General features: G+C 40.4%; 2 pseudogenes; one reads left to right on the top strand and one right to left on the bottom strand.

The window, feature by feature from the left end:
• Positions 1-33,048: 33,048 nt before the first annotated feature.
• LOC118023368 lies at positions 33,049-34,847 on the bottom strand (annotated as a pseudogene).
• A 1,636-nt stretch (positions 34,848-36,483) lies between these two features.
• LOC118023357 lies at positions 36,484-38,466 on the top strand (annotated as a pseudogene).
• The last annotated feature ends 26,454 nt before the right edge of the window (positions 38,467-64,920 follow it).

Genomic DNA, 64,920 nt, shown 5'->3' on the forward strand with positions numbered 1-64,920 from the left:
CTACATCTAAAACTAATGATGTAATGTATGGGGATTAACATAAGAATTAAAAAAAATTTAAAAAAAAAAAGAAGCGTTAACATAGAAGTAGCACCATCCATATCCTCCATGATTTTCCTGTCAGACTTACACAGATGTCCTGCACTGAGCATCTTGTTCCCTTCTCAATAAATTGACAATCGCAGTAACTTCCTGTGCAGACACATGGGAGGATTAAGTGAGAAGACGCGTGTCATAAGTAAATCTTATCTATTCCTACTCTTATCTTCTTCTTTTATTTTCCATACTCTTATTATCTGTAGATTCAAAAATTTCCATATGCATGTATATGGAAACATGGGGAGTTCCCCACTTCCTGTGCAATTAGATACATTATGTAGGAAATCCTACTTCACTTTTCTCCACCAGTTGAAACTCTATGTCCTCTGGAATGCATCTGTAGGACTTCCTAGGTTGAAACACTAATTTCACTGTTTGGACCTGGGGATTTTTTGTCTTCCCAGGGAAGGAGATATGGAAAAAGAGGGGAAAGAAATAGTGAAGAAGGGAAAGATAGGACAAATAAATTGTGTTCTCCCAAGGCACAGCAATGAAAAGAAGGCAATGTGGCAACTTAATGGTAGTCACAAGCAACTGAAGCTTTTTTGAATTGGTTCAGTTGTTTCCCAGAAATCAGAAATGCTAGGTCAAGCCACAAAATTAGAAGTTTATAACCAAGAATTCAGCCAAAAAAGCCAACAGTTTCCCATGAGTCCAAGGGTTGTCTACTATAGTTACGTTCAAACTGTTTCTCTGCTTTCACGTGGTTTTCTATCTATGCTACAGCAGAAGGTTCTCCAGTGTGTCCTCCTGTAAGTGTTTGGATCTTCCACCTCTGAAGACAACTGAGTCAGTACATAGGAAATGTTACCATAAAAACCATCACTGAGTCGGGGTGCCTGGGTGGCTCAGTTGGTTGAGCATCTGACTCTTGATTTCAGCTCAGGTCATGATCACAAGGTTGTGAGATCGAGCCCCATGTTGGGCTCTGAACTCAGCGTGGAGCCTGCTGGTCCCTCTCCTTCTGCTCTCTCTCTCTCTTTCTCCCTCTCTCTCTCTCAAATAAATAAATAAAATCTACAAAAAAAAATCACTGAGGCTGGGAGGCTTGGTGTGCAGGCACAAATGACATACTCTGAGCTGTGATGAGGCAACTAGAACAATCTCAGGAGGCAGGCCCCTAAGTAGCTAGAGAGGGACTCATTCCACATAGATTTCAAAAATATTAAGATCCTATGATAATCTAGTCACCAGGCTATGGAGGAGGAAGCAATAATAAACAATGGGGGCTGTGTCCACAACCCCCTGCCCTGTGGAGCTCATGGTCTAGACAAGGAGGCAAACAATTCCACAGTTAAGTAAAATGACAACAAAATGGCAACTTTGGTTAGTACTCAGAAGGAAAGGTGTGTGGTAGTTTGAGAGCGTGTGACAGGGACTGTGGCCTCATCTTGAAGATCAGAGAAGGCATATTCCTAAGGGAGTGAAGTGTAGACGATGACTAGAGTTAACCATACAGAAGGGCAGGAATACATTTTCAGGTTCTTTTTGCACAAGCCTCACAGCAATGGCATCATGAATAGTCAAGAACCTGAAAAAATACAGTGTAGTTGAAATTAATAGAGAAGATCCAAATTGAAGCACAGAGAGAAAAACAGTGGAAAGAACAGAACAAAGCATAAGAGATATAGGAACCCAATGAAATGCTGTAGCAAAGCTGCAATATGAGTCCCAGAAAAAGAGGAAAGGCAGATTGGGGCAGAAGCAATATTTTAAAAAAATGAACTCCATGAATATTCCAGAAGGGATGAAAGACTTCAACCTACAGATTCCAAAAGCTCAGCAAATCCCAAAAGTGATCATTGGATAAACAAATTGTGATACACCCATACAATGGAATTGTATTTAACAATAAAAATAAATCAGGGCGCCTGGGTGGCTCAGTTGGTTAAGCGACTGCCTTCGGCTCAGGTCATGATCCTTGAGTCCCGGGATCGAGTCCCACATCGGGCTCCCTGCTCAGCGGGGGGTCTGCTTCTCCCTCTGGCCCTCTTCCCTCTCGTGCTCTGTCTCTCATTCTCTCTCTCAAATAAATAAGTAAAATCTTTAAAAAAAAAAAGTTAAAAAAAAAACAATAAAAATACATCAACTTTTGATACATGCAGCAACATGGAAGAATCTCAAAAGCATTGTAAGTGAAAGAAACTAGTCACAAAAGGCCACAGATCATAAGATCCCATTTATAGGACATTCTGAAAAAGGCAAAAGTATAGTGATAGAGGTCTGATCAGTGGTCATCAAGACCTGCAGTGGGCAGAAAATTGACTAGAAAGGGGTATGAGGGAAATTTGGGGGGTGGTGGACTTTCAGATACTAATAGCAGGATAAAAATAGGCTACAAAACAATATGATCAGTAGGATGGTAATTTTGTCATATTAATAATAGTAAAGTCTAGAAGAAAACACCCATAATCAAGTCATCAAGAGTTAGCCACTGCTTGACTTGTGTCTGCTTTTAATTCTGTTATCTATACTTTAACTGCTAAATTTTCTACAATGAGAACACAATTATTATAAGTTAGGGAAAAGATTATTTTTGAAAACAACTGTCATTTCTTTTCTGATTTTCAATGTTCTCTACAAAAAAAGCATTTTTCTTTTATTACCTGTAAAATTCTATATTATTAATTCACACACACAAATACACACAAAACTCCACCTTGTATTTGAAAATCTCTATGACTTTAACAGTCACCACCTATAGGCTTGCAGAAGTTTTAGCTATGTTACTCACTTGATCGCCAAATAAAGTGAATTTCCGACATGGTGTTTGCATTGCTGACTTACATCTACTTGCAAGATTTTCCAAATGGAAGGGGCAAAGGGAGCTGTCAGGACTCCGTGCAATCTACCACATCTGCTCACCCGGCCCAGCCCTTTATAGATGGCCCAGTGACAGCAATGAGTGCTACACCCCCATATTTGGTGGCACAGGATGATGGCCCTGTGGCCCAGCAAGGCTGCAGTATGACAGACTAACTACTTAGAATAGACCTTCTTGTGTGTTACCTAATGCAGTCACCTGTTGATTTAAGAACACACACTCACACTGCCTTGTCTCACCCTTTACATCATATCCATTTGTTGCATCTCAGCAGAGGAAAAGACAAAAAAAAGAACCAAAACTACTGACTATCCACAACTAGGTCAAACATTCAAAGCTCCACATCTGCTAAATCTGGATGGATTAAGTTTGTAAACCACTAACACCTCATTTTCTTCTATATTATAATGAATTTTTAATTACATAAGAAAGAAGTGAAATCATTCTCCCCTTAAACATTAGAATGTTTACCCAAAAGGAACTTTTGGCCACCTTCCCCAATTTCAGTCCCTCTCATAGATAGTGTGGGGTTTGGAGTTTAGGCTTCTAGATCATATATATATATATATACACACACACACACACACACACACACACTCAAAATACATATATATGTATAAACATAAATATAAATGTGTACATACATATGCCTATATAGGACAGAACGGAGAATATAACATTGCCTTGTGCTTTGTGAAGATTTTTCTTTTTTTTCATCTCTCTCTCTCTCTCTCTCCCTACACAAATGGTTTCATCCCGTAGTTGTCATTGTGCAACTTGCTCATTTGTTTCTTTTTCAAGCTCTATGCCAGGCTGGTTATTTATTTTAACTGCTGCATCCAGTTTCATCATATAAATACACCACATTTTATTTACCCATTCCCCTGTTGATAGACATTTAGGTTATTCCAATTTTCACCATTGCAAACAACGTGGTAATGAACATAATCGTATCTGACAGTCTGTGTACACGTGTTCCTCGCCCCGAGTCATGGCCAAGACCATTGTCTCCACAGTGAAATGTCAGGAAGTTGGACAATCCAGTGACATGGTACCCAAGTCTTTGTTCTCACATGATCTGGATCTTGTGAAGCAGGGCTCCAGGGGAGTGAGGGGCGTCTGGTGGCCATGATTCCCAGCAAACTGTCCCCTTGGGTAGAGCAGACAAGCTAATGAGGAAACAGAGCCATCTATTACTGCTAGACCCGAACCAGCTCAAATGCGGACTTGGGCCCATTTGCAGATTCAAATGAACTTTTCATTGTTCCCCCTAAAACCAGCAAACCCACCTAAAGGCCATTTGGCATTTAACATTCCCTCCACATCACCCCAGCTGAGGGCCCCAGTGACTCTTAACCCATCAAAGGGGCTTTTGGAGGAGGGGAGGAGGCACTTGGGGAGTTCCTGCTGGAGATGAGGGTGACTTTCAAAACTGAATAGGCAGGAGGGCCAGTCTGCCCAGGCTCTTCCGCACTTGCTGCTTGCACCCTGCGAATACAATTCGGCCCTGTTCCCGGCCCCTCTGCCATTTGAGAGTCATGAAGTCATCGCAGCTGTGACTGCAGCCGCCCTGGAGGCCTGAACAAGCTGGCCGGGGCCCATCCCCCGCAGGCCGGAAATGTGCACTCCTGCAGCTCCAGCACTGCCCGGGCGGAATGCGAAGCCCCAGCCAGCAGCCAGCAGCCTGGTGTTGGGTGGGGGCCAGGGAGAGAAGCCGATTCACACCCAGTGACCAGGACGGGCCTGTCTGGGAACCAGCATCATGCCTCTGGGCCTCCTGGGGCCAGGCCCACAGATTCAAGCCATTTCACACTTGGAATGTGTAACAAGGATGGCCTCCAACCTGCCACTTCGGTGTCAAACACCGCTCCACTCAATAAACCCTCTGGGGGACCTGGGGGCAGAATCAAGGGGCAAAGGACTAGAGCCTCACAAGTGTGGTTTGGGCATGGCGGCCATCTGAGGAGGGAGTCCTGGCCTCCTGCTCAGTCTGCACCAGTGGAAAAAGCTACGCAAGTGCCAAGTCACAGGAGGGCGAGTCATGGCCCAGGGCTTTACAATCTGTTTCATGAGCTCTTCCTCCCAGCGTGCCAGGCAGCAGAATTTCTCCATTAGTGCCCCAACAGATGTGACCATGTGCGCCCCGGGGGCTTCCTGCCCCGGGGGAGCACCAAGGTCTCTGAAGCAAGCAGGTGGCAGCCCCGAGAATTCTGGGAGGGCTCAGGAATTGAAGTAGTGCATTTTGATGCTTAAATGTCCTTCCCTATTATCTCGGCTGGAGGCGTCCTATGCAGTGGTTTGGGGACAGCTTTAAACCCAGTTCCTCATCCTGATGCTATAAGCAGGGTCTGCCTCCGTCCAACGCCCCGCTGCCTTTCCCGGGGACCAGACCGGTTGTGAAGAGCAGCTCAGGGGCCTCTGTCCTGGGGAGAGACTCTCTTCATGGAGACAGGAGAGAGGACCATGGGAAGGCAGGAGTCGGACACAGAAAAGGGAGCAAAAAGTCACCAGGAAGACTGAGGAGCCCAGATGGGGGGCTTCCAGGGGCTGAGGGTTAAGGATTCAGTGTTTCCTGCTGACAGAACTCCTTGGAGATGCTTCCCAGTGCCCCCACCCATCTCTCCTCCTCAGGTATCAGCTTCCTTCCCCTCCCCAGGAGCTCTGCTTACTGCCAACCACAGCTGTTCAGACACGCTGGGCAGCTCTGTCTCTCAATCTCTGCCCTGGGTTCTTTGGAAACTAAGGGTTGTTATCAAGAGGGGCATTGAGAACAAGGAGAGGGGTCCATCCCCATCTCTGTGGGCCTCAGCCCCGCTCTCACCAGCATTCCCTTCCCTCTTCCTGGATCTGGAACTTTGTGGCCCCTCCACCCAACCGCTCTAGCACCTTGACTTCTTAAGGAAAAGCAAAAGAGGAAAGAAAGATTTTTGAGAAGAAGCACACTGAAACCATCCTCTGCCAATTCAACACAGCAGCTGAGTCTGGAGCTGGAAGGAGGAGGGGGGAGGGGGGAGGGGAGAGGCGAGCTGAGGACTGTGCTGTGGAACCCAACATTGGGCCAGTGGGTAGAGTTGGAAAAGGTCCTGGTGACAGGGGGTCACCATCACTTCTTTCCTCTCTCCTTCCCTGGGAGGGCACTGCTCCCCACACCCAAGGGTAGGGACAGGGGACAGGTTGGAGTGCTTGCTTGGGCAACATCAAAAATAAGAAAATGGAAAATTCTGCATTCTGGCTTTGATGGGTATAAGAGAAAGCCCTGGAAAGTGTCCACACACATCCCTTCTGGGGCCTCTGCTCTTTCTTATCTGAAGGATCTTCATAAATAAATGCCTGCCTGAACTGTTTTTTTAAAAAAATAGTGAAAAACATGTATGTCTCAGACAAGGGTTCTTGGTGAAGAATCGAGAAAGCACAATAAACACAGTTTTGAGGTAGAAGCAAAGTAATAAGTATTGAGTACCTCCTAATATCTATCACTGATGTTTGAAAAATTGTCAGTAGCCATTATAAAAACATCACTCAATGATACATGCCACACGTCAGCTTTCTCACTCTATGTTGGCTATAATCTGGGTGTTCACATACTCTATCACCTAACCAGGAAAAATGGGCACCACACTATCATCTCGAATGCCAGTCCCGTGGCTACTTTCTCAGGAACCCGCCAGAGACTGTGCCCACTTGTGGAGGTTTTACTTTACAATAACAGCAGTGAACCCCACACACTCAGGAATGAGAGCCAGAGGTCAAGAATGATCCCACATCTTTATAAATTCGGTTTTGTGGCTCAGACATCGTAAAGCTCACTTCCTCTCGCCCTCCTGACCGACAAATCACCCAGGACAACAGAGAGCCCAAAGGGCAACAAGTGTACTTCACGTAAGAGGAAACCCTGCCTACAAAGACCTTGCTTCCTATAACCTGGGCCTCCCCTCAACAGCAGGAAAGTATGGACGTTCATCTCTGAATTTCATCTTTGAGATCATGACACACAGGTTTCCTTGGATTCCTGAAATTTTACTTTAAAATTTAAGAACAGGGGCGCCTGGGTGGCTCAGCCGTTAAGCGTCTGCCTTCGGCTCAGGTCATGATCCCAGGGTCCTGGGATCGAGCCCCGCATCGGGCTCCCTGCTCAGCAGGAAGCCTGCTTCTCCCTCTCCCACTCCCCCTGCTTGTGTTCCTGCTCTCGCTGTGTCTCTCTCTGTCAAATAAATAAATAAAATCTTAAAAAAAAAAAATTAAAAACAGACTAGACCACATCTTGCGCATCATGACCACCTGCTCACGATGATCCACAGTCCCAGGCATGGTTAGAGACTTACTCTTGCACCAAACAGCTCTATAGTAGGCATGCACCATCTAGCCCTGGAGACAAATCCAGAGCACAAGACACCATGAGTTTCTTGAAGAGAGAGAATCCATTCTAAACTGTTCCCAGCTTTCTTTCTGATGGAAGAATGTTATGTGCACCAGGGTAGCAACTCAAATGCTAATTCTTTTCACATCCCTGAAAGTGTTGATTTCCCTGGCACATATTGTGCTCCTGGATTCTAGGTAAACAAAATGCTTCCTGTGAATTCCCAGGAGCTGTAGTGAATCCAGTCAAGGAAGGAAGCCTGTGTGTGGGCAGGCAGGCAGATAGAGGCAGGGAAGAGACGGAGAGTGCATATCAGCCCCGGAGCCCTGCCCTTGGAGACCTGCCTCCTTCAGGAGGTGGCCTTGGAAATGCCACTTAAGCCAGGTGGGATTCAGAACCTCAAAGTCATGTGCAGTGCCCAGCATTGAGGCACACTTTCCAAGATGCACCACGCAGAATGAATATTTTCTGTCCGTGCCTAAGATACATACACCGCCCCCCCATCTTCTTGGGCCTGAAGAATATTACATTGGGTTTTTCAGAAAATAGCATTTAGAAATGCAAGAATTTTTATTTCGTCTTTTATCTTCAAGACACTGGCCCGAGGACTCCTAAGAAGCTCATTGGAAAGGAAAGAAAGAGGACTGGCCGTAGCTTTGTCTTTGCTTTATCTCATAAATTCGTGTTTTGTATACAATTATATTTGAACTATAGTTTCATTTCAAAAAAAATTGCAAATTGTTTCTTTATTCTATAGAATAAAATTAATGTTTAATGCCTTCTATATGCCAGGTGGGAATATAAATTATGTGGTTCTCTTAAGAGGTCTATGGACTTGGGAGGTAAGAACATGAATAAATTCAGATTATCACAGTCTCAGGAGGATACGGGGAAAACCTTACTTTAAGTTCTCACAATCTAGAGCCTTCCCCACTCACTGAGGGGTGATATCAAGAGCATTGTATTTTGTGGTCTGGGAAGCAACCTTTGGTCTCTGCTACATAATACTGGGTTTCATGAAGTTCCCAGGATGCAGCAGGGGCAGCAGACAGAGTGGGATGCTGTGTTCGGTGTCTTGCTTCACCAGACAAGACCCAGTCGTTTTTGCCTTATTTAGAAATAGACTTGTTTTATTATGACACGGACCGTTTGTTAGCACAGAGAGAGACAGAGAGGCTCACAATGTTTGAGTCCCTTATCTCACATTGTTTATGTTCTTAAAATAATTTAATTAGCTTAATAAACAAAAGCATTTTCAATTCATAAACAAAGAGAACTCAGAAAAATCAAATGTTCCAAACAGCAAAAAGAAAAGTCAAATCATTCCAAGACCTTCTCTCACTCTCTGGTTTGCATATTCCTGCAAGCCTCATCCCTGACAGCCAGTGGGACTTCAAAGATTTGTGTTTAATTCCTCATTTTGGCAGGTCATGGAAGCCTTCTAGAAGGATCAATATTTAAACTGACTCTGAATGCCACGTCTATGTCTCCTTTCTTAAATGACTCCCTAAAAAGTTAAAATGGAAAGAAGAGCCAAATATAAGGTTAATAATTTATAAAGCTGTTTTAAATACATGGATTGATTCAATTTTTAAAGCAGGTGGAATTTAAAACTCTAACACTAAAGGAGGATTTCTGGAAGAGCAAAAGGAATGAAGGGGTTCTAGAACTCTGAGTTTACATTATCAGCACAAGCTGACTATATCATTTTAATCTTTGATTGTATCTTATTAATATTTCTGACTTTTTAATTATTCTAACTTCTTTAACCCATAAATGACTAAGAATGGTCTCAAAATATATTTATTATCTTTACTTTATGGAGCATGCACGTACTTCATGAATGCAATTTATGAGTTATGGGTATAAAAGTAAATCAGTAGAATATAAATTAAGGACAAAAGTGGTATCTACAAGTAGGTATTTTTCATAATTGATATTAGCAATTGGTTTAATTGCTTAATTAATTAAACTTGTTTAATTAATTAAACTTGGTTTAAGCATTAATTACATGCTAGTCACATACTTAAGAACTTCATTTGGATTATCTCTTAATCCTCCATGAACACATGAGGTGGATACAATTGTTCCTTCCATTTTAAACATGAAGAAACTGAGATTAGGAGTTTGCCCAATGAACTAGCTGGAAAATAGTGGAAGCTGCCTTAAAACCCAGCTTCTCTGACTCCAAAGGCTCATGACTAACTCCGTGTTCTCCTGTGAGGTAGTGAAGAGCTATCATGGAGATCTGGTGGGGTTGTATTATTATTATTATTATTATTATTATTATTATTATTATTATTATCATCATCACTATAGCAATGGCTATTAGCAAAGCCAGATGGCTTGCCATTGTTTCTGATGTGTCTCAACTTTTGCCCAATGAACTCCCCCATCCATATCAGTCATAGTTCACTCAGATAAGCAGAATCACCAGCAGGTAATACCACACATCTGCATAGGTATAGGTATAGATCCAGACAGATATCTTTGTTACAGGATTTTTACACTACAAAATTGTGGGACCTTATCAGTCTCCATGTGGCTTTTGTCCACAGGGCAGGCAGTAGAAAAACAAGGATAAGCTGGAACCCATAAGGACAGACAGAAACTCATCAATTCTTGCTGCCTTTGACTTTGCTGGTTGATGTCCTGTAGGACAAGCTGGTGCTCTTCATCACAGAGTTGGCCCAGGAGTCAGAGAAGCCTAGAGCACCTCTTTTGCACAGGCCCTGTGCACCAAAGGTGTCAAGGTGAATGGAACCTGGTTCCCACCTTCAAGAAGTTAATTGTCTGGGAGTATGTGGGGAAAGAGAAACAAAACAGGTAATATCAGTACAGGTATTATAAGAAGTATTAAGATGAGTGAGTGCACCCAGGGTATAATAAGAGCCCACAAAGTGCCTTATTCTACCCAGGCGAGCTTTTTCTGGAGGATGTGGTGTCTAAGTAGTCTTAAAGGTCGAAGTAGGAGTTGGCTAAGTGAAGAAGTATAAGTAGAAATTTTAAGGTGGACTGGGAAGAGAATAACCATTAAGGTTTATGGCAGAGGTGGGATGGAGAGGTTTACAAGCACTAATTGTGGGAGTGGAAAGAAAAGACGTTGGAGAAGTAGGTGTTGCAAACTGTGGAAAGTCTATACATGCTATTCTAGGGAGCTTTCACTTTTTCTTCTAGAAACTGAGGAGCAATGAAAGAGTTAAACACACAAAAATGATATGGTTATTGAGGTAAATAATCTCCACAATAACCACCTCAGCAGCCTCCCTACTTTGCACATGTGTGGTGCTCATCACTTTAAAAGGTGGGGTCTAATTCCCCTCCCCATGAACCTTGGGCTGGCCAAAGCAATGACTTTACTCAAAGAAGGTAACAGAAGCAACATTTTAAGGGTAAGTCTTAAGAAGTCTTACAGCTTCTGCCTAATCTCTGGAAACATTCATTCTTGGGACATGACACCTCCTCTTGGAAGCAAACCCATGCATCAGAAGCCCAAACCAGGAGCACCTGGGTGGTTCAGTCGGTTAAGCATCTGCCTTCAGCTCAGGTCATGATCCCGGGCTCCTGAGATCAAGCCCCATGTCAGGCTCCCTGATCTGTGGGGATTCTGCTTTCTCTCTCCATTTGCCCCTATCCCTGCTTGTGCACTCTCTCTCTCTAAAATAAATAAATAAAATCTTTAAAAAAAGAAGAAGAAGACGAAGAAGAAGTCCAAACCACAAGGAGATGACACATGTAGGTGCTCCACTCAATCACCCTCGCTGAGCTCCCAGCCAAAAACCATCATGTGGGTTGTCATCATGAATGACCCGGCCAGCCAGGTTAGGCCTTTAGAGGAATCCAGTCCCAGCTACCATCTGAATGAGAGACCCCAGATGAGAACTGTCCCTATTAACTCACAGAATTTGAGAGATAATAAATTTTGTTTTCGATTTCTAGGCTTCATGTTTGTTTACATAGCAACAGATAACCAGAACTGTCATTTTTATATTTGGGGGGGAACTATTGGAGTATAGCTTATTGACTTAAAAGAGATAAATGGAAGTAGGGAGACCTGGTAGGAATCCATTGCCATAGTCAAAGGGAAAGATGAGAGCCTGGATCTGAGACTACCAGTTAGGGCAAAGAAGAAAAGCAGTATTCTAGAAACAGGAAGAAAACATAATAGACTTCACAATAAACAATGAACAAAGGAGAGAGGAAGAGTCAAGAGTGCCCTATGTGTCTCTTGTACAGTGGGTGGAAGCTGGCTATCCCGGTTCCAAAAACCTAGGATACTGAAGGGTGATCAGGCGTGGTGGAGAAAGGAATATGATGAGGCGAGATAAATACAGGGTGAATTAGAGGTCGCTATGGTCACCCAGATTGACGTGTTCGGGAGGAAGCTTGGTTAGGAATTGGGAATCCAGTGGCAAAAACACCTCATAGATGTCACTCATTAAAGACCATGAAAGCAAACAAGATAATTCAAGGAGTGGATATGAAGTGAACTGAGAAATTGGCCAAGAATGCACAGCTTGAAAAAACTTACACCTACATTCTCTGTCATGGAATAACTTGCATGAACTTGGGCAAATAGCCTGACATTTCTCAGTGTCCACATTTCCACAATGGATTTTGATGTGGGTTTTTAATTAGAATATATGATACTTAATGTAATAATTCTTTCCAAGTACCTGGCCTAGAACTTGGTAAAGAGCTCAATAAAAATGGCAATTGGTTGTTATTAATATTATCATTATCATAATTCTTGTTGAAGGGACAGGCTGCTGAGATAACCATGATGGAAACCAAGAACTGTTAGAGAGGTGGGAAGAAGAGAGGAGGGTCACAGAAGCACAAAAGTTGAGAGTTTTGAGAAAGAGTGAGCACAGGTGGGCTAGGATGTCCTCAGTGGAACAGGCAATAATATTCAGGTTGCTGCGGACCTTGATGGGGGAGTTTTTAATGATGTGGTAGGTTTAGGAAAGCTGAAAAGTGGGATATGAAAACTCACAGATTGTTCTTTTAAGAAACGTGGCAGGATATAAAGAAACAAAGAAACTCTGCCATTTGCAACAACATGGATGGACCTTGAAGGCTTATGCTAAGTGAAATAAGTCAGACAGAGAAAGACAAATACTGTATAATCTCATTTGTGTGTGGAATCTAAAAAAAAACAAAAAACAAAAAACAAAACAAGCTCATAGAAAAAAGGATCTGATTTGTGGCTACCAGAGGCAGGGGTGGGGAGGGGAGAATTGGAGGAAGTTGGTCATAAGGTACAAACTTCCAGTTACAAGACAAATAAATACTAGGGATGTAATGCACAGCGTGAGGACTATAGTTAACAACACTGTATGAGATACAGGGAAGTTGTTAAGGGAGTAAATCCTCAGAGTTCTCATTACAAAGAAAAAAAGTTTTTTCTTTCCTTTTTCTCTTTTTATTGTATCTATATGAGATGATGGGTGCTAACTAAACCTATAGTGGTGATCATTTTACAACACATGTAAGTCAAACCACTATGCTGTATACCTTAAACTTATGCAGTGATATAAGACAATCATATCTTAATAACACTGTAAAAGAAACAAAAATAATTTCTATTGAATAAACTAATTTTTAAAAAGAAAGAAACTTGGCTGGAAAGAAAAGAAGTGGGAGCAGCCCAAGGAGAATAGCAAGGTGAAGAAAGTTTTCGCTTGATTGCTGTTCTTGTTGCTTCTGTTTTTGCTTCTGTTGTTTACATACTGGGTTTTTTGTTTGTTAAAAAGGAAGAGATGTGAAAAAAAGGGAACAGAACCTAGACAAAGGGAAAAACAGAAAGGGCTTCAAGTGAAGCCCCTTGAATGAGAACATAATTAAGTCCTGCAGGGGGAGACCTAGAGCACTGGCAGGCAAGGAAGGGTCTGGGATTCAGTGGGCTCAGGGATAGGTCCCTTTCCTTCTCTGTAATAGAAATGCAGCCTGGTGGGAGCAAAATTTAGGAGCAGGGTTTTAGAGGAGGCAGAATAATGTGAAATTTGAAGACTTAGTGGGAGAGGACTTTGCATATTATGAGGTGGTTATGCAAGTATTTCCTTCTTATGGGCTTAACCAGCTGCCTCTGAGCATTGATATTTGCCCTCTGGAGTAAATGTGGGGACTGATCCAAGACTTACTACCTAATAGCCATGGTTTATGGGGATAGCATGGTTTACAAAGGCTTGAAAGCCTTCAACTCACCCAGGTGGGAGACAAGTGGAGCTGGAGTTAGGAGACCTCACAGGCCCTGCTGGACAGAGACACCTGGGATCAAAAAGTATCCCTGACTACAATCCAGACTGAGTGACTCAGACTCAGGTTTGAAGGTTTTCAGGGACCAGTGAAGTGGGGCAGGTAAAGAGTAGATTCTTCAAAGGTGAGTAGATCTCCACAACTAGATAGAATAATGTTCTAGATTAGGTTCCAGTCTAGATACAATGAGCACAGTCCACCTTGTTCCTCCCATTGATGACATCTAAAAACCCTGACAAAATTCATAAAGCAACTGACAGAAGACTGAGAAGTTATAGAAAAGAAGATAGACTGGCAAAAGTCTATCCAGCAGTGAGCCCCCGGGTTTTGTTTACTGTTTGCTTTGTTTTGTTAAATTTTTCACTTCATATATATAGCAGCATGAGCTCTGCAGAGGACCACCCAGAAACACCATGGGTACAGACTATTAAAAGCCCAAGAAAACTCTTCTTTCTATAGCCAAAGGACCAAAATTTCCAGCAGGGCAAAAACATATTGACCATATCTGCATATTGCCCTTCAGTAGTCAGATGGCAAAAAGGAAAAAAAAGGTTTGCCCCTTCCCCTCCTCCCCTCCTTACCAAGTGCTACAGGTAGGAGCCATCCCTCCCCTACAACAAGGAGGTGATATCCCTCATCTCCCACCTAGAACACAGTGGGGAAGGTTATATGGAGGACTGAACTAAAGAGAGTGAGTTTCTAAATCTGGATATGAAATCCAGGGCAGAAGTATAAGTGACCTGTACATAAAACAAACAAGGAACAATACAGCAATGTTTTAAAAGGACAGAAAAACTGAAGACTGATCTGAAACATCACCTAGCTTCCAGATTGGCCTCAGGGTTTAGCACAAGGTGGGACATGCCATCACAGCACTGCCGAGGCTTTGAAATTGACATCTGAACCATGGCCCACAAAGTGGACCAGGACAAGCATTCTCAACCTAAACAGGTTGGCTGCCTGCTAAAATAAAAGATGTAAGTAAGAATCAGAGTCACATAGTACAATGTCTAGGACACAATCCAAAATCTCATCACACTGAGAACCATAAAAATCTCAACTGGAAAGAAAAAAGGCAATTGACAGACATTAGCATTGAGATGACACAGATATTGGTATTATCCGATGAAAATGCTAAAGCAGCCATTATATAAATGTTTTAATTTTAAAGTAATTATAAATCCTTGAAACAAATGAAAAGATAGAAAGTCACAGCAAACAAATAGAAAATGTAATGAAGAAACAGTGGAAAGTTCTAAAAATGAAAAATATAGTAACCACTTTTTTTTAAATCACTGGATGGAGTTGCAACAACATGGATGGAGCTAGAGAGTATAATGTTAAGTAAAATAAATTTATGGTTTATGAACATCAAGAATAATTTGGCCACATCTCTAAAAACCACATGCCATTTGGCCCTGTAATTCTACTTTTGGAAATCTATTATATAGAAAACTTGCATACAGGCGACATGGCAATGTTATTCTTTGCTATACTGCATGATCACTAAAGACTAGAAATAATTTAAGGTCCATCTGCAGGCTACTGGTTGAATTAATCTTTATATGCCCATACAATGGGAGGTTATAAAACTGTGAGGGAGGGGCGCCTAGGTGGCTCAGTTGGTTAAGCGACTGCCTTCGGCTCAGGTCATGATCCTGGAGTCCCTGGATCGAGTCCCGCATCGGGCTCCCTGCTCAGCGGGGAGTCTGCTTCTCCCTCTCCCACTCCCCGTTTGTGTTCCCTCTCTCGCTGTGTCTTTCTCTGTCAAATAAATAAATAAAATCTTTAAAAAAAAAAAAACTGTGAGGGAAAAAAAAAGAGGGGGGAATGAAAACTCTCTATAACTTCCTAACAGTAAGTAAATAAAAGGAGAGCAGTAATCTATATTCATATGAGCATATTCAAATAAAGAAACTCTAAAAAGACAGTTAACTGGAAGGAGCTGCGCAGGGGAAAGAGCGGGGGCTGGGAAGATGGAAAACAGTCTTACTAGATGCCTACTAATATGTTCTGGTTATTGAGCCATGTGAATGCACTGCCTATTTGAAAAAAGCTAAAAACAATTAAACACACACACACAAAAGAGAAATAGTCCTAATGTCCAAACCCAGAGCTGTATCACAGAGGCCCCTTTATGTCTGGACTCGGTAAACATATCCAGCATTTCCATGAACGTGGCTTCAGTATTAGCAGGGATACTGTTTCCTCTTGGGCTGTGTTAGTGACATGTCTCCCATCATCCTCATGGGGAAGCAGAGCCCTGGAATCACTGCAGGCACTGGAGAGGATGAAAGCATTTTGCTTCCCAACCCTTTTTCTCCATTGCCTGGGCCATGGGGGCCTCAAAACTTGCCTCCTCCCCACTCCTCACTTTCTGCTCATCACACGGTGTCACTCTGTGGGTTTTGAAAAGATTTTCTTCTTGGCAATACCATAAGACTGATGATAACCATGTACCCAGCTCCCAGCTCTAAAGTTTGGTGTTTATGGTTTCCTTATCATCTTCCAGGCACCAAAAGCAAAACCTCACAACAGCAGGCTCTTGAGCACCTGCCACGTGGAAGGACTTGCTTCCCTGGTTCAGAAGTTTTGTTTTGGTTTTTGTCAGGGCCCCTCTGCCTCCTGAAGGGCAGAGTTTGAGGATGGGGTCTCTCATTAGATTCTCTCTAACCCTTAGCAAAAACTACAAAGGCCATCACTTTCCATAAGGGGATCAAGTTGCTCTTCTGAAATCATAAGAGTCACTTTTTCTTCCTGTTAATTCTGAGCCAGCTTTCCCACGGGGACACATGTGGACCTGGGCACAGCTGCTCCCGGCTGTAACTTGGGCTGACACAGGCAGACAGCTGTTGCAGGAGCACGCCTCTTTCCTTCTTTGTTCCCTTGAACTCTTGGTTTAGCTCAGTTTTTGAATCCAGGTGACATCCCTTCAATGGCAAAGCACAGCCCCCAGAATGAGGCAGCAAAAACTAGCCCATGCGGGGCTGACTCCAGTCATTTAAAGGAAAATCAATCTCAATTCCCCCGTTCCCTCAGTGATCTGAAATAATATTTGAAGTTCTGTTTGGTCTCTTTGGAGACCTGCCAGTGACTTCAAGGCATGTAGTGAAGTTATATATCAAGACAGGATTGCACTCAGGACTTTTGAAAAGTGATTCTCACTTAGGAATAATACACGATATGAATTTAATAATCTGCCATACTACTTTCTTTTTTTTTCTCAGGGAAGTGAGTGGAATACTTACAGTAGCAAAAGAAACCTCTGGCCATGGATGTGATTAATCAATCATTTTTTTTAAGTTTACAAACTATTATCAGTGATGAGTTTTGAAAGGAACAAAATGCGGGAGTTCTTGGATATTCTGCTTGTGATACTGACTACATAAATGTTTTTAAGAAATCTCTCACCCTTACTTGTTCACTTTAAAAATGAAGAAAAAATTCTTCAGAATAGAGAGCCCAGAAATGGATCTTCAACTCTATGGTCAACTAATCTTCGACAAAGCAGGAAAGAATGTCCAATAGAAAAAAGACAGTCTCTTCAACAAATGGTGTTGGGAAAATTGGACAGCCACATGCAGAAGAATGAAACTGGACCATTTCCTTACACCACACACAAAAATAGACTCAAAATGGATGAAAGACCTCAATGTGGGACAGGAATCCATCAAAATCCTTGAGGAGAACACAGGCAGCAACCTCTTTGACCTCAGCCGAAGCAACTTCTTCCTAGAAACATCGCCAAAGGCAAGGGAAGCAAGGGCAAAAATGAACTACTGGGACTTCATCAAGATAAAAAGCTTTTGCACAGCAAAGGAAACAGTCAACAAAACCAAAAGATAACCGACAGAATGGGAGAAGATATTTGCAAATGACATATCAGATAAAGGGCTAGTATCCAAAATCTATAAAGAACTTATCAAACTCAACACCCAAAGAACAAAGAATCCAATCAAGAAATGGGCAGAAGACATGAACAGACGTTTTCGCAAAGAAGACATCCAAATGGCCAACAGACACATGAAAAAGTGCTCAACATCACTCAGCATCAGGGAAATCCAAATCAAAACCTCAGTGAGATACCACCTCACACCAGTCAGAATAGCTAAAATTAACAAGTCAGGAAAGGACAGATGTTGGCAAGGATGCGGAGAAAGGGGAACCCTCCTACACTGTTGGTGGGAATGCAAGCTGGTGCAGCCACTCTGGAAAACAGTATGGAAGTTCCTCAAAAAGTTGAAAATAGAGCTACCCTATGACCCAGCAATTGCACTACTGGGTATTTACCCCAAAGATACAAATGTAGTGATCCAAAGGGGCACATGCACCCCAATGTTTATAGCAGCAATGTCCACAATAGTCAAAGTATGGAAAGAGGATAAAGAAGATGTGGTTATATATATACAATGGAATATTATGCAGCATCAAAAAAAATGAAATCTTGCCATTTGCAATGACATGGATGGAACTAGAGGGTATTATGCTAAGCGAAATAAGTCAATCAGAGAAAGATAAGTATCAAATGATCTCACTGATATGAAGAATTTGAGAAACAAGACAGAGGATCATAGGGGAAGGGAGGGAAAAATGAAACAAGACGAAGGAAGACAAACCATAAAGAGACTCAATCTCAGGAAGCAAACTGAGGGTTGCTGGAGTGAGGGGGTGGTGAGAGGGATGGGGTGCCTGGGTGATGGACATTGGGGAGGGTATATGCTATGATGAGCGCTGTGAATTGTCTAAGACTGATGAATCACAGACCTGTACCCCTGAAACAAATAATACATTATACATTAATAAAAAAATTAAAAAAAAAAAAACAGGACTGGGATGCCTGGGTGGCTCAGTAAAAAAAAAAGAAAAGAAAAAGATAAAAGTTCTTACTAAATTGAAGTTAATGGGTGAAATGCAGTCTTTAAGAAAGAACAAAAACCTACTTGTCTGTTTTCCCCATTCTGACCACAATTATATAACTAATTATCAAGTTCAATGCATTCCCCCTTCCACAACCGATAAGTGACTCTCACACTTTTAAAAATTGATCTTAAATTATACAATCATTATATTGATACATTCTTATGAAACATTTTTAAAATAGAGAACAGCCCACAGTCCTGTTTAACCCACTTGTTTGTAAACTAAGTGTGACATATATGCTTCTAGACCTTTTTTATTTGCATATATAAACATACAAATATTTATATTATATACAACTATAAATAAATATAGAGGTATATGGTTTAATTTTATGATTATCTTTTACAAATATGGAATTATATTGTACCCATAATTCCATAATTTGATTTTTAACTTAATTTCTTCGTGATTTTTCCACATCAATACATGTAAATTTACCTCACTCTTTGGAACTACTATGAAGTATTCCATTGTGTCTGTCTACCATACTTTATTAACTCCTCCCTTATACATTTACACAGTTTTATTTTTCCTTATTACAAATGATGCATCCATGAACATCCTTGTACAAGAGCATTTCTCCAAATCCTAGCTCTACCTAGATATAGAATTGTTTGGTCAAATGGACTGCAGGTTTTTATTTTAAAAGATACTGCTAAATAGTAGTAGTTATAGCTAAATATTACATGCTTGAATCTATATTAACTCAGTCCTCATAACTATGATATAAGTACTATCATTGCCTCTACTTAGAGTTGAGAAAACTGAGGCACAGAGAGGTCAAGTAACTTGTCCAAGGTCACATAGCAAGTAATAGTGGTACTAGAATTCATATCTGGGCATCTCGCTCCAGAATCTATGTTCTTAGCACAACAGTAGGCTGCCTCTGTTGAACATAAAAACTTTATGAGTGTACCCATAAAGTACAGACAGATTATGTACCTAAGCTATATACAAAAATAAAAGTTAAAAGAAATGATATAAACTAGTTAATATTTTATAACATTTATATTAGTCAAAAGTTTTTCTTTTAATAATACCATTATTAATAGTAATACTTTTGTGAGAATAAGTAATGGAATATGCTCCCTTTTATAAAAATTTGACTCTATGCTTTATGATATAGACATTCAAAACTCTGTGCTAAGTTCAGTTTATTGTCTGTCACAGCTGAAAATATTATCCCACAAAGATATACTCAAAAGGAAGAAGTACATGCTTGACTGTAATGACTAAATCCTGATACTCATTTTTAAATCCCATCAACCAATTAATCATAGTCTTTTCTTAAAGTTTGACTAATACATATCCATTTTCTCTGAATGTCAATATGTTCTCCTTATGAAGTAATCATAATGTGTCACTTTTTTTTTTTTTTGGTATTTTTAATAAGTTGGATTCAAAAGTTTGGTAACTTGTTTTCAAGATGGCCACCATCAATTCTTTCCCTCCTTGTAAATGCAAGTCATTTCCTTACTGAGAGGTGGAGTCTTTTCTTACACTCCCTTGAATCTTGGCTAATATGGACTGCTTTAGTCAACTGGATATTGTTAAAGTGAAGCTGCTTGACTTCTGAGACTTGGTCAGAAGAAGCCTTTGGACTTTCATCTGTTTCTCTTTCTTAGAACACTTGCTCTGGGGAAAGGCAGTCACCGTATAAGACAGAGTACCCAGAGATTGACAGGTTGTGAGGAAACTCAGGCAATTCATGTGGGTAGGGAAGGAAAGAGAAGATTGGCCAGCCCCCAACACTTCCAGCCAACCTTGTCCAGACACCAGACATGTGAATGAAAAAATCCTCAGGTGACTTCAGCCCCAGTGGCCTTAAGACTGCAGCTGCGTGAGAGAGCCCCAAGTGAGAAACAACCAGTTAAGCCTGTCTATACCCAGAACTGTAAGAGATAATATTAAATTATTTTAAGCCACCTAGCCCTGGAGTGGTTTGTTATACAGCAATATTATCTGCATAACAAACAGTAGAATGGGATTCTACTGAACTGCCACATTTGGAAGACTTTTCAATGGGTTAGAGGATTTTATTTTCATGTTTGCATTCAAGTGTGCAGATATAGCAGTTTCTTATGGGTACACTCATAAAGTTTTTAAAAAGTCGTGATAATAAGAAATATTTTCAAACATTCATTTGCAAAATGTTCCTTCTGCGACAGTTTCTATTTTAAAAGCATTTTTTAATGACTTATTGTTTAAAATGTCACTTTTCCTAATAGGAGCAGATTACAGTTTTTCCCCCAAAATATCTAAGTGGCACACTACTAATCATGGCTGTCATCATAGAAAAAGTCCAATTTTTAAACTTTTTATTGTGAAATGGTTGTGAGAACAGTACAAAGAACTCTGTATATGCTTCACATAGATTTCCCAACTATTATCATTTTACATGTTTGTTTTATCAGTCTCTGTAAATATCTATACCTTTTATTTTTCTTAGCTGTCTGATCCAGTTGCATATACGATGCTTCTTTACATCTAACTACTTCAGTGCATACCCCCTATGAACTGCGATATTATTTTACAAAATCAGAGGGCAATGATCAAACCAGGAGCTCAACACTGATAGAGCACTATTATCTAATCTACAAGCTTTATTCAAATATCACCAATTATTCTAATGTCATTTTGAGCGAAAAGAAAAATCTCACCCAGGGTCCAATCCAGAATCACATGCGGTAAGCGTTTATTTGACATGCCTCTTCTGTCTCTTAATCTGTGGCAATTTCTTAGTCTTCATTTCTCCCCAATGTCCTTGATATTTTTTTTTTAAGATTTTATTTATTTGAGAGAGAGCACATGAGGGGGGGGGGAGGGTTAGAGGGAGAAGCAGACTCCCCGCCGAGCAGGGAGCCCGATGCGGGACTCGATCCCGGGACTCCAGGATCATGACCCGAGCCGAAGGCAGATGCTTAACCGACTGAGCCACCCAGGCGCCCTGTCCTTGATATTTTTGAAAAAGTCAAGCAATTTGGATTTGTTTCCTCATGATTAGAATCAGGTTATGCATTGCGTTTCATTTTTCTTTGCACAGAAGTGATTCTCTATCCTTTTCAATGCATCTTATCAAGAAGTACCCAATGTTATTTGTTCTCTATATTTATGGTCTGTTTCTGTTTTTTGTTTGTTTGTTCATTTGTTTTTTGGTTTTTTTTTTATTCGATTCCACGTATAAGTGAAATCATATGGCATTTGTCTTTCTCTGTCTGACTGATATTACTTAGCATAATACCCTCTAGGTCCATCCATGCTGCTGCATGAAAAGCCTGTTTAAAAGGGGGGAAAGATCTGCAAGAGATTCAAGAAAGGAGTGATTATGTGGGAAATGACATCCAAAATAAGAGATTTGAATGAGCAGATGAAAGAGACATGAGGGGTGGGGGAGGGAATGGCAGCTTAGAAATGGCTTCAGGTAAGTTTTCAATAAGGACACTGGGGGATTGGTTGGTTTTGGATAAGCTATTTTTGTTAATAACAAAACAGCAGTAAGCCCCTTCTTGAAAATTAAATGTGTATTATGAAACTGTCTTAATGCCTTCCCTACATCATCTCGCTTAATTCATGTAATAACCTTGAGAGGTTGACATTTTAATCCCCGTTTTACAGATGCAGAAAATGAGGCTCAGAGAGGAAAGAGATTTGCCAAAGTAGAACTAGGTGAGACTACCTCCAAAGCCCTCACTAGTAAACACTCTGCTTTTAGGCTGGGGACATGCCCATATTATATTGATAGTCAATGAGCAATAGAATGAACTGCAACCAATTGAGTTTTTAAAAAGTTAAAAACGATCTTCTCTCTTATAAAAATGCACAATAATGACCAAAGGTTCTGAGATTTATTACTTGATTCTGGTATCAAACTAAAAGAAACTCGTTCTCCCAGCTTGCAAAATGCCTAAAAAGGCCAAACACCAAAGGTTTCAACTCCATTTAAACAAGCAAGTAAATCTTGTGGCAATATTATCCATGTGCCTGGGCCTTAAATAAGTATGAGTTCATTATTTAAGAATAAATAATGAGTTACAAATTATTTTTACAAGTATAAATTGTTCACAGCCATCTTCTTTTGTCAGCGGTCTAAAAATCTTGAGCCAAAAGCTTTATGTTACTAAAGATTAAATTCCTTCCCTAGTAGGCCAAGGATCAAAATATATTGTGCTTTATTTGGATAGTCTGGGAGTATTGAATTTGTCCTTTTCTTATCATTAACATTCATCTCTCTGGATCATCCACTTCTCTTTGAACTTGGGAAACAGGAATTTGATAGCATACAGTATTTAAATCAATTAAAACAAGAATCCAGACAGAACCAAGTAATTCTGGGAGTTAACTGTAATAACTCTTTCATCTCAATAAAGTTCAGTTCAGTTGTTTATTTGGACAATGACCAGCATCAACATTAACTTTCCAGGGTGCATAAATGTGTTTTCCTACATTTACTAATACTGTGTTCTACTTTCCAAAGACCAGAAATAAACCAAAGGGATACAAGCATTGCTTGCAGAAGAAAAAAAATAGCTTTATTTTAGGAATTAGAAATTTGAACTCACTTTATAAAATGCTCTCTAAATTTTCTCTTTGACTCAGCACAAGTTGCACATAGAACGTGTCCAACAAACTTGTTTGACTTATGCTATGGTCATGGCTGTGAGTGATTGCAGTTAAAACAATTAAATAAACAATTCTCCAGAGAGAGAATGATGTTGCCAGTTGTCAGTAATAAAGCCAAAAAGGAGTTTGTGAAGGTTTATTTGATCTGACTGTGACTTGGTCTCGTTTTGTGTGATCTGAAAAGTGCAAAAAAGCAAACAACAATAATAATAATCACTCATATTTCAACTCAGAATTATTAATCACTATTAATGTTTAGCATAGTTGCTGCTAATTTTTTTCCTATTTAGATAGATCATTTTAAAGATTGTACAAGTTATATGGTTATAAGATTTTCTTTTAAAGAAATAATCAGATCCTTTCTAATCAAGCTGAGGGCCTTTGGATATCCACCCCTGTCCCAGTCCCTCCCTACTCACACACTTGATTTGTTTCTCTCCCTTTCTTTAATGCAGGATTTCTTGGTCTTCTGCTTTTGTTCCTTCTTTCCTTTCCTCCTTTCCTTCCTCCGCTGCCTATAGTCTTCCAAGTCCATCCATCACCTGGTGTTGTTACACTATAATGAGCTAGTGCGGCTCTGTAATAAAGTAAGGGCCTCGTATGGATCAGGAGAAACATCTCACTATGTATGGATAGAGACATAATAAAATGTATCCTTACAGTCCATGGGAAGCAAATTCGCCCTGGCTTGGAGCTTCACAGATTTGATATATTGGATTGAATCCCCTTTACTATAACTTCCCTTTTATTTTAGATGTGTTCGAAGAGTACTTATTCCAATGATCTAAATAAGAACAAGGCACATACACTCAAAAGGCCAGCATGGCATGGAAAAAAAAGAATCAAAGAGAGACTTTATTCCTTAGACCAAAAGGAAATCCATTTCCTATCCTGGATCTGTGACTTTGATGGGCTCCAAGCCAGTGGTCCATTTCCTATTTTAAGAGTCTTTGATATCACCAGAGTTCTTATTATGAGGGAAATAAAATAATATATGCAGATGTACTTTATGAAATAGAAAGCCCTATATAAATGTGTGTGGTTATTTTTATGAATCTATGCCATCAGCCCTTACTCACCAAGAGCACAAGTTTCTATCTTCCTGTTTCTACTGTATGATTAAAAAAAATAAAACACCTTGCAAGAAATGTTTTCAAGCTGAAGAGAAGTGGCAGCTACCAAGACTAAAAATGCTATGAATTGTCTTCTGAAACAAGCAGCAATGAGAACATCTTCAAAGAACCACCACTTCACATAAAGCCCTTCTCACTAAACACTGCCTGGCAAATCCAGATAATTTATTGTTGACTCTTGTTAAAATAGTTATGAATCTTATTTTTTTTAAAGACTCACAGCAAATCCTTATGCAGAGGGATAAAAATGGTGAGATTAGTAATAGAATTATGAATTAGGATAATAACATCTTACTTGCTCCTGTGTCGGAGGGCGCAGTCCTTGGCGAGGAAGCCAGATCTGATCAGTGGTTACTGAATAAATTATATTTTATTTTGTAATAAACTGACCTAACATAGGTCCAGCTATCTATGTATTAGTAAGTGATGGTTTTAATACTTAATCATTTAAAAATATTATAAACTCATCTTTGCATCTCCTTCCAGCCCAATGACTGGCACATAAGTATTTATCAACTATATTTTAATTAAATTAATGTAAGGCACATCAAGGCATTACAATCTGGTTGCCATTCCTAATTAATTTTATCTTTTGCCTCCACAAAATTCTATTCTTTTATGCCTGTGATGATGGACAATATGGAAATAGCCAGGATTAGAACATAAACTCCACAGGACTATTGTTATTTATGGGCAAATTTCAGCAATTCCAATTGTCTCCTGGTTGGCTTGTACTTAAAAGGAAAATCTAACTCAGTGTGTAGGAAGAATTTCAGGCAAGAGTAATTAGGAAGTTAAAACTCACCTATAAAACAAATGATTTATTCATGTCTAGGAAGAATTTATACTCCTTAAATTCTTTTTCAGATAAAAAAATAATTACATGAGAAGAGCCCTTGGGAAATAGAGCCTTGCCTTGATGAGTTGATATTCTATCTTATCTGCATCATTGCTTGAAGAAGAAAATAAAAGTTGAACTTCAAGGGAATGCTTTGAAAAAGTAACCTAGTGACATGTACCATTTGATATCAAAGTTATAACATGGAGTAGGATGTATGGAGAGCCTGTGAGTATCTGTGCACCCACACATCACTCCAAGTGATTACTTATTAAGGACACCTGTCCATACTCCTGAGGTATAATTACCTGTCTTTTTTTTTTAAGATTTATTTATTTATTTGCAGGGGGAGGGGCAGAGAGAGAGGGAAAGAGAAACTTAAGCAGACTCTGTTCTGAGCGTGGAGCCCATCACTGGGCTGTCTCACTACCCTGAGATCACAACTTGAGTGGAAACCTAGTGTTGGAAGCTTAACCTACTGCACCACCCAGGTGCCCCTAGTTGCCTTTTTTTTATTGCCCAACTCAAAGTAGACACACTGAAGAAGAACATGGTAGAAAAGATGGGCATGATACATTTGCAACGACGTGGATGGAACTGGAGGGTGTTATGCTGAGCGAATTAAGTCAATCAGAGAAAGACATGTATCATATGACCTCACTGATATGAGGAATTCTTAATCTCAGGAAACAAACTGAGGGTTGCTGGAGTGGTGGGAGGTGGGAGGGATGGGGTGGCTGGGTGATAGACATTGGGGAGTGTATGCTCTATGGTGAGCACTGTGAAGTGTGCAAGACTGTTGAATCACAGATCTGTACCTCTGAAACAAATAATACATTATATGTTAAAAAGAAAAAAAAAAGAAGAAGATAGCAGGAGGGGAAGAATGTAGGGGGGGAAATCGGAGGGGGAGATGAACCATGAGAGACGATGGACTCTGAAAAACAAACTGAGGGTTCTAGAGGGGAGGTTGGTGGGAGGATGGGTTAGCCTGTTGATGGGTATTAAAGAGGGCACGTTCTGCATGAAGCACTGGGTGTTATATGCAAACAATGAATCATGGAACACTACATCAAAAACTAATGATGTAATGTATGGTGATTAACATAACAATTTAAAAAAATGGGCATGATGGAACTTTAGAAGCATTTATCTACTCAGTAGCTGGGGGTATGTGGGTACATTGAAAATAGATGCAAAGTACTTTTCATCCTCCAGCAAATAAAGTGTCTTGTGAATTATCTCCCATTGAGATAATTCATGAGACTATTATCCCAGGGAAGCAGGGATAGATATTCCTTCAATAAAGAGATCATAATACTTCTTGCATTCACAAAGTTGATTATTCTGGATTCATAGGAAGACAATATTGTTCAAAGCCAGGCTTTTTTGAGAATAATTTTTTCCTCTGAATTCCTCCTTATATATTTTTATGTCTTTCCTTTAATAAATATCTCCATTATATAGTGGTGCTGGTCTACTCAGAAAACAGTGTCTTTATGTGGACATAGGGTTGAAAAAAAGAGGAGGATGAAGAAGGGAAGTTCTGACCCAAGAGAAAAGAAAGGGCCTCTTCACTAGAGAAGATGGACAGGACAGGGTGGAGGAGATAGAGAAATGGAAACTTGACTGAGAAGTCGGCCAGAGTCCCAGACAGTCCTAGGCTCAGGCAAAGGGAGAGTGTAAAACAACAAAAACTCTGATGGAAATCTTGGATAGATGAAGGGGAATCTGAGAACATCCAGACTGGCTTTCCACTTTCTTATGTGCAAGCACAGTAGAATAGCAAGGGCAATATGGGATTTTTAAACAGATGAGCCTAAAATGTCATTTCCTAGTCTCCCTGCACTACATGAAGGCTCCAGCAGTTTCTGCAAGTGCTGTAGCTGGTGCACAAAAGATAACTGAAGGAAAAGGCTAGCTAGCTTGCCAGGGAGAACTACCACAGTGGGGCAAAGAAACCACTGGGGTTCTAACATGGTGTGCCCACACCTAGGACTCCAGGGTAGACTTGGCAAGACCTTGCCAAATCTACAGAACAAGAAAGAAAGTTAGGCCCAACTTGGGGATATTGACAAATTCCCAAGAACAATCAACATGGCATCTTATCCATGAGGAAAGAAGGGACCATAACTTATCCTACCTACACATGCTGCAGCTGCCAGTGCCAGTACCCAGTAGAACCAGAAGTCACCATTTCCTTATTATCTGGCCCTAGTGTATTAAGAACCTGTGAAGACCAAGCATAGTATTCAGACTTCTGTCCTCCCAGCTCTTACTGCCAGGAGGTAGTGGGAACACCCTGCTCCCCACCCCCACACACATAGCCTCCAGTTTGGGAGATTAAAGAGGGGAGGGAAGAGAGGAGCCATCCTGATAGAGACTTAACCTTGAACTGAACTTGAATTTAAACCAAAAGAGATTGGGTTACCTTCAATTTGGCAAGTTTACATCAGCTGGAGGACTCCAGAGAAAGATGAGTTCAGTAATAGAAAATAAAGTTACAGTTTTTGCACATAGGAGACTCAAAGCAAAAATTTCAATGTGGTTGCCTTACTTTTAGAGATCAGCTTTCTCCTTTGCTCTTAGAAAGATTCTGGCCATTTTCTTTGCCAAAGCAACTGGAACTTTATGTCACAAATTCTCCCTCAGGCTTTCTAGGGATATCTCAACCTAACTAGCTTTTGTTTTTCCACCTTGTTGCTTTAACCTTTGGTGCTGGGACTCTTGCTAACCCTTCAGGCCTGATCAAACCTGAGCTCTAGCTCATCTGGTACTTCAAGTTATAATCCAAACTTTATCCCATTCCTAAGAAGTTCTGTTCTCCAGGTGAAATAAACAGTGTCTAATTAGATTTTATGTTCATTGAGGGCAAAAACTATGTCATATTCATCCATATTCTAGGTTTCTATTAAAAGTGTTTGCATGTAAGTATGTGTTCACATGTTTTTACCAATACAGAAAAAGATTTCTTGTAGGTCGGACACACACACACACTCACACACACACACATACACACACACCCCACTTTCCCTTCTATTCACACTGGGTATTAAAAGTGGACCTACTTCAAATTGTATTTAGACAGTTAACATAGGCATTACAACTAAACCAAGATCTTTTAAGGGCCTAAGAATAAGCTAGTTTGATTACCATTATTACTGATAATACGTGGGTTGTGCTGGGACTTAGGCACAGCTGCATATAGTTCTTGTTTTTCTGGTGCAATCACTGCATATACAGTTACATGACACCAACAATAAGTTTGTGAGTAATTACTGACAAAGCTTTCTTTTGTTGTCTTTCAATAGAGCAAAATCCTGAGGCTAATCCTACCATTATGTACATATGATATCACTTCCTGAAAATATATGAACATGAGGGGGGTTTGTTGTTGTTTTTTTAGTACAACAAAGTGAGAAATGCTATGGAAGAAATGGCCTCCAGAAATGTGGGTGATTTATGTCTCAGGAATGTGTGTGAAGAACTAGGGGATAGGTTTCCTCAGATTGCTGCTAAACCCAGCAGGCTCCAGCTAGCCTCTTTTTAACAACTAGATCCCAAAACCTTCTACCTGCATGCATCTTAAGTTTCCTGAGATTTCACCAGCTCTGGGTACAAATGAAGTCACATTAACAAAAATAGTCCATATTTCACCCAACCAGTTCTCTCCTTCGTACTCTAAATTTATTCTCTATAAAAAGTTCCCCTAAATATTTCTGACATAATCAAGGGTGGCTCGGATGAGCTTACTAACAAGTCTGGTCAGATGTTTCTTGACATCCCCCAGGCGCTGCTGTCCCTTGCAGCAAAAATCCACTGCCCCTCAGAACACAGTCAGCTTCCTTGTGAGTAGAGCAAGCATGTGGACAAACTCCACTCCACCTCTGACCACCTTCGCTGTGTCTTATAACCCAATTGCTCCCACTTTGGAAGATGTACTCAGAGCCAGACGACTTCCTGTCTCACTGTGTCTTAGGGAGACACAAAGCAATGTCATAAACAGATTTTAATCAAAATCACTTTTTTAGTTTGGTACTAATATGAGCTTTTTCTTAGGATCCAAGGGATACAGGAGTCCAAGGGAATGGGCCTGGGGCAGAAATAAGTGACAGACAACATTGGACCAGAATAGCCCTTAGCCTTTACTGAGGCTTCACCATCATCAAGACAGACTTCCAACTGGCTTATCACATCAGTTCACCTGGAAGCTCTGACAAATAAAATATTCAGCTCAGCTCAAGCTGAGTCCCTGCTACACACTATTTAGGGAGACTTACCGGTTCCTTCCAAAGATAATCTACAGATATAAAATAAAATCCAAACTGCAAATTTAAGCAATAAACATCAAAATTATGTTGGTCCAAACCACAATGAGATACCATATTGCATCTGTTAGGATGGCTAATATAAAAGAAAAATGAAAGAAGAAAAGGAAATAACAAGTGTTGGAGAAGATGTCGAGACATTGGAACACTTGTGCACTGTTGGTGGGAATGTAAAATGGTGCAGCCATTAGAAAACAGTGGTTCCTCCAAAAAGTAGCAATTCCAGTTCTGCATATGTACCCAAAAGAGTTGAAAGCAGATATTTATACACTCATTTTCATAATACCATTACTCACGGGAATCAAAAGATAGAAGCAACCCATCTTACATCATCATGGTACAAATTTCAAAACGAGGACACCAACATTACTATTAACTGAATTCTAAACTTTTCCTGGCTATTCTTGATTGGTGTCAGGCATTTTTAATGATTGTAATAATTGTAAAGACAATTTGAAGCATTGATGCCATTATCTTCCTACAGTGAGAATTTACTTTTTCTTCTTTTGACATGTTGCTGAGTGAAGGGAAGATCATCTTATTCCACACAGGAATTGAAATAATCTGAACATGGATTTCAATCATCCTGAGGGCCAATCCATGTCTGGTTTACCTTTATCCTTTCTACTGTATCCATTTGAAATCCCAACCAAAGCCCTGGGAGGGAAGCAACCCAAGTGGATAAACGAAATGGGATATATACATACAGTAGAATATTATTCGGCCTTAAAAAAGGAGGGAAATGCTGACAACATGGAGGAAACTCGAGGACATTATGCTAAGTGAAATAAGTCAGCCACAAAAAGATAAATACTGTAGGATTTCACTTCATAGGAAATCCTTAGAGTAGTCATTTTCATAAAGACAGAAAATAGAATGGTGGTTGCTAGGGGCTGGGGGAAGAGGGGAATGAGGAGTTGTTGGTTCATTGGTACAGAGTTTCAGTTTTGCAAGATAAACAGAGTTCTGGGGACACCTGGGTGGCTCAGTCAGTTAAGCATCTACCTTTGGCTCAGATCATGATCCTGGGGTCCTGAGATCTAGCCCCATGTTGCCTTGGGCTCCCTGCTCAGTGGGGAGCCTGCTTCTCCCTCTCTCTCTGCCCCTCCGCCCGCTTGTGCACTCTCTCTCTCTCAAATAAATAAATAAAATCTTTTTAAAAAATAAAAAATAAAAAGGATTCTGTGGATGGATGGTGTGATGGCTGCACAACAGTGTGAATGTACTTCATGCCACTGAACTACACACTTAAAAATGGTTAAGATGGGGGGGGATGGGGTAACTGGGTGATAGACATTAAAGAAGACACATGATGTAATGAGCACTGGGTATTATATAAGACTGATGAATCATTGATCTCTACCTCTGAAACCAATAATACATTATATGTTAATTAATTGAATTTAAATTGAAAAAAAGGAAAAATATTTTTAAGTGGTAAATGTTGTGGCATGTGTATTTTACCACAAATTTTAAAATTAAAAAAACTTTTTTGAAAGTTTAACTTCTAGTAAATGGCTAGTCTATTTGGGGGCCAAATCAGCCTCTAAGAACAACTAGACAAGTTGGATTCAGGAAAAAAAAAGTATATATAGATATAGATGAATATATAAATAAAAAAAAATATATATATATATATATATATTCCACTTGAAGTCATCAGAGAGTAGACAGGACAGGAAAATTTGCAGGTTCAAGATCTGAAAGACACCAAGGGATGTAAGATGTGCATATATGGGAACACTTTTCCCCTCAAGCTCATTACTAATTCTGAAAGTGAAAGTAGGGGCTGCAAGACTAAGAAGCTGGACAGAGCTTTTGGTAGTCTCACATATATGGGGGAAAAAATGGAGTTCACGAACCAACAAGGAGTAGCCGTGATAAACCTCCCAGGGCTTTGGTTGGGACTCCAAATGGATACAGTAGAAAGGATAAAGGTAAACCAGACATGGATTGGCCCTCAGGATGATTGAAATCCATGTTCAGATTATTTCAATTCCTGTGTGGAATAAGATGATCTTCCCTTCACTCAGCGACATGTCAAAAGAAGAAAAAGTAAATTCTCACTGTAGAAAGATAATGGCATCAATGCTTCAAATTGTCTTTACAATTATTACAATCATTAAAAATGCCTGACACCAATCAAGAATAGCCAGGAAAAGTTTAGAATTCAGTTAATAGTAATGTTGGTGTCCTCGTTTTGAAATTTGTACCATCATGATGTAAGATGAAAACATGAAGAGAAACTAAAACTGGATGAGGGATATATGGGAACTCTGAATTTGGCAACTTTTCTGTACATCTAAATGTATTCCAAAGTAAAAATATATATATATTTAAAAAAATAACCAGGCATATAAGAATACAAGAGTTTATTTGAAATCAGTTGACTGAAAAGAAAGAGAAAAAAGTAACCCGAAACTAGAGTTATCAGCTACAGACTTGAAAAACATGATTCTGGGTATGTTTGAGGAATTAAATGAGATGATTTTTTTTGTAAAATGGAAAATATTTTAAACATGACAATTCTAGAGCTGAAAAATATAGTAATTTATTGATATTAAAAGCTTGTCAAATGGGTTTATTGTCATATTAGACACTTGATTATAAATTAGATCAGATACATATATATAATGAAGCACAAAGAGACCAGAAAATAGAAAATCTAGAGAAAAGGGCAAGACAAGAGGCATGGTAGAAAATCTTAATCTATGCTTTGTTGAAGTCCCAGAAGGAAAAGGAGGATTGAATAAAAGTATTATTTGAAATGATGGTGATTGAGAATTTTTTTAAACCTGAATAAAGATATCAAATTGTGGATTCAAGATGCACAATGAATGCCAAGCTAAAAATATAAAAAGAAAATCATAAAATCTATGAAAATTTCTCTACTTATTAGTCCACTGGGAAAGGGAAATTAAAACCATAATAAGATACCACTCACTGAGGAGCCTAGTATTTTTTAAGCTGACAATATAACTGTTGGCAAAACTGAGGTTCGTGGCCACAGTCATATATAGCCTTTGGGACTGTACATTGGGAAAAATCACTTTGGAGGAGTACTTGATAGTATCTGTTAATGCTGACCATTAAGAACACCTGTGGCATCCGGTTCCTCCCATAGGTAATTACCCAACAGAAATTCAGATTATTCACAGCAGTGTTACTCACCTATGAACATAGATACATTGTGGTAAATAGCAATTGATGAATTACATAAAGAAACTTGAGGGAAAGGAACGTTTAGACACAAAAGAATACATACTATATTTGGTTTGGAACTGAGAGTACTAGTTACCTTTGGAGAGGGTGGAGGGGATAGTTATTTGGTAGGGCTCCTAGTAATGTTCTTCTTCTTGATCAGTACTGATTATGTAGGTGTGTTCACTTTGCAAAAAACTTACCAAGCTGCGCACTTAAGATTTGTGTATTTTACCATGTGTATGTTATGCTTCAATAACAAAATTATTTTTTTTCCATTTTTTTTCATTTAATCTCTGAAATCTGTTCATTTTTTTTCTTCATTTATAAAAAGAGGAAAGGGCTCAATTTATCACTTGCTCTATAGCTCTCTGAGTTTGGTCAAGATCCCAAGCAGCTTTGTGTGACAAGTGTAAAGGGTGTCGAGTCCAGCTCTTTCTGGAGCGAATGGCCCTTGTTCCCACGACCCTTCAGAGCTTGGACTACAGTGGTTTCAGGTACTTGAAGTAAGACTCGTGGACCTCTGATTTGTTCAGTGGGGATTTCTTGGCCCACTCAAACAAATTCTCATAACACGTTCCCATCATAACGGCCAAGCACAGAGCCAAGTGTCACATCCTGAAAATCAAACGCATCCACCAAAGCAACAACATCTGGGCAAATTGCAATCAGCAACTCCTTTATGCGCTGATTTACTTGGGTAATCTGAGATTCTGTCATGATGCTTCCCTGAAGAAAATCCCCTGCCTTCTGACTGATTCCATACAGACAATACAAGAGACATAAATTCCTTAAGACAGTATGGACAGATTTACCTTGAATTTTGAGGTTTTTCTGAAAAGAGCTTAACTGCCACATAGCGACAATGTGCCTTGCTTGCTCGAACAAGGTCAACGGAAGCTAGGTTCCATGCTACCTCTTTGCTTTTTCTGTGAATCACTTCATTTTGAAGGTGTTTTGCAACAAGTTCTACCAATCTGGCTGCACAAAGTCTGTATGCTTGCGTTAGGCTGTCAGGGCTGTCGACGTCCACCACAGTTGGCCACACGGCCACCTGCGGCAGCTGGATGCGCTGAGTGGGCAGGTCAGTCAAGTAGGACCCCATGCCGCACACCAACTTCCCTGAGTGCACTTGGTCGTAACTTTTCATCAGGAACCTAGCCGTCTGCAGCATCATGACGGTGGTCTCTCCCTCAAAGGTGCAGGTGGGGGTAAAAGTGACATAGACATTTGGAAGGCCACTGCTCTGGGAGTAGCCATGTCCGCCAAGCGCCATCCGACAGGGTTCGATAGCAGCATTAGCTGTCCAGGAGGTGAAAGTGAGGGCGTGGAGCTCAGGCAGTTCACTCAGATCCGCTTGGCCAATGTCCTCATTAATTCGATGGTAGGTCTCCTTCATGTACGCATCTACAAACTGGAAGGCATAGGCAGTGGCCAGGAGTGGGAAGAGTTTATACTGCTGGGTCTGAAAATCCAAAATCTGTGGTTCTGGTGCACCTGGCTTGATTTCAGACTGGTGCCTCACAGTGCTGTATCGGATGGCAATGGTGCAAGCCTTGGACAGAGACCGAGTGGCCTCTCCTACAAGGAAGGAGCTGACAAACACCATGGTCCCGTAGGTCAGCTTGTTACTCACAGGTTTCGGGTATGTGCCATCAGGCTTCACCTGGGCATACTTCATCAGCATGTTTTCTCTGGGAATACGATAATTGTCCATCTTCGGGTAGCCATTATCCATCTCATCATAGCCAAATTTGGGGCCGATATCTCCCACGGTAATACCTGGCAAAGGCTTATGGGTCCCAATTTCACGAATGGGTACGATGAAGGCATATAATCCGTAGCATTTCCCCTTAGTGATGAGTTGGGCAAGAACTATTGCATGATTTGAAGTCTTCCCAAGTCCACCAGGCCACCACTTGATGGAGGTCACATTAGCGCTGTTGAGAATGAACTCCTGAGTTTCGGGATCGTTAAGTGGCTGTGGTTTCCAAGCCTCAGAGATGAGTTCTTTTTAAACCACATGATTTCCTCTGGGTCTGCGATACCAAATTCCCTCATCTTCTTCACCATGTTGGCACTCTTCCTAACAGCCATCTCGTAACGCTGGCTGCGAGTGAGGAAATTCAAGTCCTCGTGCTGGAATTCTGGGTCATTCAGGATCAGGTTCTCAATCTGTCCGTGGTGCAGGGCTGCAGTCCAGGAAGTGAGTGAGCAGCTCTGGGTTGAAGCTAGCGGCTTCCCGCTCCCTGCGAAGATCTTGGTTCATGGTGGCGACACGCATCGTGGGTGGCGGCAGAGGTGGAAGTGGTGGCGGCGGCGGTGACGGGTGTCCCAACAAAATTATTTTTTAAAGTCTTTTTTTGATACGGACTCTGAAAAACAAACTGAAGGTTCTAGAGGGGAGAGGGGTGGGAGGATGGGTTAGCCTGGTGATGGGTAATAAAGAGGGCACGTTCTGCATGTAGCACTGGGTGTTATATGCAAACAATGAATCATGGAACACTACATCAAAAACTAATGATGTAATGTATGGTGATTAACATAACATAATAAAAAAAAGTCTTTTTTTGATTGACAACAGTGTAACACATAGACCCATGTCTATACACAAGCACAAAGGCAAAGCAGAGAGCTAAAGCAGATTTTCATGTCAAAAGTGGAAGCCCATGCTCAACCGACAAAGCCACTCCCAATAGAGGCACAGTATTTGTGACTCTGGAAGCTTCTGGTAAGTAACAGTGGCTAAGCACCTCCTCTGCCCCAGACACTATGTTGAAAGCTTTTACATATTTTGGTAGAGAATTATAGGTTCTAAAAATCAGAAGAATTTACTAATGACTAGTCCAGTCATTAGTGACACACAAATATCTTACACATTTTTTAATTTTTTTAAATTTAAGTAATATGTTTATGGCTTAAAAGCTCAAATATAACTGCCTTCCCCCTCCCAAAAGAAAGGAATCTAGCATTCCTTGCCTCAGGCTTTCTGTCCTCAATTTCAGCTTTCCAGGGGCAACCACTTCCAAATATTCTTAATATTTCTTGTGGTATTTAGATCCATATTTCAAAATAACCAGCCAATATACTGCTAATTTCTTGATTCCAACCACCTTTAAGTAGTCTTTGTTTTCATATTATGAAAATTGAGAATTTAGCCTACCTACCTCCCCACATAAATGTCCCACCCTTTCACCCAATAGAGTTGTTAATTTTTTTTAATAAATGAACTTCCATTGCTTACATTATTATGGTAACATGAATATTATTCACACTGAGCCATGTAATGTATTGAAAATACATTCTCTTCTTGTACAAAATTTTGCTTTCTCTGGAGTTAATTTTTTAAAAAATATTTTTAGATTTCTAAGAACCATCTGCAGTCTCTAACACAGCTATTCCACACATCAAGCATTTTATCAGTTGTATCCAGATGTCTGACAGCTTCGCATGCAAAATTTCAGCCAAGTCTCCTATGTACTCCCCACCCTCTGGCCTCCATCTTGCCCTGTCTAGACATTCCTGAGGCTTCTCTGAGGTTCCATGAGTATAGAAGGGACAATCCCATGAGAACACTTGACATAGAAGACACACAGTGCAGCTGCCCATGATTTCAAGGGACCCCAGATATGCTTTGGGAGGTGGATGTTTGAAGGAAGTTTCGGTGGTCTCTGACACCACCTTCACCTGCATGTCCCTGATTTTTGCTGGGCTCTGCCTCTCTCCCTTCACTTACCCTCTTTGGCTGGCTTTGCACTCCTGGAAGCCCAGGTAATCCTTTCTTATAGCGTATGTGTGTCAGGTGATGTGAATGCAGTGACCCCACAAGTTCTTTCTTTGTCCTGAGTCACTTGGAGTCTGTTCTCTTTTCTCAGTTCATTTTCCTACAACAACCCTTTCCTGGGATGATCAGTTCAGGTAACCAGTATAGCTGATGCCCTGCCCTGAGAACAGGCAGGAATAGGAAGAATTCAGAGGGGGGGGGGGGGGGGGGGTTTATACATTTTTTTACGCCAAGCCATGCTGACTTCTTTCCCTTCTGCTTGCTCCATTTCAGCTTGACATTGACCTTTTTTTTTCTCTTCATTGTTGGTCACTCTCCAGAAGTTCATGTTCAAAGGCAGATTATGGATTCCTTCTCATCTTACACACACGACTAGATTGGAAAAAATGGGGCTTGTGGGTGTCCTTGCAAATGCCATGACAGAATAGCAACCAACATCTCACCAGTCATCTCCGTGCAATCCAGCCCCTACCCTCTGATTTGGCATTTCCCCCAATTTTGTATTTCTCTTCTCTACCACTTTTTATTCCCCAGTTGGCTTGAAAGTTTGTAAAAACCAATTGTTCTCTGCTCAATTTTTCACTCTGTAACCTCCAGATGTTTGCTTATCACTACCAGGCAGTGTTTTGGTTTTTTTTATCCTAAGTCAAACGGCCTTATTTTTTTTTATTAGTTTCAGAGGTAGAATTTAGTGATTCATCAGTTGCATATAACACCCAATGGTCATTACATCAAATGCCCTCCTTAATGCCCATCCCCCACTTATCCCTTCCCCCTCACCCACCTCCCCTCCAGACTGCCTTAATTTTTTGAAACTCTAATTTCTGTTTTAATCAGCTTTTAAGGCAAGAACCAAATACTTTCTTGAATCAACATTTCTCCCTCAAGCGCTTACCCCCCTCCAATTATTAGCTGGAAAATGCTTTACCTGGATTCTACAAGGAATCAAGAGGTTGGGCAACCCAGACAGTTTTTATCCATTAAACTGGTCCCAGATGTTTTTTTAAAAATGTGATGATTGTGTGATTTTATTAGTAATTTGCTTTTACTTAAATTAGTGTAATATGTTTTAATATCTTTTTGTTAGTACTTTAGATGCTCTTGCAAAAATGTGACATAAGTAGAGAATCATATAATAAACTCCTGGTACTCGTTCAAAAATTAAGTCAGGGACAATCTCATTTTGTCTATACCCTCACTTACTCCCTGACACCAGGGTTATTTTGAAGCAAATCCCAGACATTATATAATTTCAACTCTACATTTTTGCTCTAAGATTTCAAGACTAAACCACCTTGGTGCCCAAAGGAGTCCGCCACTGCGGAGCTGCCTTCCGAGGGACTGGGACTCCCGTGTGCTGTGCCAGGTCCTGTGCCTACGGCTGTGGGGAGCTGCACACCTAAGGTGACAAATTTGTTGAATTCTTAAATGATGGACATGACTTTCTCCATTGGACTTCCAGCACACACAGTAAGCGCACAGACATTTAAACTCTGCAGAATATATTTTCAAGGAGAAAAAGATGATACAGAAGGATAAGTCCTTTCCCAAAGATGTCTGGAAGTTGGGAGCTGGAAGTGAATGGCGAAGAAGCCAAATTAGTGTGGAAAATTGCTGGAGAAAAGATCACTGTCATTTTAAACATTTACAAGAGCATTTACAAGAGCATCCCACCATCCCATCCTTCATGGGGAGGAGAAGCCCTCCCAAGGACAGAAGGTTGAAGAACAGGAGCCTGATTGACGTCCACTCCCAATTTTGTGGCTGAAGTTATAAAGAATGGTGGCAAGAAGTTCCTTGTGCTGGACTGTCACTATCCAGAAGATGAGGTTGGACAAGAAGAGGAGGACAAAAATGACATTTATCCATCAGGAAAGTGAGTTTTCAGTCCACTGGCGAGTCTGAATGGAAGGACATGACTTACACACTCAACACCGAGTCCCTGGCCTGGGCCTTCTATGACCACCTAATGGATTTGCTGGTGGACCACGGGGTGGTGAATAACACTTCTGCAGATGAGTAGGTGGAGCCCAGCACAGCCCTGGAGCACCGGGAATATATTACTCTTCTCGAAGACCGCAACAGTTTTGTCAAGAGCTGGTAGAGCAGGAGCACCTGGGTGGCTCAGTCGTTAAGCGTTGCCTTCAGCTCAGGTCATGATCCCAGGGTCCTGGGATCGAGCCCCGCATCGGGCTCCCTGCTCAGAGGAGAGCCTGCTTCTCCCTCTCCCACTCCCCCTGCTTGTGATCCTTCTCTCACTGTGTCTCTCTCTGTCAAATAAATAAAATCTTAAAAAAAAAAAAGAGCTGGTAGAGCAGACAACACATGAAATACCTTCATTTTATGGCAATATAGAATTATATATTATATTAATAATGTATTATGACATATAATAAGATATATATTCTCATATATTAACATATAATGATATAATTAATTCTTCCATTATATATTAATATATTGTTATATATTATGCCATTATATGTGTACATATGTATAATATATATAATAATGGTATTATATATAATATATAGCAATATATAATAATTATATCTATACCATTATCACAAAATATGTAAGTTTTTACTATTATCAAATACAACTTCTGTGTTCACATTTCCCTAATTGCCTCATAAATGTTTTTTGTTTTATAGTTTATTGCTTGAATCAGGACCATAATAAAGGCAATGTGTTGCAGCAGGTTGAAAATGCCCCTAAGTTCTCTTTTACCTTACCTCTCTATCTCTTCTATCCCCCTTGGAAATTTATCTGTTGACACACCCAGATCATTTACCCTACAGACTTTCCCAGTCTGGATTTTGCTGCTTGCACCCCTGTCCTGTCCTTTAAACTATTTATCTGTCCCTGTGTTTCCTGTAAGCTGGTAGCTAAATCCAGAGGCTTGCTCAATTCAGGTTTGCATCCTGACAAGGACCATGGGACACCACCACTTTATGGCAATGTTTCCATTAGCACTCTTATTTCCAGGAATCAGAGTTTGAGATGAGTACATATTTTGGAAAGGATAGATATATTTTTTTCTCTCCTTCCCCACTTAATTGGCATTCATAGATTCTTTGGGACTTGCTTTCTCTGTACTTGTAGGACTAAACTAAAATTTTGGATATATTTTTCCTCCCAGAGGATATTAAGAAGATTAAATTTATGAGTTCATTTCAAAGAAGTCAGAATTTCTAAATCCAAGACCCTCCATTCACCTAGATCCCATCCCATCAACGGGCAGTTTCTCCATTGGACTTCCAGCACGCACAGTAAGTGCACAGACATTTAAACTGCAGAATATATTTTCAAGGAATAAGCATTTAGCTGTGTTTTCCTGAAAATGAATATGATTCATTTATCCTTCCATTTCCCACAAACATTTTTGTATTTTAGTCTGTGTGGGTGGAGTTTGACTAAAATAATTGTGAAGATTCGGGCAATTTGGTTCCCCACTCTTTGTGTATGTATGTGTATCCCCAAGGGACCCGGCAGAGAGGAATAAACCCTGGCCATCAGCCTCAAGGAGCTTCCAGTCTTGTACATAAGCAAACACCCAGCTAGTTACAGTGCAAAATGTGCCAAAATAAAGATCACACAAGAAGGATGAATAAAGTCTAATGGGGGTGCTTAGGAAGGAAGGGTCACAGCCAGGGGACAAAGCCTTCTTGAAGAAGGTGGGATTTGGGAAGTCTTGCAAGAGAGAGAGGATTTTGAGAGAAGGAGATAGCAGGGACTGGGATGGAGGCAGAAGGTCTAGCAGGACAAAGTGAGGTGGGAAACAGTTGCTGTGTTCAGGCTGACCCCCAGGAAGTGTCTGTCATGGTTCTGAGTTTGGCTGCTATTAGAATCACCTGGAAGATTTGGAAAGCTCTGAGGCCTGGGGCCCTCCTGAGAAAAACTGACTCCAAGTCTTTGGGAATGGGGTCTAGGTGTCTCGTGTGTTTTGATAGCTCTCCTCAGGGGACTTTAAGGGGCAAGTAGGGAGCCCAACAGGTGAAGGTGGAAAAGCAGCAAGGTCCTGCGGTGTAGGGTTATGGCTGGTGAGGTGAGAAGTTGGCATGCAGAGCTGGGCTTCCCTCATTTGCAGCTGCTTTGGAGGACTTCATCACAGAGTGGTGAGGATGACAGGCCTGCCAGAAACTCACAGCGATCATCTGATGCAATCTTTTTCTTTTGATTGTACGTGCTTATTACACAAGTGACATTCTTGTGTAATTATCTAAACAATAAAAATAAATACGGAATAAAACCAGAAAGGTCCCTGTTGCCATTCCCCTCTTGCAGCTTACCCCTACCACCCAGCAAAGGTTACTCTGGAAAACCATTCAGTCCTTCTCTTTTCCTGACCTCTCTTTATATATATATTTACATTCTTACATGTGAGTAACAATTTTAGTTCACACACTAGAGTGAGAGAAATAGCACATTTATTTCTATCCCTAAACAAATGTAATCGGCTCTACACCCCATCTTGCTGGGCTGGTGGGAAATTCCATTCTAGTAGATTTTGGGGGTTTTCTCTTATACCCTCACACCACCAGGACTAATTTTAGAAGTCTTAGACCTTCCAGAGCATTCAAGGAGGGCTCTGTATTTTTGTTTCACGCTGATCTATTCTGATAGGCTCATTGTCCATCTGTATCTCTCTTGAAGACAGGCAACATCCTGAAGTCTCTGAGGCAAGCATCCCAGAGTCCTTTGCAACTGCTCTCAATACCACCATTCAGGATGCCTCCTCCACCCAACCCCAAGGCATCCCAGTTCAGGTCCCTCCTGGGTGCTGCAGAGAAGTGAATGCAACTCTAAGAAGCCCATTCTTTCATGTAGACTGGCTGGCTAAATGCCCCCTCTTTCTACAGGTTTCAGCATTTTCTGCTTCATAAGCTCAAAATACTTTCTTCCAGCCACACCACTTTTGGGTCAGTCCAGCAAAATTCCCCTCACTGAGTCTAGGCTTTCACCTAAGAGCCTGGAGCCTGTCTTTTGGGTTGTCATCCTAAGCTTCTCATGGTTCTTTTGTAACATGGATGCTGAGTTGGCAGCCAACAGTTTTGACACGGGATCAACTGTGGTATGGCCTCGTGGCCCCCCAGAAGAAGCTATGGAAGCAGGCAAGAGGCTGGGTAAAGTTGTGGCCAGAAGACAGAGAGGGCCACTGAGAGCTGAGATAAGGTAGAGCCAGTCCTTGAGTCCAGCTAGCTATGACCAAGTCAGTAGAGTTAGTGGACAAGTTCATGATCTACAGATATCAGCATCAGGGTGCCCAACAAAGCAAGTGGACAGGGACACTGGAGCAGAAGACATTACACAGATGTAACATACAAGTTTGGGGCTTCTTCCCCACTAATCTCACACCACGAGGACCCACTAATGTTCTTTTTACACCCAAAGTCATGTTTCAGAGAAACAAAGAGAGTAGGTAGAACTCTGGTACACTAGACTTTCTACCTAGGGCTATTGAGCAAAAATGTAGCAGACTGTTTAAATCATCACATCAGTGCAGACTACAGTTACTAGATTGGGGTACATTTTTCAGAATGTGGATTTTCTGAAATCAGAACGTGGATTTTTTTTTCCCTGGTGCACAGTGAGTCAGAGAGGGAGACCAGATCACATTTAGAATAAAGAAACATTTCCTCTGGGCATCTGAATTACAATGTGAGTACAATTCTGACCGCTTCCCTGCATTTCACTAAGGAATAGTATCTTTTAATATATTTTAATTATGTTTTCTCTGTTACCAATTTTCTATTTATACATTTGTCCTTTTGCTTCTTAGGAATTGATCTTTTTCTTCTTTATTTGGAGGACCACTTTATATGTGTTGAATCTGGCACTTATTTTACATACAGAGGGATGAGACCCAAAGGAGTGTGGTAAACTTTACAGGGTCAGAGCACTGGACAGAGTCATAGCTTTGGAGCAAAAATCACAACCTAAGAGCATGTGTCACTACTCAACTTGTCTATTTTGAATATAAAATCAGAAAATGTAGGCAAAGTACTTGATCACTAAATAGGGCTATATAAATATGAGGGAGTGTGGTCATTTATTTGTATTAAACTGCACTTATTCAGCAAATATTTTTTGAAGTCCCAACATATTTAGGGCACTGGGATAGGAAATAAAGATACAAAGTTAAGAAAAAAAGATATAGTCCCTGTGAAGCTTATAGGACCAGTAGGAGAGCAATATTACTCAGACCACTATGCCATTCCATATATAATCACAAACTGTAGAAGTTGGTAGGGGGCAGGGCAGGCGGTATGTGAATGCATGTAATGGTGGTTCTGACCATGAAGGAAGGTTTCCCTGAGAAATGGCATTTGGGTTGAGGTCAGAAGAATGAACAGGTTTTACTTAGGTGGGGAGAGGTGAGGAAATATGATCTTGGCACTACTTATGCAAAGGCCCTTTTCAGGAGGGGACACTAGTCACTTAAGGATTAGAATAAAATTGGGCATGGTAGGAACAGACATTCAGCTGGCAGGTGATGAGGGGATGCAGATTGGCCTGAGACCAAGCTGGAGTGGGGGAGCTAGGGGCTGGATCATGCAGGGCCATTGTCTGCAGTGGATCTGGAGCCATGAACAAGCCCTCCTGGGCATAGAGTGTCTCTCTGCTCCCCAATGCCCCACTCTGTCTTAGGCTTCACGGGGAGAAGTACTGCCAAGAAAACCTTTTGTAAGTGGACTCCCTTACTGCTCCTTTCTAGAACCTGAAAAGCCTATTGCCTCCCACTCAACTGTTGGGCCCATCACAGATGAAAATGCACTTTGTTTCTCACACCAGTGCTCTTGGCTTGAAACAAAATACACACCCTGAGTCCTGCCTGGCTTTTTCTTTTCTTCTTCTCATCTTGACTCTTACTAAGAAAGAGAATCTTGTGTCTTTGTTGTTGTTATAGTTGTTTCACAACTTACTTTCAGGAAAAAGAACTGAAAATCTTCCTCATTAAAGATTGAATATTGGTATAATGTGAAACACCTTAAAAAAAAAAAAGTAAAGTTTAAAGAAATGTCCCATCTGCCTCTGGAGCCAATCTGGGTTGGTCTATTTTGAGAAAAGAAGGGACGGCCTTCACTTGTGCCCCAGAAATCTACTCCCACATAGGTGTGTGTGTGAGAGAGAGAGAGAGACCAACAGGCAGAGAGAGAGACAGAGATTGATTAGCTGATTAATTTCAAAATCATCACATTCATCAGGTTATATTAATCATGTTATAGGATTTTTGTCACGTACCAATATCTACTTTCAGATATATGGGAGGATAGTTTTCTCTACCTCTTTGACATTATGTAAGGCAGTTGACTTACTTTGACCAATGAAATATGCATGGGAACGACAGGTGAAAATATTATGGCTGACTCTCTAGACTACTCCTTCTCTGCTGCTACCGTCCTGGATGCACATGCTGATATGGAAGTGCCATACGATTGAAGAAGCCTGGATTTTTCAGCCAACTAATGGAGGACAACTGTCCTGAAGATTTGTCGGTCCTTCTTGGGTATTTTACATGAGGGAGAAATAAACTCGAATTGTGCTAACCTACTGAAATGTGTTTGTTACTGCAACATTGCCTAGCCTATCCTGACAAAGACAGATGCATTATTGAGGAACTCAGAAACATCATTGAGCAGGTATACATTTTGTGTATGTATATGGTATGTGTACGTGTTTGAGAAATAGAGCTAGCTGGCTAGCTAGCTAGATGATAGACTTGCCTTATGGTGAGGGTTTGATTACAGAATAAGAGACAAATTTCTTAATCTTTGATTTTTGCCAGTCAGAACTTTTAGCTGTAGGTTGCACAAATGAATGTATATTTAAACAAATACGTGGTTTATGTAAATGTTTATTTATACACAATATAAAACAAACTCTCATGTCTTTGTGCTTTGGTACATACATGTACTATGGTCACTCAGAGTTGCTTCTATAATCCACAAATTATATATATTGTATATATTAAGCTTGAACCAAGTAGTCAATTAAAAGCTCAAGGCAACACAGCATCTTTCAGATACGTTTGAGATTTCCTACTGAATCACCGATAATGTATGTTGTACATTCATACCAACAGCATAAGCAAGGGCCAGAGCTAGACTTAATTTTTTTTACTTCCTCAAGTTTCTTGATTGCAGTCTGATCCTTCATGTTGTTCCAACGTAGAGTGATTTTAAAGGAGAATTTAATTTAATATAAGGTCTGAATATCCTTCGGAATGTTAGAAACAAGCATTACTGCAGCGACTCTAATGAGAAACACAAGTTCTGTGTACCAATTTGTGGTCAGAGACAGCATTCCAGCCCTGCTCTCTCGTGGCTGCTAGTACCCCATCGTGCTCCTTTTCCCAGCCCTTTGCTATTCTAGTTAAAGATGTCAGAGGCTGTGGCCCATATGGCATGCTAAATAGTCCCCAGTTCACAGCAGGCCCCTATAGCTCCAGTGCAAAGACTTTGAACTCATAAAACACACCACCACCACCACCACTATCATCAAATGGAAATCTCAGAGGATTTCCTGTTAATGTTCCTGCAGGTAGAAACCCATTTATTTTAAAACGTCCTACAAGTGCACATAGATACATTCCCATATATATTCAAGACAAAGAACACAGTACCTTCCAGAAGAAAACCCACACAATCGGTCCAAGGCTGATTCACTCCCATGTTTTATCACCGGTGTGGAATGCCAGTAACAAGGGCAATCATTTGTTTGTGAATTCACGGAAGACTGGACTTTCACACTGGAAAGGGACTTCCTAATGAATAGCAATGGGAGACTTGTTGTGTATTAGCATATTTTATCTGCCCTTGTTTTGAAATTAAACAGTTGTGGTTGAAAGGGGAAAGCACAGATTGCCACTGGGCTGGCTTTTGAGAGAAGTGGCATTTGGAATGAGGCTTAACTACGAGGGTAAATTCTAAAGTTAACTGTTAGGGTCCTCAGGCTTACACAAGACATTTTCCCCTCCTTGTATGATAGCAAAATTTCCTCATCATTATTATTCTTTCCTAAAGGCTACTCATTCTTGGATACAACGCCTCTCTGTTTTGTCTGGAGTTGCTTAAATATAAATCAGAAGAAGTGTGCGCCATAGCAAAGGCTGATCTGCAAAGCTTAATCCAATTTTATTCATCATGTATTTATTGAACATATACTATGTGCCCAAAGTTATTCTAAGCACCTTGGAGGCAGAGTAGGTTGGGAGAATATATGAATAAATCCAAAATCTTCTTGAAGTTCATAAGGTTCTCTATTCACCTAGAGGGGGTAGAAAATACATGGATGGATACCTACATCTAGATCTGGATAGATGAGTAAGACACTAAGGTAAAATTAAATAGTGTGTCATTAAGACCAGTAAGTATTCTAGAAGTTCTGAGAAGAAAATGATGAGCATGAGCTGGAATATTCAGGGAAGATTTCAAGAGGAGAGGTGAGCCTTCATTTAAATTTGCAAGTTTGGCTAGAGAAGAGGCAAGCATTCTGGAACTGGTAAGTACTAAGTTAATATTAGCACAATAATTCAGAGTATAAGCTCTGTATTATCAAAGCATAATTTTCTAAAAGCTAAAAGCATGACTCTCATAAAAAACATAGAGTATACACCTTTCAAAGATCCACTAGCTCAAGTGAAATAAGTCAAACAGAGAAAGACATGTATCATATGACCTCACTGATATGAGGAATTCTTAATCTCAGGAAACAAACTGAGTGTTGCTGGAGTGGGGGGTGGGGTGGGAGGGATGGGGTGACTGGGTGATAGACATATGTGCCCTGGTAAGCACTGTGAATTGTGCAAGACTGTTGAATCTCAGATCGGTACCTCTGAAACAAATAATGCAATATATGTTAAGAAAAAAAAAAAAAGAAGATAGGAGGGGAAGAATGAAGGGGGGGAAATTGGAGGGGGAGAAGAACCATGAGAGACGATGGACTCTGAAAAACAAACTGAGGGTTCTAGAGGGGAGGGGGGTGGGAGGATGGGTTAGCCTGGTGATGGGTATTAAAGAGGGCACGTTTTGCATGGAGCACTGGTTGTTATGCACAAACAATGAATCATGGAACACTACATCAAAAACTAATGATGTAATGTATGGTGATTAACCTAACAATAAAAAAATTTTTACAAAAAGATCCATTATCTCCTTAATAAGGGGATTAGTAGTTTAATGGTGACTCAACAGAATAAAGAAGAAATCAAAGAACATGCTATTAATGAGAGTCAGAATGCTGAAATAAAACTGAGAAGTGAAAAACAAAACTGGTTCATGTTCTATAGGACAACAAAGCTGTAACTTTTTGGGCCCCCTTTTCTACTGCACAAAAATCTTTACATCTCTTCTGCATAAAAATCATTTGCAACTTGACAATCTTCACTAAGTTAAAACAACTTCACAGAGTCTGGGTCCTAATCAATGGTCAATTAGAAGTCAAACAAAAGTACATTTCCCTGAAGAATCAGGTGCTTTCTCTGAAGCCTATTGCACAATGCTCAGTGTAACACTGAAAGGACACGATATTGAAAAGATCTTCAAGTTGGGGTTCTTTTCCTTAACAGTATCCAGGCAGAAGGGAGTTCTTATCTTGCTCTACCACTCACCAGCTGTGTGATGTAGCAATGTACTTTAACTTCTTGGTTCCTCAGTTTCTTAATCTATAAAATGTAGACAATAATAATTTTGAAGTGGTAAAGATATGGTAGAGAACAAATGAGCTAACATACAATGAAGTATTTTGCGTCACACTTAGCACACAGTAAGGGCTCAAAATATGGTCCTTACTATAAATAGGGAACAAAAACCCAGAAACAAGAGTGAGCATGATGTTTGGGGGCACTGGATCAACCAGCCTGGCCGGAGAGGAAAATTTGCTTTGGGAAATAGAAAAAAATAAATTGAATAAAGTGTTCTTATCTAGACTAGAACAGATAGGTTTTCCAAACAACAAAATTTGAAAAGAAGAAATACAGAAAAGCACACACACGGTTTTGAGAAATTGGAATTTTATCCTGAAGTCCACTGAGAGCTACTGGCATTTTTTTTTTTTTTGAGCTACAATAGGGACATGATGTATGCAGAATTTGAGGGAAATTAGCCCAGTCCTTTGTAGGGCAAAGTGGATGGAAAGATCCTGTGGCTAGAGAGGAGTTAGGAAGAGGTAAGGGGTTGAGGAGCCAAAAATGAAGGAGGAAGCACACATGACTACTGGACTTTGAAGCTAGATGGTTGTAGGAATGGTGTTACCTTTGGTATGAACAGACGACTTAATAAAAGGAGATATTTTATTTATTTATTTATTTTTATTTATTTTTTTAATGGATCAAAGCTTCCTTTTTTTTTTTGTTTTTTTGTTTTTTTGTTATGTTCAGTTAGCTACCATATAGTACATCATTAGTTTTTGATGTAGTGTTCAATGATTCATTAGTTGCATATAACACCTAATGCTCATCACAACACGTACCCTAAAAGGACATATTTTAAAGTGAAGATCAGGAATCCCCCTTTGTATCCACAGGCTATATTTGAGAATAAGGGGCATGTATGTAGAAATGTTCAAGACACAAACAATGGGAGACCTGAATTCTGATGAGAATTCAGTGGTGCTGATACAGATTTAGAGGTCATCATACAAATGTGATCACTAACACCATGAAAATCAAGAGACTACTCCAGCAGGTGGAGAGGAAGAGCAAAGGGACAAGAATCATACATGTTCCTTTCTTTCTTTTTCCAAAAAGTAGCTGTTTTCCAAAGGATGAAAACATAGCAGGTCATTGGAGAGAAAGGAGGGACAAAGCTTGGTGACACTTTGGAATGCAAACCAGGGGAATGATTTAAGTAAAAGAAAGTCAATTCTGTTGAATTCTTGGAGCTCATGAAAGATGATGGTAAAGCACAATCAGTTTTGTTGACTTCATTAAATGTAAGAAATTTTGGGAATCATGACACATTGGCTTAAATTCACTTGACGGTATAAATAACCAATATGAGATTGTTTCCTAATGGAAGGGTTTACTAGGAGGGTGAAAACATTGGAACAAGGGGGAAATTTAAGGTACAGAGATCAGACTGGCAGTGTGTTAGACTTGTTTTGCTCCTAAAGCGGCCCTGAGACAAGTATCTGAGTATAAACAGTTTGTGAGGGTGATGATCCCACAAAGAACCAGGAGAGGATGGACAGTGGGCCAGGGAAGGAAAGAAAGCCAATCCAGGGTGCAGGAATGAGTAAGTCCATGCTGTGGGAGAGCAGGGCTCCCAGGGTTCAGTCCTACGGGGAAGCCATGCAGGACCATGAAGAACAGGTTTAGGAGTTCTCCCACTGGAGGAGTGAGTCACTGGAGTTCTTACCCACCAAGTCTCAGCTGTTGATGGAGGGATGTTCCTTGGTTCTAACTCCTCAGTGCTTCTGGTCTACCGGTGCCTCCAGTCAGAGAGAGCCATCAGGAGAGAACCTAGGGCAAGCAGTAAGCAGCCATTGACATGCCCAAGAACAACAAGTACCAAAGAGGCACAGGTGTGGCACCCACAGTGCTTTGAGAGCAAAGGCTCTGGAGCCAGATTCCCTGAGTGTGAACTGGGCTAGATTTGCTTCTTTTGGGGACAACTCTGGGTGTTATCACTGAAAGGTCCATGACAAATTCCAGTTCCATTTGTCTGAAGTGTCCAAGAGGGGCCACAAAAACCTAAAAAGCCAAACTATTTATTGGGAGTCTAATATAATTATTACTGACCATATCATGGTCATTCACTGGTTGCCAGACGTCTTAACATGTGCTCTCTGTATGGGACGAGACAGGGTGTTCTGTCCCCCAACCCACAGTCTGCTCTGTCCTCTTCATCTTTCCTGGGTGGGGATGGGGGCAAATCTTTGTTACCCTGGTGTAGAATAGCACAGGCCTAAGGGTCTACAGGTTCTTTTTCAGGTAGAGCCAGGAACTGTGGTTGCCATCATTTTGAAAGCACAGCTATCTTACCATCAGGCAATGAGAAACACACATTGAATCCAGAATTGCTTACATGATGCTTCTTTTCCCACCAAGCAAGTCCAAGAGGGCTTTACTCTCCCACCCACCCTGTCCTCTCCCCACGGTCAACCTCACGGACTCCCCTCCATAATTCTGGCTCTCTTCTGTCAGCAGTTTGTAAAACTGGCCATATTTTCTCTCCTGAATGCCCCAGCCCCTACATCTCAGGTAGCCCTCTCCTTATGACCACATTGTCGGGGTTCTAGAAAGAGAAGAGTTCCCTGGCATTACTAGCCGAAGTGGACGACAGCATCCTTCATTAAATTGCTTGCACCTTATTAGCCTCTCTTCAAATTGTCCAACTTCTGCTCTCTGCAGGACCCTGACTGATACTGTTCCCAAGTTGAGTATGGGCAATTTGGTGATAGAATCCCTGCCTTATGCTTCTCTCTGAGCCTGTCCCTGCTAAGATACAACCACAGATATTAGTAGAACTTAAAACCCTGAGGTTCAGAGTGGACCCAACAGAGACGAGTGGCTGTGTCTGGAGAAAAAGCATTTTCAGAAAGGGTATTGTAACTTCATTCTTTTACTCAACAAATACTGAGAGCCTACTGTGTACCAGGCACTGTTTTGACAATAGGAATATAGTGTTCCTGCCTCATGGAGTTCCAGTCTAATGAAAGGAGCGAGTCAGCACAAACACACACATGTATAAATAAGAAAGACAAGCTCAAATAATGACAAAGAGCATTCTTTTTTTTTTTATGTTTCAAGTTTTTATTTAAATTCTAATTAATTAACTTACAGTGTAATATTAGTTTCAGGAGTAGAATTCAGTGATTCATACAACATTAGGAAGGTATCAGAGATGGAAGAGTGCTATTTGGGGTTGGATGATTAAGGAATGCTCTTAGGAGCTAATTTCTAAGCTGATTGGGCACATTCCTTAGCACAACCAAGACATCCCTACCTTGAGGACTCCTAAAATTATTGAAGGTAATTTTGAGGGATGTGTAGCAATGCATGAGCAGGAAGAAACAATGAATCATTGAAATCTGAATATTAAGATTAAAGGGACTTATAACCCAGCACGCAAAAGCTGGGCTTGACATCTCTTCATTCTCATCATGTGATGTCTCGGGTTATTAAATAAAAGCTAATTAGCGGAATAGTAGCTATAATTCTTTTGACTCATAGGGACACTGTGTGACTTTGGTCAAATCTGGTGTGAATAAGCTATTATTTGGGTTCTGCAAATAGAATGGAAATGACTTTTGGCTGTGGATGTGTGAGGTTTTTCTTAGAATGGAATGGTGAGGGGGAGCACTAATGTGCTAATAAACCACTGTTTGCTGGAAAGACTTTTAGTCAATGAGCTCTGAGAAAAGCAGAATACAGTCACAGGAAGTACCAAGATGGCGTCTACTTTACCGGAATTGGAATCAAATCCAAACATTTTGTGGTTCAGCTATTTAAACTTCTATGTAAACATTTGGACATGTATCCATCTCTGGTCCAGCCTGGAGCCACTTTGACTTTCACATGAAATCCACTGAAAGCTACTAATTATTGTCTTCACAAAAACCACAGCACAGGCAGGAGCTGAGTTCTGAAAATGGATTTTCTGCTCTCAAGGAATAATACCAAAGGAAAAAATGTTGTAGATAGCCAGTGTTCCTACCCACGAGTGTTTGTATCCCCAAGCACCAATCCAATTCCAATACTGTCTTTCTTCTCTCCTGGCCCCATAGCTCGGCCCTTTGGCTTCTGCCCCTAAGAGCACTTTGATTGTGACCATGCATGAGGTTGCTTTCTATAGCAAGCTGGCTCAGGGCGGTCAGAGGTCATCTCCGTGGACTATGGTAACATGGATGGAACCATTTGTCATGGCCCTTGTCAAAGTTTTAAAACACTTACACATGCCTGGTATATTTGACTTCTCTTCTAAGGAACATGCCATTTGGCTCATATAGTAATGGAAGCTTGGAAATGCAAGGACCTTTTATGTAAATGATAGGTGACAGACCCTGGTTCTCAGATTTTTTGGTTTCAGTGCTTCTTCACACTCTTAAAATTATTAGGGCTCCCAAAGTTCTTTTGTTTATGTGGGTAATAATATCTATCAATGGTAACTATGTTAGAAATTAAAACTGAGAATGTCTTGTCTTAATTTACTTTAAAAATAACAGCAAGGGGCACCTGGGTGGTTCAGTCAGTTAAGCATCTGACTCTTGGTTTTGGCTCAGGTCATGATCTCAGGGTCCTGAGATCGAGCCCCACATTAGGCTCCACACTCAGCAGGGAGTTGATTCTCTCCCTCTGCCCCTCCCCCTGCTTTCACTCTATCTCTCTAAAACAAATAAATCTTACAAAATAAAAGCAAAATATTATGTATTAATATAAAAATCATACTTTTGTGAACAATAAGTATATTTTTCAAAAGAAAAAATATGAGTGAGAAGGATAGCATTTTTTTTACAGTTTTGGAAGTCTCACTCTTATCTGGCTCAATGGAAGATAGTTGGACTCTCATTTCTTTTTTTTTTTTTAAGATTTTATTTATTCATTTGAGAGAGAGAGAGAGACAGAACACAAGCAGAGGGAGAGGGAGAAGCAGACTCCCCGCTGAGCTGGGAGCCCAACGTGGGGCTCGATCCCAGGACCTAGAGATCACAACCTGAGCTGAAGGAAGACGTTTAACCATCTGAGCCACCCAGGTGCCCCTGGACTTTCATTTCTGTTTCTGTATATGATCTGCTGGAAAACTCCACTGTATTATGGTAAGAGAATGATGAGAGGGAAGAAGATAAGTAGTATTTAACCATATTGATAAAAATAGATTTGACCTAGCATATCCCCTGAATGGGTGACTTCGGAACTCCTGGAGGGCACTTTGAGAACTGCTGTTATAAGGGAAAGGCACTATTATTCTCACCCAGTTAATGCAAAAACAGTAACACCAGGGAGTATGGTGGGCGGGGACATTAAGAGGAACTCTGCTAATCCTAAGAAATTGCATCTGAGATTTGGAGAGTGGCAGGAAAAATAGAGCTTAACCCACTTCATCCTTTAACCCTTTGGAGCTACAAAGACAGATTTCCAACACTGGAGCTAGGGAGGCACTTAGAGATGGCATGAGAAACCCTTCATTCTGGAAACTCTGCTGCCTCAATGACAAGAAAAGCATTGAGGACATCTAGCCAACACCTGGGGATGAAGCCTGAGCATAGAATGATGGGTCCCCAGAAGCAAGAGGAGGAATGAAGTGTGTCCCTCCTCCCCCACAAGACTTCCCTTTTTTAAAAAATTTTTTTATTTTTATTGCTGACTTATTCTCTTCAGCAGAACTGGGCTCCATCCAGTGAATATATGTTCTGCTAGCCACTTAACAAACTCAAGCTGTGGTTTAGGGCTGATAAATAATTATGTTAATTAACAAGTTGGAGGAAAAATATGATGTTATTCCTGTGGAATTCTCTGAGAAGCTGGAAACACTTAACTGCAAAAAACGACATGTGGTGAAATAACCAATAATTTGCTGAAAAAACCCACATCTGGTTTGCTGGCTCAAAGCAGGGGTTAATAGTTGTTTGAGGGCAGCCAGTGGTGGAGAGGGGTCCCAGGATAAACAGCCAAGGCTTCACGGCAGGAAATATGCTTGTTCGTGTAGCACAAGCATTTACGTTGGCTTCTTACCAGGATAAAACGTAAAAGGAATTGTTCAGTGTGCCTCTTTCTTCTTCTCTTTATAACATACAGTTCAAGAATATCTTGCTCCTATTTGTATACTTGAAGATGTAAAGAGTTAAGAATAGTATGTGAGAATAATAATTAAAAATGTATTTCCTCCAAATTTCCAAAAGGATGGAGCAAATGCATCACAGCAGTGAAAAATAGGAAAGTGAGTTTGCATTATATATGCATAATTATTTACACACAACAGACTGGCTGATTTGATAAATACTGATCAAGCATCCCCCTCACGCAAGGCACAGATACAAGCATTATAATTAATAAACAGGTGAGTAATCTGTGGTCCCAGATCTCAAGGAGGAAAGAGCTTAGTAGAAAGACTAAGACAAATACACAATATGTGCATAGTTACAAATCCCAGTGCCATATGTGTCATTAGAGAGAAAGAAGTAAAGTGCTATAAGAGGGTCAGAGGAAGGAAATTTCATGTAGGATTGGACAAGTCCGTGAAGGTCTCCTGTCAACAGTGGTATTTCAGCTGAGGCATAAACAAGGACTCGAATTCCAGCAAGTGTTAACGAAGGCAGAATGGCGTTGGAACGGAGCAAACCAGTACATCCATTGCATTCAAATGTGGAGGCAAGGAAGCAGGGGACAGTGAGTAAACCCATTTGGCTAGAATGTAGGATCAGTGTAAAGAGTTAGGGGAGGTTAAGCAGAGAAAAGCCATAATCGGAGATACCCACTGGAATATTGACCTGGCAGCAGCACTGTCTATGACAAAGTAGAACCAAGCAAACCTAAGGACCACGATAAGCTCACGAAGATAGTCTCATGATGGTCCAGGAAATTATTACAGAGGCACGGTAGGTTGACTGGATTCACTAGATATCATGTAACATGATGACTGATGGGACAGGAGGGCCAAGGTAGGGGGGAGTTGGCGATATTTTTCCAGACTCCATCTGCAGACACTATGAGAACATGCTTGAATTTCTAGGCCACTAGGAAGGTATATCCAGCAAGTCATTACAATTAGGATATAGAGACCAGAACCACAAAGAAAGTGGATACATTTAGGGGTCAGGAGAAGGAAGAGCAGTCATTACAAGGAAAGAATGGGAAGTAGCATCCTTGTGTCCATGAGGTCTTCTTCCAATCCCCTCAACACTGCAGCCAGACATCTCTGGGATGTATGGGTCTGACGATGGCAACTGCCTGCCATGCAGACCCTGAAGGCATTCCAGTGGCTGCCAATTGCTCTTAAGAGAACATCAAATCTCAACATGGTCCTCAAAGCCCTGAAAGTTCTGGTCCCCACATACCTCTCCAGCACCACCTTCTCCCTCGACTCTGTGCTTCAGCCACTGTGGCCCTCCTTCCACCCCTTGGGCCTGCCATGTCCCCTTCTGCCACAGGGCCTTTGCCCTGACTGAGAACCTTGTCTTTCATCTTTTTGCCTAAGTGCCTTCTGCATGTCATTCTCAATGCAGGGGCCACTTCTTAGGGAAGCTCTTTATATTTCTGTAATTGAGTGGATCAAATCCTCTCATTATATCCCCTCGTAGCACTCTAGATCTTTCTTTTCCAGAACTTATCACAACTGCAATTGTGTATCCTTTTATAAAATCATTTCATTCATATCAAGTCTCCCAAGAAGCTGTAATTTCCTAAGGACAGGGCTATTGCATTCTTCATTCTCCACACAGTTCCTTCTTCTTAGCGGGGCTACGTGCTAAAGTTTGATATAGAAATGCCACCACTTGTACTATCTCATGATGATCTTCATAATATGTCTGTGAAGTAGATTTTATTTATTTATTTTTATTCTTATGTTAATCCCCATACATTACATCATTAGTTTTAGATGAAGTGTTCCATGATTCATTGTTTGTGCATAACACTCAGTGCTCCATGCAGAATGTGCCCTCCTCAATACCCACCACCAGGCTAACCCATCCTCCCACCCCCTCCCCTCTAGAACCCTGTTTGCTTTTCAGAGTCCATCGTCTCTCATGGTTCGTCTACCCCTCCGATTTCCCCCGCTTCATTCTTCCCCTCCCGCTACCTTTTTCTTCTTCTTTTTTTTTTCTTAACATATATTGCATTATTTGTTTCATAGGTACAGATCTGAGATTCAACAGTCTTGCACAATTCACAGCGCTTACCAGAGCACATACCCTCCCCAGTGTCTATCACCCAGTCACCCCATGCCTCCCACCCCACCCTCCACTCCAGCAACCCTGTTTGTTTCCTGCAATTAAGAATTCCTCATATCAGTGAGATCATATGATACATGTCTTTCTCTGTTTGACTTATTATGAAGTAGATTTTATAACCCAACTTTTACAAACAGGAAAACCTTAAAATGTCATGCAACTCTATCAGCACCACGCAAAAGTTGGCCACAGCGTTGTGGCCCTGACAGTGTCGCAGATCACCCTCGGGAGCAGAATCCAGGTCACAGACTCCAAGGAGGAGGACGGCTTCCATGGGAAGCAGACATGATGATAGGTACTAAATGCCACAGAGGGTTTAAAGAATAGAGGCCAGGATACTCCACTGATTCAGAAAGGCATGGGTGGCCTTTCAGAAAGCAGTACCAGAAAAGCAGTGGAAGCAGAAACCACACTGTGAATTTTTTAAAGTAGGTTCGACCAGGGAAAACCTCTGGGAAGAGAGAGGCAAGATGATTTTAAAAAGTCATGCGGGTTGTCTGAGGAAAAGACACTGAGGACTGAGAAGTCTAAAGGCAACTTGAAGGAAGAATCCTCCCCAGAAGGAATGAAAAGATAAAACAGAACCACACTTCATGAATAAGGAAACCAGAACTCTATTCCAAGGCAGTACGTGAAAAACGAAAATAGCCAAGTTATAGTCATCAAAAAAAGAAAAATTAGAATTAGAGGCATTATTTTTACCCACCAAAATGGGAATATTTTTAAAAATAAGGATGCTTGATGTTGCATTATTATTTATCTTCTGATGTGTGTAAGGGCCAAACAAGCCTTACAGAGTATAAGGGCCACTGTCCAGAGAGCTTGGTGGCCTCCATGGTGGTTAATGAACATGGTGGGTGTTCCAAAGGAGGAAAAAATATCAACTCTATCCCTTACTTGGCAGGTTCTTCTGAGGAAGTCAGCATGAAAAACCATCTGCTGTACAAAATGCTGTTACAGAACATGGAACAAGAAATGGATGACATGCTCTCTGGGTGGCAAAAAGGCCTCTTAGTTTTAAAAGCAAGAGAAACATAAAGGTATGCTGTCTGTACAAATAATAGTCCCAGATGACAGATACTGCCCTTAAAATAAAGTAAACCAGTGGAAGCTTCTAATTTTAAGTAAAAATTAAAAAGCATGGTTATAATTCACTGAGGGAATCCTCTGATATTCCAATCAAAATATCTGTAAAGATGCATCCAATAAAAGAGGAAAATGTCTCACATTGAAACAGATACTGGCCACCAACCTAGCAAAGATTTCTATTACTTCCAGAACTGTAGACTAGTGTGTGACTTGTGACTACCCCTGTCACTTGAAAAAAGAGCCTGAGACTCCTTGTGTTCCTTATTGTCAGCCCTTTGGTTGAAGGATGAGAGCTTCGAGCGACTTGAAAACTCCTTCTGTTGCAGGAGTATCACTTTTTTAAAGATTTTATTTATTTATCGGAGAAAGAGTTCAAGCACAAGTGGTGGGGGAGGTGCAGAGGGGGAGAGAGAAGCAGACTCCCCACCGAGCAGGAAGCCCCACTCGGGGCTCCATCCCAGAGCCCTGGGGATCATGTCCCACCTGAAGGCAGATGTTTAACCAGTTGAGCCACCCAGTTGCCCCAGGAGTATCATTTCTTTTTAGATGCTTTCCCTCCTCATCCAGTTAGTATCTGCCTTTCTCATCAATACAAGTGCAATTCCTAACCCCAAAACAGCTTGGCACGAAGGTGGCTATGACACAGTGCCTCCTGGGAGGTGTGGGCCTACTAAGTAAAAAATCATAGAAACAGACTAAGTCACCGGACGTGCTGAGGAAGGGAGCTTCATTGTACACTTGGGCATTCCCACTTGTCAGAGAGCAGGCAGAGAAGGGGAGAGAACTCAGTTCGGCAGAACGTACCTGGGTGGCACTTGGGTTGGGCCAGGACTTGTAGGCGGGAGAATATTCCCTTTAACCTGTGAATGGACTGTTAGTGGGAGCCATACAAGTCAACACATCACCAGCAATGCCTGGGCCCAGACCACCTTCCCTTCATCCTAAGGTAGGAAATGGGCCAAATGGAGAGATAGCAAAATACCACAATGCAAAGAAACTAGAATGTCTTCTAGTAGACCTCAGAAGAGCAAACATGTCCAAGTCTGGTGACTAGAATAAAATAAGGTATTATTTTTGCTTATAAAATTGGCAATGAGTTTTAATAAAATATTTAAAGGTGACAAGGTTTTTAGAAGAGGCCATGAGAAAGACATTCTCATGCACCATCAGTGGAAATATAAATTGCCAGAAACTTTCAGGAAATTATCCAGGTTTACCATCCTTCATCATTGCCATAATCTTGTTTAAACAACCAGATGGCCTAAAATAGAAGAAGAGTTAAATATTTTTATAAACATGGCTGCAAAGTAGTTCACCATAAGAATGTGCTTTGATTTATTTAATGACATGGGGAAAAGCTTATGATATAACTTTACATTAAAAAAGCAGAATACAAAGCTTTTAAACTACAATCCGACACAAATTTTTAAAAACAAACCAAAAGCAAGTATAGCGTCAAAAAATTGGAAAGAATGTGAAAAAAGAAAAGGAAGAACTCCATCAAGTGTTAACAGTGGTTGCAACCTAACATGTATTGGATTTAGGATTATCAGCAAAGCATGGTTTGATATATTTTTGTAATAAAATACATAGGCTGATAAAGAACTACGGAGTGTGGTCTTATAGAGGTAACCAGAGGGGACAGCCAGCAACAGACATAGAGGGGATATGTTATCTAACAGACACACCAGCCCAGCGACAAAATTATTGGGAATTAGAGCATGTCAGAGGCAACTTCCTCTTCCCCCTAACCAAGTCCCTAGAAACATTTAAAAATGCTGAGGACCAAGGAGGCAAACTCATACTTGACAGATACCTAACAGTTTTATTAACAGACGTATTATAGGAAAATGATCTCATTCCAAATGATGCTTATGGACGTAAGGGAAAGCTATCATAACAGAAAGACTTTATGGAGTTATAAATGAACCAGGGACATCTATGCTAGCAAAGCAGATGAGATGAAAAAAACCTGGAGTTGGACTCAGAGAATTTTCCACCCCATGTTGAAGGTGTCTTAGGACAAGTCATTTACCTCTCTAGGATCAGGGTCTACGAAATGGGGATGATAAGATTGCCCAGCTCCCCTCACAGAATTACTATAAATAACAAAAGTCAAAATGCACATGCACACAGTGCTCTGCAAAAAAAGTCACACTGCATTATGCTGGAAGTGACAACCTTGGCACAAATGTATTGCATGCACTATACTTCATCAGAGCAATTGCACTAGATGTATGCATCTCTAAAATGAAGAATTTGAAAGATGACTTTTTTTTCCAGGTGAGATGATTTTCTGAAAAACTTGACTAGAATATTCTCTATTTAGAATACTGGTGTGGCCATTTTTTGCTTTGTTAGAACACTCAAAATATTTTTCATATTTGGACTTGATAGTTGAAATATATTTTCCAAAGATAATAGCCAACTGTGGAAGTATCCATACAATGTTAAAATCAACATATCTGGGAATGTATTTGGTCAGCGTTATGGGGAAGGAGAACTTCCTTTTCCTAAAATGGTTTGTCATGGATGTGCATGCTTGCACATGGGGTGTGTGTGAGTGTGTGCACATGCATGTGGGTGTACCCACTGGTGTGTGTGCCTATTACAGTGAGGAACAGGGAGAACAATTCAACAAGCTGTAAGAACAAGTGGTAGCAGTGAAACCCAGATTCACATCCCCTCCTACTGATCCCTACAGGATCAGGCCAAGGTTTGTAGAAGTGGTTGACCATGAGTGCTTAAATTTATTTATAGGAGAAAAAAAAAAAACATGTAAGGCAACAAATAATTGGTTCAAGCTACACAAAATATAAACTGCATGTGGATAAGGAAATAACATGCTCAAAATATATGTCATGTTTATAGCAGAGAAAAATAACAGATCTACCAAGAGGAAACTAGCTAAAGTTTATCCATAAAATCTAGAGAATTCTATTGAGCCATTTCAACATATGATGAGGATCTGTATTTAGATATTGAAAGATATACATGAGCTATGCAGATTGAAAAAAGTTGACATATATTTAATATATATAGTATAATACAACTTTTATAACTCTAATCTATATTATGCAATGTATGTACTGCCTAGAAAAAAAACGGAGAGGATATACCCTAACGTAAAAATACTAGTTATTTGAAAGTGACCCAAATTAGGATGTTTTAACTTTTTAAAACTTCTTTTGGAGGTGGATGTTTTAACTATTTTGCTGTAATTGCTGGAATACTTTTTAACAGTTTGAGTATTTTAACCACCGTAAACACATAAAACCTTTTTTATTTTTGAGAAAAGTAGCAAAACACATTGCCACCAAAAATTGCTTAGACCTCAATCTGAGGAAGTGATTAAGAATTAGAAGTGGTTACTCAGAATAAGAAGGGATTAACAATTAGCCTCATCCCTGCCCATCATGAGCTCAGGTAATGTGTTGGTATCCCCACCTCTTACCCCAACCTTTGACTTTAAAAAGTTTCAGAGCTTAAGAAGGAAAGAGCAAACCAGCCCATTTGCTCAAAAATGGGACGCATGTCCCAAATATTACATAGGAACAATCAGTCAACACATGCTCTTTTGCCCCTGGGCTTTCCCGCCTAGCTGGTATAATATCAGTACTAATAGCCTTGACAACACTTTTTAAAGCCACAGATAAAGGTAAAGCTTGAGTGGAAAGCAAAGTCATTATTCCTGCAGAATTAAGATCACTGCGGATGAGGATATTGAGCCAACTGAAGTTGATTTATAGGAGGTTTAAATCAGGACCTCTAAAAGAAAGAACTAGTTTGACAAATCTATTACACCTCCTACGTGAGGTAAAAAAAGATTTCATGTCATAATTGTATTAACTACGATGTTTGCTGAATAGAATGAAAACTTTTCCTTCTTGTAATCCTTCCTTTAAGATAGACAGCAACCACAGAGACCTATTATGGAATTAAAATTAATTCATATTTTTTCATTTTTGTATGTAGCCAACAATTCCTCTAAAATTCCCCTGGGCAGTCAGGCATTACTCTATAAAACATAGTCAGCAAGGTAAGGAAGTGTTATGAATTCTAAGAAGCATCCTCTTTTGTACCACAATTTCTTTTTACACCTGAGTTATGGCAATCCATGAAGAAGCTTCATTGGAAACACAGGTTTGTGTGGTTGGAGCTAATGTTGGTTTATAGCATGGAACGTGTGCAGCTAGAACAATGCAATAGAAAAAAAAAAGCTTCTTTTTTGCTTTCTGAGCAGAAATGGGAGATGGGAGACTGAGATCTGGCATTTAATGCTTCTTGGTAAAGACCACATTATTACTCTCATCAGTCTAACCAAAAAATTAGTACTGTTCAAGTCCTCCTGGGCTTTAAAAAAAATCTGAATATGTTTACTCTTATTCTCTGATGATGCCACTTAGTTTTGATGAGAGTGTGTTGTAAAGGAAGCTAAATATCTGTAGAGACCCCAGGCTTGTGGCTGTGTGATCGGGGGAACTGGGAGAAGGTGGAGGGTCATGGCGAGAGGCAGTTTTGCTCCATTTGTTTTCATAATTGCCCAGGATGTTATAGGAACCCTCAAGATTCAGGGAAGGTGGCTGCAAGCTTTAGAAACTAAGTCTCCCAATTTATTAATGGCTCCTGGTAGCCCCAACCCTATTTCTTTCATAGTTAAGCTGTGTTCTTTTTCACCTTTTGGAAACGCATCTTTACAGGACAACCAGATGGATGGATCCAGCAAAGCCTGGCTACTGTGGATTGCCAATGCTTTTCACAATAAAAAAGAGGTTTCTCTCTGAAGGCTTCTATATTTGGGCTCTATATTAGGGATCCCTTGGTCTTTGAAGCTGCTACTTATACCTTACATCTCCACTGGGAGAGGATACATAGACTGTTGACAAGGTCCCTGGGTTGGAGACCTCTCTTCCTGGAGTTTGTACTCATTCTGGCCAGCCCACAATACAGGACAAGACTGGATTGAATAGTGTCCCTCTAGAAATCATATCTACCTGGGCGCGTAGGGTGTGACATTATTTGGAAATAGGATATTTGCAGTTGTAATTAGTTAAAAAGGAGGTTATGCTGGATCAGGATGAGCCCTAATCCAATGACTGGTGTCGTTATCAGAAGGTCAGGTGGAGGCACAGATACACAGAGGAGAACCCATGTGAAGAAGAGGCAGAGATGGGAGTAATGTGTCTACTCACCAAGGGATGCCAAGGATTGCTGGCAAACAGCAGAAGCTAGAAGAAAGGCATGGAACCGATTCTCCCTCAGAGCTTCCAGGAAGAACGAACCCTTCCCACGACTTGTTTTCAGACTTCTAGTCTCCAGAACTGTGAGAGAATAAACTTCTGTTTCCTTATACCGCTCCTCTTCCCCCCGTGTGTGATAACTTCATTACAGCAGCCCTGGGAAATTAATACATGAATAGCTGGAGAGGATGTTCTTAAGAAATTTCATAAGAATAAGATAGACCTCTTCAAAGACAGATACCTGAGGCTTTCAAATTAGGCATTAAGAAGATATTTTTCAGCCTCCATTTAACATGCAAGCTTGTTTTTATTTGGAGGTGACAATCTAGAGAAATAAATAGGTTCTTTTGTTCCCATCAAGGTCAGATACTTTTATGTTCTTCCTCAAATAGGAACCTCAAAATGAAAGGAATTGTCAGAAGATAACTGCTCTATTCCCTGCTGTAGACAAGATGGCCCAGTGTGCCGTAGCATTAACACCTTTGGAAAAGAACATTTCTTCTGGGCATACAACACTTGGGATAAAAATGTGTTTGTGAATTTTAATGCACACAATTGTATTACAAAAGCTATTAAAAGAAAGATGGAAAACAGTTCACAAAATCTAAAAATTACTATAGTATTACTTCCTTGAAATTTACTGTGTTGTAGAGTAAACCACAAGTCAAAAAGCTAAAAAAAAAAACCATGGGCCCACAGAAGTATTCAGTGTGACCATTAAAAGCTATTGCTTAAACTTAAAGTTTATCTCTATAAATAACTACATTCCTTCTATTTAGGCACTAATGCCGGGGCTAGTGATAAATGAGCTCATGTTTCTAGCATAGCAACTGACAGCTCACATATAAAAGCACATATATATACTCAGATGTGAAGACAGCAATGTCTGTACAGCAAGATCCCCACTGACTGCTTACATACATCTGTGTTCCCAATTACATTGAATACTGAAACACTTCATGCTATAAAACACCCAGAAATTCTATATAAAATAGAAAATAAATACTTCAAAAATGTGTATGTGATTATATGCCTAAATAAAATAAAGGACCAAAAATGAAGAGTACAATGAAAATACAAGTGATAAATGCGAACTAGTACTCTGGCTACTCTCAGGACAAAGTGAGGTTTTACTGTCTTTCAAGACCAGGAGTCAAGGATTTGGAACTGTATGCATCAAACACTCAGAACTAAGACACTGGCATGTAGCTGGGACTCAAAGAACCATACTCTCAGGGAAAAGGGGGAGGAAAAAAAAGTGAGCAAACCAGAAAATGAAACATCTGTCTCCTCTTCCACACTTGTTCAGGAGAAAAAGGCTTTTATGAGAATTTTTACACCACCACCAAGTCCAGGAAACTCTAAACCAGAAAATGAACCTGAAAAAAGGCCATCCTGGGAGCTGGCCAGGAGACCTGCAATTTAGAATACACAGGATTCCCACAAAATATGAACTCAATCCAAACATAAGAAGAAACACAGGTGGAAGAGACAAGAATCACACCATCAAAAAACATCAGATTCAGACTCCTTAGATTTTCAGGTTTCTGGAATTATTAGAAACCAACTAAAAATATGTCTAAAATAACTAAAGTGGAACGACAGAAAAATTAAGAAAATGTAAGAAAATGTAAGAAAAATGTAAGAAAATTAATGTAAGAAATTAAGAAAATGTAAGAAAACAACTAGATTGAATACAATTGTGCAATCCATCTTGAAATCAAATCAGATAGAACTTATTGAAAGAAATGTAGAGTCTTTGACATTGAAAGGTCAGTGGACAACAGATGAATGGATAAACAAATTGTGGTAACTTCCATGCAGTAGAATATTATTCAATAAGGAAAAAGAACAAACTACTGATATATGCTACTCCTACATAACCTCCTATGATATATGAAGCCCAAAAGGATTATACTAAGTAAAAGAAATCAAGCACAAAGGCCACATACTGTAAGATTCCATTTATCCACAAGAGGCAAATCTATAGAGACATTTAGATTGGTGATTTCCTAGGGCTGTGGGAATAAGGATTAACTGTAAGTGGTCATGAGCCATTTTATGGGGAGATAGAAATGTTCTAAAACTGGATTATGATTATGGTTGCACGACTAGGTAAATTTGCTAGAAGTCATTGACATGTAAAATCTTTAAAATGGTTGAATTTATGTATGTAAATTATATGTATACATTATAGCTCAATAAAGTTGTTTAAGAAAACTCAGTGGGAAGTTTGGATCAGACACTGTCAAAATTGGAATATAGAGCCAAAGAAATTATACAAAGCACAGAAAGGAAAGAGATGGAAAATATGACGGAGGCAAGAAAGTTAGGCAGATACGAGGTCTAATCTAGATCTAGTAGGAGTTCCAGAAAGAGAGGCAATCGAGAAACAAAGAAAAAGAGGTGAAAATATTTTCAAAGAAATGAAGGCTGAGAATCTCCTAGAACTGATGAAAGGCATGAATCACAGGCTCAGTAAACAAAAAGAAACCTACACATTGATACATTGAGGTAAAGCTACGGAATCACTGGCAAAGAGAGTTTCTTAAAAACAGTGAGAGAAGACTTTTATAGAAGCTAAGGAGAGGAAGCAATTTCTGTCAAGGAAGATGCCACCAGAAAATAGGATTTAACCTGAGCCAGGAAAAAAAGGTTAAGGAATGGTTAAGTTTAAGGAATGGATTAAAGGAAGGCAGGACATTCTGATCACAGGTGTGGGAAGGAAATCCTTAGTGAAGATATGGTGGCAAGGCTTCAGCTCTGTAAAAAGGACGGTCTCACTGAAGCAAAGAATGATGTAGGAAACTGGCAGAAGACAAGTTTAGGGAGGCATGGTCAAGCTAGATCAGAGTGCACACTGAAAAGCTCTCTAAAGACTCGGACCTAGCGATGCACCACAAGTAAACACATTGCTCTGGCTGACTCATAGCAGATCCCATTTCTCATCCAGGAGACCCTTGTTTCATAGCAACCAGAGAAATTCTACAACTCCGAAACAGGAAAGGCAGTTCTCTGAAAACCATAGTGCATTTTCCATTGGAACCCCGTGGAGTCCTGAAGTCCAAGTTCAACCTGAACCTGGCAAACACGGGCAGCTCCAGGTTACTGCTGGGACACACCCGTGCTCATCAGGTGGATGAGGGGGACTGCCTCAGCCTTCCCAGTATATTTTCTTTAAACTCCTATTAATTTAACAGTCCTGGGAAAAGGGTGAGTCATAAAGGTGGAAAAATATTTTGGCTCAAGCTTTGGTGAAAGGTGAAATGCATTAACCTTGCAATGAGTCACCATCACCTCAGGCAGCTTAAAAGAAGGAGAAGGAGAAGAAAGAAGAA

Source organism: Mirounga leonina, unplaced genomic scaffold (assembly GCF_011800145.1).
Source record: "Mirounga leonina isolate KUSES-001 unplaced genomic scaffold, KU_Mleo_1.0 Mir_179, whole genome shotgun sequence".
NCBI classification, from domain to species: Eukaryota; Metazoa; Chordata; class Mammalia; order Carnivora; family Phocidae; genus Mirounga; species Mirounga leonina.